This window comes from Carassius gibelio, chromosome A4 (assembly GCF_023724105.1).
Source record: "Carassius gibelio isolate Cgi1373 ecotype wild population from Czech Republic chromosome A4, carGib1.2-hapl.c, whole genome shotgun sequence".
Lineage (NCBI taxonomy): Eukaryota > Metazoa > Chordata > Actinopteri > Cypriniformes > Cyprinidae > Carassius > Carassius gibelio.
This window is the reverse complement of record NC_068374.1, coordinates 6,080,183-6,152,271: the sequence shown is the minus strand read 5'-3', so window position 1 is coordinate 6,152,271 and position 72,089 is coordinate 6,080,183. Positions and strand designations below refer to the sequence as shown.

At 37.5% G+C, this 72,089-nt stretch overlaps 2 protein-coding genes and 1 pseudogene across 2 annotated transcripts in view; 1 reads left to right on the top strand and 2 right to left on the bottom strand.

The window, feature by feature from the left end:
- Positions 1-24,516: 24,516 nt before the first annotated feature.
- On the bottom strand, positions 24,517-56,550 carry LOC127967793 (gastrula zinc finger protein XlCGF57.1-like; annotated as a pseudogene).
- An 8,209-nt stretch (positions 56,551-64,759) lies between these two features.
- Positions 64,760-67,364, bottom strand: LOC127981345 (uncharacterized). Its single transcript, XM_052585494.1, has 5 exons — positions 67,326-67,364; positions 66,504-66,848; positions 66,192-66,369; positions 65,542-65,669; positions 64,760-65,074 (listed from the first exon to the last, which is right to left on the bottom strand). Exons 1-5 carry the CDS (start codon positions 67,362-67,364, stop codon positions 64,760-64,762), a joined length of 1,005 nt encoding a protein of 334 aa, XP_052441454.1.
- Positions 67,365-69,438: 2,074 nt separating this feature from the next.
- Positions 69,439-72,089, top strand: part of LOC127967936 (uncharacterized) — a 3,433-nt gene continuing 782 nt past the window's right edge. The window contains exons 1-5 of the mRNA XM_052568711.1: positions 69,439-69,652; positions 69,823-69,971; positions 70,242-70,286; positions 70,870-70,902; positions 71,731-72,089. The exon at positions 71,731-72,089 is cut by the window's right edge and continues 782 nt beyond it. Coding sequence (XP_052424671.1) covers positions 69,509-69,652; positions 69,823-69,971; positions 70,242-70,286; positions 70,870-70,902; positions 71,731-72,089 — 730 coding nt within the window. The 5' untranslated portion in view covers positions 69,439-69,508. The remainder of the gene's footprint in view (positions 69,653-69,822; positions 69,972-70,241; positions 70,287-70,869; positions 70,903-71,730) is intronic.

The window sequence follows — 72,089 nt, the reverse complement described above, 5'->3', positions numbered from 1 at the left end:
TGGAATATTGAAATAAATTTAGTGGCAGAGCTACTTAGAGCGATTTTTTGTGCTGCAAATCCATTTATCCTTTGCTGATATTCCCGCGTCTTCATGGAGAGAGCACGTCACGGTTGCTTAGCAAAGGCAGACGCCTCAGGAGCGCTTCTGTCTGAGCGCTTTGCAAAGAAGGACAAAGCGGCGCGCCTAACGTTTTCCACGCGTTTTTAGGCGCGATATGTGAATGGCCCCTAAGATGGTCAGGCTGGTCTTAGCTGGTCAGGCTGGTCTTAGCTGGTTTAAGCTGGTCTTAGCTGGGTTAAACTGGGTAAGCTGGTTTTAACTGGATGTAGCTGGTCAGGCTGGCTGGTTTTAGCTGTTCAAATTGACTGATTTTGACTGACTGTTTGATTTGATTGATCACACAGTGTTTGACCCAATTTTCCTGTCAGTGAGTGTTGTGACAAATTAAATCATTCCAATTTTACTTTAAATAATCTGCAGGACCACAAGCAACCACTTTAACATTTTTTTATTTAATCTTGCAGGCAAAACATGTCACGATCGGTGTACTGGAAACACAGAGAGAGAGAACCAATTGCGGGTATGATGTTTATTAAAGGGTAATCCAAAGGGGTAAACAGTCCAGGCAGGGTCAAAACCAGAATATCCAAAACCAACATAAACTAGACACGAACACAAGGCAAGGCAAGGCAAGGCAAGAATAGACAGACATTAATAACACTCAAACAAGGACTCCGTAACACAGACTCAGACAGACCGGGTATAAATACACAGAAGGATAATGAGAGAACAGGAGACAGGTGGGGAACAATCAATTACACAACAAGGAGGAAGGTGACCAAATAAGGGAACAGGAAGTGATATGGTGACAGACACCGTGAGAAAGGAGGACATCTAGTGGAACCCCAGGGAACACAACCCAGACACTGTGACAAAACACTGCTGTTCTAACACATATTTACAAAATTATTGGAATGATTAAAATGATTATATGAAAACTATATCAACAATTAACTGAAGGTGAACAATAACATATTATACATTTTCATTTTTTCTTTCTTTTTTTATGATATCTTGTATTTTTTGGGATATGTAATGCCCCACTTGTTTCTCCCTCTTCTCTCTCTCTCCTCTTTCAGGCTCCTTTTGTTTCAGCCAGTCACTGAAACAGACTTGAAAGAGAAATGATTTAGACAATTTATTTGTGAATTTTCAATTAGTAAAACTACTTAAAAAGGCAATTATCATGTTTTTGTTTCACATTTTGCTTTTTTCAGACATAGTAATGAAATTATGTAGGCGTTTAATTATGTTCTATTTATTTTTATTGACTGATAAATAAGTATATATTTATATGTTAAAGTATGAATGAGAGGATGAAGGATGAATATGAATGAGAATATCTTGAGCAAGAACATTTTCCAACTGTTTTTAACAAAATTGGTGGTGCTCATGGTTACATACAGTGCATGCATGGAGTAATAGAGAAATTAGATTACCTCTCAAAACATGCAACTTGGAGGGTGTCAGGGGAGGCTTTTGAGAATGTCTGTTTGTGGGACACTCCTTTCCTGACACACTTCTTCTTTGTAAAGCGGCTGTCCCCCACAATGCCACAGCCATCTCTTTTACAAAGAGAGAATCCTTCGTGGTTGATGTCATTTTCCTCCACACCTCTTCTCTAATCCAAATATTTTCTCCTATGTGGATCTTCAAAACAGAAAATGAATGAGTATTTACTTTAGGCACATCTTAAATTAAAGGCATCTTAAAAGACAAAATATTTAGTCAATTCTTGATTTCCATTGACTTACAGTAAATTGTATGAATAAAACCTCTCATGGGTCATTCCATGTCAAAACAATTACATTTTAGCAACTTCTCCACCTACATTTTTGTATTTAGTTGATATATATATTCGTGCAGGTGGGGCAGTGTTCAGAAAGGAAGGGTACGGGTAAGTGGCGGAGTCCAGCGGCCGCACACGCTCCCCTCTTTAGTCCGGGGAGGAATTGCTAAGCAAAGATTGATATTCCTAGCAATCTTTGTTGCATTAAATGGTGGCAGTTCACAGTTGCACTGTTCAAGTTTTTATCCAAGAATAAGATTTAAATAGAAATGTCTGAAGAATAATGTTGAAACTAGAATTGCAGTTTGTTTCCCTCTGTTAAAACAATTGCAAAAACATATATGTCTGTGTGCCAAATTATCAAATTATACTTCCTGAGTTATAGGAATGCAAAACCTGAGAAATAAATAAATAACAAAACAAAAAAAACACACAAAGTGATTTTTCCCATTTTTGAATGGCCACCATTGGCATATGATGCAACAAAGAGAGCCAAATTCTACACGTTTTCCTTCAAATATTGATCTAGCTTTTGTTCGCCCATAGAATTACCACCCTTCACACCAGTAGCAAGGGTCCCATTATAGTATAAATATCATTATTCCTAAGGACCAGAGGAAGAAGATATTATTATTCCCGTTGTGCTATTCCTTGACTGAAGTATTATGCCTACCACATAAGACCTGCATTTGTTTTTGAAAGATTTAATATTAAAAACAAGGTGATATAATTTTACTATACCAAGATCTCTAGTCATTGGATCTTAACAGTTAAAGTGGAACCTTTCAGTAAGAGTAAAATGGGCTTAGTCAGAGTAGATGCCATATTTGCAATTGCGATTAAAAATTACGCTGTGTGGGATAGGCATACAGTCAGTTTAAAAGGTTATACCATATCAATGTTCTAGATTATCACATGCTTCTTAATTGGATTATTATATATGTATATTTTTACATTTAGTCATTTAGCAGATGCTTTTATCCAAAGCGACTTACAAATGAGGACAATGGAAGCAATCAAAAACAGCAAAAAAGCAATAATATGCAATTGTTATGACAAGTTTTTAATAAAAAAAATATTACATTTAAAAAGTTTAAAATATATTTACTATATATTAGATAATATAATAATAATAAAGGTAATATACTTATTAACACATAATATAATGTTATATAATATAATAGTATTATAATAAGTATATTGTTACCATTATTGGGGGCAAAGTGGACTTTTTGATGTGTGAAAACAAATGGGGTAAAAAGGCTTGACAATTGTGTACCGTGCCATCCTTTATTTCATAAAGGCTCAGAGTTGATTGAAAAGTGTTTTTATTCAGAGGTGGGTTGTTGCCCTCTGAACTATTGGGCAGCTCATCTGGTCCTCCGTCAGGTTTGCTCTCAAAAGATGCAGAAGGTCTGTTAAGAAGAGATGGACCTGCAACCAACCAAACAATGGTAGGGACAAATATGTTAATATATAAAAATAAAAGGGTGAAGTCATATTCTAATTGAGTGTAGTATCCCTTTATTACTTTTTTTACTTACAATAATACATATTGTTATGCTTCAGTCATATTCTAAAATGTCTTTAAGTTCCACACACTAGATACTGCATAATGACAAAGCAAAAACCAGAGTTTAGATAATTTAAATAGCCAAAACAACACAAGTGTATAGGGACAACTCTGTGAATGCCCATAGATATCCCAGTCAGAACCCAATCTAACATCACTGAAGAGAACTTAAATGGCCATCCATCAAGATTTGAAACAATACCTGTTTTTGAGAAGGCCCTTTGTAGCACTTCATTTAGGTTCTGCTGCAGTGTAATGTTAAGGCTTTTGTATGTAGCCAGCTCTGCAACCAGATCCACTTTCTCCTTTTCTAATTCAGCTAATCTTTAGTGTTGTAGAGAACAAGAAACAGAAAAAAGTTTCAGATTTTCATACTAAGATTCTGAAATTTTCATAATTCATATTTTTTTTTTATTATAGGCTATGTTTGTAAACACATGGAATTTGTTAATTATTCATAAACTCGTACTTATGTTTGAATTCTTCCAGCTCTTCCTGTAAGTCTTGCTTTTGTTTCTTTATGTATCTGTATTTTCTTTGTAAATCCTCAAATGTTTTTTGAGGTACAACTCCTCCATCACCAAGGAAGGGCTTCTCTCTTCCTTGCCTTTCTTTCTTCAAGAATTTTCAGAAGGTTTTTTCTTTTTTCAGATGCTTCAACAGTCTTTAGTGTTTTCTGTAAAGCATGATTATTGATAAAAAAAAATGTAATACATATGTTGTACAAATTTGTAATAAATCATCAGATTTCGATAAATGTTACATTGTCAAATATTTAAAGGCAGAGGTCACCAAAAAATACAGCTATATTATATTTAAATGTTAAAGACTGATGGACTTAGTCACTATTTGCTTTCATTTAATGGAAAACAAGATTGTGACCGAGACTGAAAGGAATACATTTATACAGGTTTGGAACCAGTGAGTAAATGATTACAGGTATTTTAGAAATGCCCTTTTAAAGACTTTTCTTGACAACTTTACAAACTATAATATCCATTAGAAGGCCTTTTTTATTTATTTATTTATTTTTGTAATACAATGCATTATATATTCTCATTCTTTTATCTAAAGTTACAATGTTAATAGCGTTTTAATATTTTTTTTATATTTAAAGTTATATAACACTTAAGTAGGCCTAAAACTCTGAAATACTGTGTAGGTGTTGCCATAATTGTTGTTAAAATTAATTACGAATGTATTACAATTATTTAAAATATTAGGAATAAATAATATATACAGTCCATTAATTAAAAACAAACTTTGATGTGCATACGTTATATAATCCCGGTTCACTGAAGAGTTCTAAAGAACCGATTTGCGATATGACTCTTAACCAACTAATGCTACAACGTGAATCATTTCGAGTGTGGTTTAAAAAAAAAAAAAAAAAAAACTGCAGTGATTCAAATAGACTGCCATGAGTTGGATTCAAATCAATTCATTCAAGAGAGATTCATTTGCGAACCGGCACTATACGGTGAGAGCAAGAGGGGAAGCGTCCATCCTTGAGGTAAGTCAACGGGTTAAGAAAATCAAAATAAGCTTTTAACAAACAATGTTACGTTTTCCTTCTTCAGCGCTCCTTTTTCAGCTGCCGTCTCGTCCCTCGTATCATCCTGTTGAACGTTAAGGATTTTAGCCGTTCTTATCCTCTTGGATGGTTAGGGTATATTCTGGCAAACCGTTTACCAATTACGTTTCTCAATCGGCAAAACAATCTGTGGCACACGCCTCTACCAACACGCGATGGGTAATTCACGAAGCATAATGTACCTCCGTGTTTCCTCAGCACTATATCATAGAAAATACGAGGTTTTAGAAGTAAAAGGCGGGGCAACTGTTAAAATATTTCAAAGTTAAAGTTCATGCAAACAGATTTTAACAGACAAGTTTCAGTCAAATATTTATGGTTTATGTCTATAACAAAACACAGACACTCACTTCCGCGTATCCATCGCGGGCATAAAGAACACGTTTTTTTTTTTTACGATCACATGCATAGTTACAGTATGTGCAATAACAATATAACACGATATAATAAAAGCAGTCAAAACTAAAAAAAGAGCAATACAATGGAAATGCTATGACAAGTCTCGGTTAGCCCAATGCAGTTTAATTAGCAAGATTTATATATATATATATATATATATATATATATATATATATAAAAATTACAATATCGTATTTTGAATTTAGGTTTTAGGACAGCTTTGATTAAAGGATTTGATGCACTTCAAACGTTGACCACTGTATAAACACACACACACACACACACACACACAAAGAAAACAATTAGTTAGAATATAAATATTTAGAATATACAAAGAAAGTGTTTTTAATTTGTTTTAATGAAAAACAAGTAGCCTAGATAGAAAACGAACAGAGAGCAGGAAGAGGGTCAAGTGTTTTCTTTATTTAAATGCAAACATGTAAACAAATATGTACAGAATTATGTGAAGTTACATATTTACATTATTTTTACAGTTACATTGTGTGACATAGGTAAGTAGTAGTTTTCAGATGTGAATGGGTAGGGGGTATTTTCTTGACGTCATCAAACCAAAGTCACAGTAAGCGTATAGACTATAGAGTGATGTATCATTCCTGAATCCTGATATGAATCAGTCTTTGAAAGACTTATTATTATAGACAGTTCAGTGACAAATTATTAAACAGACACTTGAATTTATTCCTGAAAGAATCTGAATCTTGAACGAATAGATTGAATAAAAGGCTTCTTTATTAACACAGTGACTTACCGACACCTAGTGGCGATATTACTTTCATAAGTATCATAAAGTAGGCCTATCATTTCATTTTGTCATTACATATTTCTGTGTTAAAAATGTTGTATTAAACATGAATCTAATTTCATTATACAGTTGTAATTGCTAGGTAAAAGGAATGTCTGATCAGTATTAAACTGTAAACAGGTATACTACATCTGAAAGCAGCTTCAGACACAGCTTCTATCTCTGAAGGCTTAATTAATACTGAATACCGAATATTGGCTCATTTTGGATTTCATGAGAGCTACACATTCCAAAAAAGTTCTTATCTGTACGATTAAAACTGAGAGTGTAATTTAAGTTCTTTTCGGGGTTATCAGGAGAAAATGACTCAAAACGCATATATGCGTTAATCGACTCGAAAGGGTTAAACAGATGAAACAACGCTGACAATCAGGAGAAACACTGCTCAACGATACAGTCAGAATCATTTTCCATAGATTTATTTTACTGTAACTCAAACTGCTTGGTATTGCGACAGAAATGTACGATATATCTAACTCTATTATATTATTAATGGAGATGTGTATATTAAATGTAGGATAAATGGAATATAATTACAGTATTTCATGATAAATCTAGCTTTTGTGCATTTACACTAAACCCACTGTTAGTTAATTGTTATTCAGTGGGATTGAGGTGCTATATATAGGTGTATGTGTGTTTACTGTTGTTATTAATATGTATGCTACTGTGGAAGAGCAAGGGTTAATTTTAATAAATCAAACAGTCGAAATTTCACCATATAAAAATTAGGCTGTTAAATTTTTTACAGATGTTATTTTGATTAACATTATCTGAGCTGTAAATCATGATCGGTTTAATACTAGACATTGACCTATCCCGCTCGTGGAGGCCAGAAAATTTAGTGGAGGGGTGTAGCATGAGGAAGAACACATTCTGACCAGGGGCGGTTCTAGACCCTTTTTACATTTTTTTTTTTGTTTGTTCAATTTGCCCACTGAACATGGATTGAAGCTCTTATTTTCGAACTCTCAAAGTGCAACAAATTAATTAATTTACTTTAAAAATGTTTACAGTTTTCTACATAGCTGTTTCAGTGATGCAAATTATCATTCCTTGCTGATGTGCAAAAGTCCAAAGATATCTTTATTGCTAAATCCTAGGTTAATTTTTGAATGTAAATTTTACTTTGTTCTCAAATTATTCTGGGTTTAATCTAGTCATTGCCCCCCAATCACTAAACTAAAGTGTGCTTCCTAACTGTAACATGTTCTATGAAAAAAAATGTTACTTTACAATCTGATGCTGTTGATTATAAAATTACAACATTACAGGATATAAAATAGATCAAATAATATTGAGATAAAAAAAAAACAACAAGTGTGGCTGCTGTTTCTAAACGGATGTGACGTAGACTCAGCAGATTGTGCAGATGGCCAAATTGGCGCCGTTTAATGTTCCTGCAAAGTCTAGCACGATGTCTACCACTGGCACATACACGTTAAAAAGAGGCTCTCTGGCCGCAGTTCTCAGGGAGGACGATGTTACAGTGGACAACTTGGCCAGGATTTTCAAGGTTTGCTCTCGTAAAAATTATTTAATCCTAGAACGTACAAATAATTTTTTTTTAGACTAAATTCAGTATAAAAACTCTTCAGATTCTTCCGATTAAGCTTCATTTTACAATTGGTAATGTTTTGTAAGTGTTAAATATACATTTAGCCTGAATGTTAAGTTACAAATCGAGCCTAAATATAAAGTTACATTAACAACGCAAAAGCACAACCTGCCTCATGGCCCATGTCAGAAACCAAACCTGCAGTCATATAAACCTGAAAAATTAAGGCTGGGCGATTTTTTTTTTATTAATTAGAATTTATTGTTTTGGCAGGTTTTTATAATTAATCAAGAAAATCGAGCGTTTTTCAGTAAACATTAGCAACCGTTAAGAGACGAATGATGCCGACCGTGCGATGGCGCAGCTGATCAACGCCTCTGGTGTCACGCATTCCTGGAGTGAATAGAACAAATAAAAGATAATTTAACTAAAACTAACTTTTAGTTTTTAAGTTGACTAGTTAAACATTTTAAAAAATATACTAATTTTGGTCAGTCATTCTAAAAAAAAAAAAAAAAAAAGAACAAAATCAAGATTACTGTACACTGCTCCGGTGTGTATTCACAGTGTGTGCGCGTGTGTGTGTTCACTTCTCACTGCTGTGTGTGTGCACTTGGATGGGTTAAATGCAGAACACCAATTTTGAGTATGGGTCACCAATCTTGAAAATACGTAACGACTTTTCACTTGCATATTAAGATGCCTTCTTCAAGACACCAGAGTTTCCAGTCCTGGAAAGCTAATGACAATTTGTTAGTCCAAAGTATAGCGTAATATTCTTACTAATTTGTATTCTGATCTTGTGCTGTTCTCTTGTCTCCTTTGTCTAGATTACACAGTCAAGTGTTTACTTGACCAATGACATGGGGATTGCAGTTTTCCCAGGTTCATCTGGATTCTTCAGTTGTTTGGACCTCATGAATGGTGGGAGTACCTTCCAGGTGATGGGTGATGATGCATGTGGGACACTCCCTATCCCAGTCCCATATCACCCAAACCCTGGACAAAGTCGACCTCGTTTCAGCTTTTCCCGATCTGCCACTGCAACAGTTACACGTGCAGTTAGTCCTGCAGTTAGCCCCAAAATGTATCAAAGGTAAGTGTAAAAACGTACTTTTTAGCAGATAAAAAAATTGGTCAGTATTGACAAAATGCTGGTGCAGTGAAATGTAATTTCAAAGTAATGCAGATATAAGGGTTTAAAGTAACCACTTCTGATAGGTACAGTGTGTTTGTGTGTGTTCCCACAGAACCATTTTCCTTGGACAACTTGAGGGTGACAAACTAGTGCAGGACAAGGCATTAGTTATTCCTTTCGAGGAGAGTGAGGCCTGTTTGTCAACAATGAAAACAAAAGTAAAAGAAGCCCTTGCTTTGGGTCCTGAAACAAGCATAGTCTTAACTAATAGTCAAGGAAATTTGCTTATCGATACCCCTGGAATTAAAGGTCTGTGTTGTGGGCTGGAGTATTGGAACAAATTCATTCTGAAGTTTGCCCCAGCTCATCAATGATGGTATCATTCTGAATTTCACACAATGTTTTTATTTTTATCCCCACTGCCACAGGGTCTGCGTATTGGAAACAGAGCTCCAGACGTATTTTTGCAATAGCAGAGGATGTATTTGCAGAGATGGGGAGGAGGAAACGTAGGAAACTAGGGTAGGTTCATGAGTGCTCTCATCAGAATAGCTTCTTATCTTTGAACTTTTTATTTAAATTCATGCAAATAATTGAAAATCTACAGTGGATTTAAAGGGATAGTTTACCCAAAAATGAAAATATGATGTTTACATTCATGGCATCTGGGATGCCCTGGGGGTAAGCAGATAAACATCATATTTTCATTTTTGGGTGAATTATCCCTTTAAAATTGCACTCCATTTACATTCAAATGATTTTAATTGACCTCACCACCATGTTAGCAGTTTTACTAGATTTATCTTTTGTCAAAAGATATGCTGTCTTTTCTATTCAAAACCAACACTGTGTCTGGAAATAAAATGGTTTAAATAATCATAGTTTATTACTATTCTCAGTATTTACTAGGACTAGGTTTGGTGGCTCATATTCAGTAAGCATCACAAGTTCACAACAATGTCCTGTGAAGTTATTGAAAACTTTGAGATTCAGACATTACCTTAACTTTCATGTGATCAAAAACAAACAGCATACAACCTAAAATTAAGCAATGTCGAGGCATAGCAGGGCCATGGAATATAGAATGGCAGTGTATTGTTAAGATGATGATGGAAATGTACTTGCATGTATAGCAGATATTTGCTCTCTTAAAATGATAGTTCTCCCCAAAATGAAAATTGTGATTATTTACTCAGCCCTGTGTTATTTTAAACCTGTGAGCGAATTTCTTTTGCAAAACACAAAATAAGATATTTTAGTGACATACAAACCCATACAGGTTTGAAATAAATGTAGACAGAATGTTTTTTTTGTGTGTGTGAAATATCCCTTTAAAGAGCCACACAGATGGGAAATCAAAAATTACCTGTATTACAGTTTATGATGTAGCTGACCATCAGTGTAAACAATGTGCAAAGTAATTAAACCAAAAAGTACACGATTTATAAAGTTATTGGCTTCTAAAGTAAGGAGTTGAATCGCTGAAACGAGTCGTTATAGATTTCAAATCTTTTGCCCATCTCTATGTATGTAACGAGAACACTTTGCATAATAATCTCCGCCTACCGTCTTGAGAGAAACTGACCTCTGACCTGCCCCACCCCCCACACAGACGCTCTGGTTGGTGTGATAGCATCATGTCGAGGAGACGGTGTGTTTTTAATTGTAAAGGCAAGTTTGTTTTATTTTCACTGCCAAAGAATGAAGATCAGAAGAACCAATGGCTAAAATTCATTTTTACCACAATACCAGAGCAGTACAACAAATCCTTGTTGTGTTCACAACATTTCACTGATGACTGCTTTTCTAATCTCGGTGAGTACAAGGCGGGATTTTCAAAGCGTTTGGCCATAAAAGAGGGTTCATTACCAACTTTATTTAGACCAACAAGCATCTCCAAATCACAACGTGAAGTATGATTATGAACTTATGTGTTTGTCTGCAGCCTGTCTGCAGAGAGATATCTATAGAAAGCTTGACATGTCTACTTTAAAACTAAACAAGTGCTGCCGAAAATATTCTGTGATTAAGTAATCCATATGACAACAACGTGATGTCCGTTTTTCACCTCTCCCTTCGTTATATGTAATGTGACCACGCCCCCGCGCTGAACGCGCTATTCAGATTCAAACTGAAGCGCGTGGCTTGAATACACCCACACAGAAGAAAAAGCAGCAAGACTGTTCAAGTTTTTTATTTTACTGTTTGCTTCGCGGTGAGAAGAATAAGACATAATTCACCCCAAACAGATGCTAACGCATAGTTTACCGTGGAGGTGTGTGCGGAACAACCAATCAAACCTGACTATGTTAGTTGACCAATCAGAACACAGTATGTTACCGAAAGGTGGGGTTTAAGGCAAACTTCAAGACATGAGGACTCTGGGCTCTGTGACATAAAAGACAAAATCGAGGAGGTCCTTCTAGCATCGGAGGGTTTACCGGCTGTTTCAGCCAAGCTGAGGGAGCTGTGCAAGTGTAGCGAGGGCCTTACTGAACAGCAGAGTGAGGTTCTAAGAACCTCGTTCAAGTGCTGTGTGTGCAGAGGCATGTAATCACTTGGGCATCACACAGACATGTACAATATGTAGATTAAAAGAACAACCATCTTTTTCATGTAACCACTCGCATAAAATATTCCCTTAAAGGGAACCCTGGGTATTAAGACTTGTGTGGCATTATATGAATTCTCTCTTACTGAATTATATAGTAAAAAAACCCATGAATGATTTATTATTTAAAAAAAAATCCACATTGTGGATCTGCTGTTTCATTGCACAGATTTCACATGATTCCAGGTGGCATAAGACTAGATGGAAAATGCTTCTATCCATTGCCACCTGTGAACTATTTCAGTGAGAAGGGTTTGACTGCAGACATTCACATTCTCAGACCTGCAATTCCACAAGTGGTATCACTAACAGTCTTTTTTTCTTTTTTTTTTTCTTAATTTATAATTTTTTAAAATTAAATCTCTTAACATTTTACAACAGTAGCCAGGTGGCAAAGACGACAAAAAAACAAAAAAAAAAAAAAAAAAAAACGAAGGGTCCTGCAATTTTCATCACCAAAGTAGAAAATCAACATTTTTAAGTCACCATTATAGCAGTCAGTGTTTACTTTAGTTGGGCTCTTGAACCTTGATATTTATTATTGATTTTATATAACATATTTTTTTTTGTTTTTACTTAATTATAGCAGCTAGACTTTTGCAAAAAAGTCATCAGGTGGTGATGATTATTTTAACAATTATTATTTGTCCTGAGTCACCAACTGAAATCATTCAGTTTAGTCTCATAGTTATATTGCCTTTATTGATTACAATAGCCTTGTGATTCCACCGTGAACAATTCTGTATTTTCTATTAATTTTGGAAGGATTTGTGTTTGATTAAAGTAAAAAAAAAAAAAAAAAAAAAAAAAACACTGAAAATGTCAGAACTTTTGTCCACAGTATTTATATAACCAACAAAGAAAACTCAGTTATTCAGGTCACTACACAATGATTAGGTCAAACATGATCATCACCACTGGATGACTTTTGCTCTTTGCTTGTCAGGCTCAAGAGCCCAACTAGGGTAAACACTGACCACTATAATGGTGTTTCTTTTCTTTTTTTTTAAATAAAGGTTAATCGGAAAAAAATAATACAACATATGTAATTTGCACAATATGTGAAATTATGAATGGAAACGGTTCAAGGGCAACTTTTTTTTACGATGCACCGGGAAAAAAAAATTGTGCAACAATTAAAAAGCCAGTTAGATGGAAACCGCAAATTGAGTTTTTTTATATGCATATTCTTTATCGATAACAAAATATTGCAAAAAACTGGATGGAAACTTGGTTATTGTAATTTCGTTTGTGAAATGAGAAAATCAATTAAAAAATAATAAATGCAATCAAAGAAAATAAAACAGGCCGCAAGTGACATCACTTGTGGAAGTGTAGGTGTCTAAGAGTTCAAGCCTGAAAATTCAAGTGCATGACTGCAGTTAGACCTTATTGCTTTCAATAGCTGTGGTCAACGGCATCAGAGCTTCAGCATCAGAGCTAACAGGTTTTTAGGAAGTTTTATTTATTCGTAGGCATCTTCCCATTGTTTTGTTGACATTGTATCAGTATTTTATTTTCCGAGTCATGCTCTGATTAGAAATGGCTACAGGTAAGGCCAATAACAGACATCAAGGCACCAGTAGCTCACTAGTGCAACCATTTGTCATCGACACAGTGTTCCAAAAATAATGACATTGAGTGGTTAAAACAATGTGGATTATTATTTTTTTTTTTTTTCATGTTTTCTACTACATATTTCAGTAAGAGACATCATGTAGTACACAAGTCCTAATACCCAGGGTTCCCTTTAATCTATATAATGCAGTCTGCTGGTCATTTGAGCTAAATAAACCCCAAAAGCGTGATTAGGGCACCGATGCAGATTTATTTTGCTGTGTATAAGGTACTTTTCATACTTGAATAAATGAGAGGATGAGAATATGTGGTATGATATCGGAGGTATTAAAATGCCTGGTGTTTGTTACCTGGATAATCAATCTGATATTTAGCATACAGTCGTGGCCAAAAATTTTGAGAATTACATAAATATTAGTTTTCAAAAAGTTTGCTGTTAAACTGCTTTTAGATCTTTGTTTCAGTTGTTTCTGTGATGTACTGAAATATAATTTCAAGCACTTCATACGTTTCAAAGGCTTTTATCGACAATTACATGCCATTTATGCAAAGAGTCAGTATTTGCAGTGTTGAACCTTCTTTTTCAGGACCTCTGCAATTCGACTGGGCATGCTTTCAATCAACTTCTCTGCCAACTTCTGACTGATAGCAACCCATTCTTTCATAATCACTTCTTGGAGTTTGTCAGAATTAGTGGGTTTTTGTTTGTCCACCTGCCTCCTGAGGATTGACCACAAGTTCTCAATGGGATTAAGATCTGGGGAGTTTCCAGGCCATAGACCCAAAATTTCAACATTCTGGTCCCCGAGCCACTTAGTTATCACTTTTGCCTTATGGCACGGTGCTCCATCGTGCTGGAAAATGCATTGTTCTTCACCAAACTGTTGTTGGATTGTTGGAAGAAGTTGCTGTTGGAGGGTGTTTTGGTACCATTCTTTATTCATGGCTGTGTTTTTGGGCAGAATTGTGAGTGAGCCCACTCCCTTGGATGAGAAGCAACCCCACACAAGAATGGTGTCAGGATGCTTTACTGTTAGCATGACAGGACTGATGGTAGCGCTCACCTTTTCTTCTCCGGACAAGCCTTTTTCCAGATGAAAGGGGCTTCATCGGAGAATATGACTTTGCCCCAGTCCTCAGCAGTCCATTCACTATACTTTCTGCAGAAGATCAATCTGTCCCTGATGTTTTTTTTGGAGAGAAGTGGCTTCTTTGCTGCCCTTCTTGACACCAGGCCATCTTCCAAAAGTCTTGGCCTCACTGTGCGTGCAGATGCGCTCACACCTGCCTGCTGCCATTCCTGAGCAAGCTCTGCACTGGTGGCACTCTGATCCCGCAGCTGAATCCTCTTTAGGAGACCATCCTGGCGCTTGCTGGACTTTCTTGGACGCCCTGAAGCCTTCTTTACAAGAATTGAACCTTTTTCCTTGAAGTTCTTTATGATCCTATAAATTGTTGATTTAGGTGCAATCTTAGTAGCCACAATATCCTTGCCTGTGAAGCCATTTTTATGCAATGCAATGATGGCTGCACGCGTTTCTTTGCATGTCACCATAGTTAACAATGGGAGAACAATGATTTCAAGCATCACCCTCCTTTTAACATGTCAAGTCTGCCATTCTAACCCAATCACATGACATAATGATCTCCAGCCTTGTGCTCGTCAACATTCTCACCTGAGTTAACAAGATAATTACTGAAATGATCTCAGCAGGTCCTTTAATGACAGCAATGCAATGCAGTGGAAAGGTTTTTTTGGGATTAAGTTAATTTTCATGGCAAAGAAGGACTATGCAATTCATCTGATCACTCTTCATAACATTCTGGAGTATATGCAAATTGCTATTATAAAAACTTAAGCAGCAACTTTTCCAATTTCCAATATTTATGTAATTCTCAAAACTTTTGGCCACGACTGTACACTGAGAACATGGAGCGCCCTCTCGCGGCTGTAGATGGTAATGTTTTCTCTTGGTTCTTGGTTCTTAATAAATGCGACTTATGGTCCAGTGCGACTTATATATGTTTTTTTCCTCATCATGACATATTTTTGGACGGATGCGACTTACTCAGGTGCGACTTATAGTCCGAAAAATACGGTGTATATATATATATATATATATATATATATATATATATATATATATAAAATGTTGCTTTGACTTTTTTCTCTCACTACTGGGAATTTTGCGTTACACTGCTGTGTATCTCATCACCACGGTAAGCAGGGAGGGGACCAAAGCATATTACAGTGTCTGACATCGTGCTTGCAAGTTCAGACACCCCTTTAACCCTCCATTATGGGCTGAAAGTTCTCTACCTAACTTAGAATTGTAAGTTTCCTAATTCAGTGTGTTACACACGTAATTTTGGTGTCTTTGGAAAGAAAACCCTCTGGGCTTTACTTTTTATCAACCAGATTTGATAATGCTCAAAAATATAAAAATTTATAGACACTGAAGTGCCTTGAATTTTTTTTTCTTTTTTACCACAGTTAAATATTTTTTTATTTTGATATGAAAATACATGATGTAACGGGTCTTTGGGACCTGCTAGCCAGTATTATGTAATTAATATTAGCTATAATAAATTGAATAGGTAGCTATGGAAATAAACAATATAGGCTAGTTAAATCACAGAAGTCTAAATTCGGCTATAGGAGCTGGTGGTCAGTAACACAGAAACATGATTTTAAATTTGGTGTAGGTACCATGTATTAAAGTGATTAAACAATATTTACAACCAAAAATAATGAAAGAGAAAAACATAGGAAAAACACAAAATATTTACAGACTGCAGTTCAACCGATTATAATCAAGTGCACTTTGAGGTTATTGTTCAAGATATACCAACAGAAATTACAGCAAATACCACACACAAGAGCAAAAAGAAAAAAAGGAAAAAACTGTCCCAGCGATGTTTGGTTTCTTGAAGACTAACACGACAAACCCACAAGAGTTTTATGAGGATGTATATTAATAAGTCCATTGGTTATTGTCCAGGGAAAGGATGTGCATGTGGGACTGAAGCGCTAGTCTATGGAGACGTGTGTTGGAGACAGGCTGCAGACAACCTGTATCAGTAGATGCTGCTCAGATGTTAGGCTCCTAGCCATAGTAATTCAGCTCGCCATCATTCATCTCTAGACAGAGAGAGAGAGAGAGAGCCTGGCCAGTTCCTCTATGTAAACATAACCTGATGGCGGTGAAGAATTCCCTGCAGCCAGTTAAGTTGTTCTGTCCACAACTGTCGATCGGCTTCCCCACACCTCTGAATGAGGAAGGCGCCACAGTCTGATTAAACACCTGTGCTCAATTGCGTAATTGGCTAAGCTCAGTCAATTGACTGGGGTTACGTGAAGTCGCAGAGCACGTACTCCACACAGGCAATTTAAAGGGACGGGGACAGCAGAACCAATATACAAACATTTAATATATATTTTGAAAGATTTTAACCTGGGTTACACCCTCCCCCCTTAAACCCATGCACGTCCCGTTGCATGTTAAACCACGTGAATAACTGAACTAGTGGTAGACGCGGGTTTTAAAGCATCTGATATATTGTGTAAAAGAGATTGAACCACAGATATCAGGGGATTACCAAGTGAACTGTATTGCAACCTTTCAGGCAGTAATCGTTGACGCACCGAACGTCTTGGACCGGGTTCTGGTTCTACAGAATCAAGGGTTAAATCAAAGTGTAAGGGCTCAGAGACACTAGGGACTGACGTCTCAAGGTCGACAGACTCTTCTTCCTCGAGTTCAGACTGAAGTGGATGTTTAGATAAGTCAGTTTCAACAGGTACTACAGATTCTTCAGGTTCAGGTAAGTGGTCAGGGGTCACAGGTAACATCTCTTCTTCAGGTAAGTGCTCACTCTCGGACCCTTCATCAACAACGGCTGGTTCACTCACAGATGTCATTGATGGAGGAAGATAGTCATTGGCAACACTTGGGGATGAAGCTCTTTTGTAAAACTTCATTGGATTTGGGTCCAGACCGAGAACTGTTGGTTCAGGTGAGGAGTCTTCCTCTTCAGAGACCTCAGAATCAGGAGTCGTCTCACGCTGCTGCCGCGTTCTTGGCCTTGAGACTGGACTGGCCTCAATGGATGGCTCTTCTACAGCAGGGAGAAAACCACATGGTAAGAAAAAATCTCTGTGAAGCGTACGTTTAGGACCATCACGACACTCTGGCTTCACTGTATAGACTGGTAGGTCTCCAGCTTGATCCACCACAACGTAGATGTCCTGCTTCCACTTATCACTCAGCTTGTGTTTACCTCTCATTCGAACACTGCGCACAAGCACTCGGTCTCCAGGCTCTAACTTTGAAGGGATGACTCTTTGATCAAAGCGGACCTTGTTCTTTTCAGATGCTTTGGCGGCGTTCTTTGAGGCAATATCGTAGCTTTCTTTCAACCGGGACTTTAGATTTTGGACATACTGTGAATGAGATTGATGTTTTTTCCCACTCAGCGGTAAACCAAAAGCCAAGTCGACCGGAAGACGGGGAGAACGTCCAAACATCAGTTCATATGGTGTATATCCTGTGGTCTCATTCCTTGTACAGTTGTAAGCGTGTACCAAGGGTTTGACAAAGTCTTTCCATTTTGTTTTCTGTTTTGCTTCCAGAGTCCCCAACATGTTGAGCAAAGTACGGTTGAATCTTTCTACCGGATTTCCTTGCGGATGGTATGGTGTAGTCCGACACTTCTTGATTCCAGCCACATCACATAATTCCTTGATCAGTTTGGACTCGAAGTCCCGCCCTTGGTCTGTATGAAGTCGTTCTGGTATCCCATAATAGACTATAAAGTTGTCCCACAAACATTTGGCCACTGTCCTAGCCTTCTGATTTGGAGTTGGAAAGGCCAAGGCAAATTTGGTGAAGTGGTCTGTTAACACAAGGATGTCTTTAGTGTTGCTAGCGTCTGGCTCAAGGCTGAGAAAATCCATGCAGATGAGTTCAAGTGGTCTAGAAGTTTGAATACTGATGAGAGGAGCAGCTCTCTCAGGAAGAGCTTTACGACGAACTCACCGTCCACAAGTCTTTATCTTGTGCTCTACGTCAGCAGACATCTTGGGCCAATAGAACCGGGTGCGAGCGAGGTCTAATGTGCGCTCTATCCCCATGTGACCCATATCATCATGAAGACTCTGCAAAACAGTGGAACGAAGTTCTTCAGGCAGGACAAGTTGATATGAAGTCTGTTCATTGTCTTGTCGTTTTCTGTAGAGAATACCTTCGACCAGTTTGAGCTTGTTGATCTCTCTCAGCAACAAAGAAATCTCAGGCAGCCCACCCTGGCAGTAGGAGGAACTTTCTCACCTGTTTCCATCTGGTATATGACTTCCCGGAGATTTGGGTCAGACCTCTGTTTGTCCTGGAGGTCAAGATGGGACAAAGTAGTAACTACAGACAGGCCAGGATCTTCTGTATAGCTCTCAGGAAGAACGTCAGGCATGATGGACAGGGACTCGATCAAAGTGCTTGCTGCTTCCGTTCGGATGAGGCAACTCTGGCAAATGGCATTGACAACCTCAGATGGAATTGAGGGGTCGCCAGGATCTGAAAGATGTTGTCTGGTGAACTGATTGAGGAGTTCTTGATCGGATTCGCCGCAGGGCGAGTCTTCCTGTGGGCGACGGGAAAGGGCATCCGCATCCAGATTCTGTCGTCCAGCTCTATATTGCAGTTTGAAGGAAAATGTGGAGAGGGCAGCCAACCACCGATGACTTGTTGCATCCAGCTTGGCTGATGTCAGGATGTAGGTAAGAGGGTTACTGTCGGTAACCACAGTAAAATTGGCACCATACAAATAGTCCTGAAATTTTTCTGTCACGCTCCACTTTAATGCTAAAAACTCAAGTTTATGAGCTGGATAACGGCTTTCGCTTAATGAAAGTCCTCGGCTTGCAAAAGCAATAGCCCTAAGATTGGAGTCTTGCTCTTGATAGAGCGCTGCACCCAATCCAATGGTGCTCGCATCCGTATGGAGAATGTAAGGGCGTTTTGGATCAGCGAACCCCAGGACTGGTGCACTGGTAAGTTTCTCAATCAAGGTAGTAAAAGCAAGTTGACAGGGAGGGCTCCACCGAGAACCAAAGGGTTGCTTTGGATCAAACTGGTGGACTTTTAAGTCAAGGGGTTTTAAGTTCTTTCTTGTGGAAGAATATCCACGGGTCAGGTCGTTGAGAGGCTTTGCAATGGCTGAATACCCCTTAATGAAACGGTGGTAATAACCTGCGAATCCCAGGAAGGATCTTAAGGTCTTAAGATTAGTGGGAACTGGCCAGGATTTTAGTGCAGAAACCTTCTCTGGGTCGGTCTCAACAGCATTTTCAGAAACAATGTGTTCTAGATATTTGACTGATGTCTGAAAGAATTTACACTTTTCAGGCGATAGTTTCAATACGTACTCTTGTAGACGGCTCAGCACTCTAAGCAGATGGCTCTCGTGCTCCTCAAGCGTGTTGGAAAAGATGATCAAATCATCCAAAAACACAAGAACCTCTTCCAAATGGAGATCACCCATACACTTTTCCATTAACCTTTGGAAGGTTGAAGGTGCATTGGTTACTCCCTGCGGCATTCTGTTAAATTCCCAGAATCCGAGAGGCGTAACAAAGGCTGTTTTTGATTTATCTGCTTCATCCACTTCTATTTGGTAATAACCCGACTTGAGGTCTAGTACCGAAAACCACTTGGATCCTGTGAGTGCAGAAAATGATTCCTCCAAGTTAGGCAATGCATATACGTCCTTTACAGTCTGCAAATTGAGCTTGTGATAGTCAATACATAGTCTAATATCTCCATTTTTCTTCTTGACAACAACTATAGGTGACGAGAATGGTGACTCGGATTCTCTAATAACACCGGCATCTAGAAGCTCTCTCAGATGTTTACGAACAGCTTCTATATCCTGAGGATGAATTGGTCTTGCTCGGTGCTTGAATGGAGTGTTGTCATGGAGATTAATATGGTGTTTCACATGACTAGAGCAGCCAACGTCCATGTCATGCTGGGAAAAGACATTGGACATTGCATTCAACTTGGTGGTGATCCTTTCCTTCCATTCCAGAGGTAATGATGATTCCCCAAAGTTAAAGACTAATGGAGAACTGTTGGTCCCAGGCGCTGAGGAACTAGTCACATGCTGCTCTGAAACAATGCACTCATACGCTCCCAGCTCTGCTATGATGGTCGAAGGTTGTATGTAGATGTCTTGCTCCAATTCGTTTCTCACCATGACAGGTACTTGGTAAGGGAAACGCAGTGGCATGGTGACAAGACAGCTGCTAACGCACAAACCACCCGGCAGGCCTGAATCTGGATGTTGGACGACAGCATACTGACTTGCTAGGGCAGAGACTTTAGCGCAGCCTTTCAGCAATACAGTATGGCCAACAGGAATGAGCACAGAGGATTTACTGAGCAGAGTTACAAATCCAAGATGGCCACTACAGCTTTGTTGATGGGTCACTTGGAGAGTTTCTAATACAGCTCGGTAACTGGATGCATTTAGTTGGAAGGAAGAATTGTCACTTTGCCGAAACTGGTCGTAGAGCATTTCAAGAGTGTTCATGCCAATTAGGATTGAGGTGGGAAATCCTAGTCTGACATCAGGAACAATAAGTTCAAGAGTGGGAACAGTAATAATGCTTCCCACAAAGTCTTTAGGAAAAGTCACTGTAGTTTCAATGTAGCCAAGATATGGAACATTTTGGCCTGCTGCTCCTTCGATATGGAGTAGTGCGTGCAGGGCTTGAACTGGTTGATGGGAGAGATATTCATTATAAAAGGAAACCGGAATGGTCATAACTTGGGACCCAGTATCCAGAAGACAGGAACCTTGGTGACCGGCAACTTGGACATCAGCAGTACATCTGGATCCTATAAGTCCTTTTGGTACTCTCCTTGATGTAGATTGCAATTCAAAACAGTTCACAGGAAGCTTACTCTTGGCAGGACAAGTTTGGTCCTGCTCAGCCCCTGGGTGTCCCACACCAGGAACTGGAACTAGTTTAACTGATTCTTTTCAGATGAATTTTGTCTCTGCCACTTTTGCTGCCTGTCTTGAAACTGCTTTTTCTTGGCACTAACCAGTATTGGGTTCGGATCAGAATCACACTGAGGCTTAATGTGGCCATCCTCCCCACAACGAAAGCAAAACCCAGGTTTTGGATTGGAAGAAGCTAATTTGTCATTTCTCCCCGTCTTCCCGGTTTCAGACTGCTTTGAGGCAGAATACGTAGCTACTGGCTGATATCTGTTGGCCTGACTGGCGTTGAGAGCGGCAAGCTGTTGTTGAATGACTGTCATCTGTTGTGAAAGCTCCTTGGTGAAATTTGTTATTGCAGTGCACAAATTTAGTTCTTCATCCGGCCTATTTACAAATTGAGCATGAGTGGTTACCTTTTGTTTGCTTCTTCCAAGGTGCTGTTTCATTCTTTGCTCCTTTGTTGCTTCTCTGTCCTCCTCTGTTCGCAGGAGTAATAAAAGTTCAGCAAAAGATGGTGGACTTGATTTCCTTTGTTTAAGTTGAAGTTCTGAAATCAGTCCATTGTCCCAACACCCTCTGCAGAATTGAGCCAATAAGCGTTTATCCATATCTCTCTCAGATACTCCTCCTCTCCTCACAGCACATTGCAGTGCCACCTGGAGTCTCTGCAGATACTCAGACGGCTTCTCTCCATGATTTTGATAAGTGTCCATGAACTTGGCGTAAAGTTCCTCACCATCCTGGACAATGCCATACGCCGAATCCAGCTGCTGCAGATACTCATCAGGTAGCGCATCATGACTTAGATGTTTCACCATGTCACAGGCAGGAGGCAGCAGGCTATCACAAATTAGTTTGGTGCGTTGGAGATCAGAGATGGCTGGATCACGCAGCACTAATTCAACACCAGACCGCCAGGTGTCGTAGTCCATTTCATGGGTTGACCTGGGCACTTTACCAGAGAACGGTCTCAGCCGATGGGTAGCATACATAGATGTATCACTGCTCCGGACCACATGCTCCACAACATAGCGCTGCACCTCAGGAGAGTTAAGGTCACCAGGTGCAATTGGTCGTCCCCCGGTGCTGTTCATACCAGCACTGTGAGAGGCAGAAGCAGGTGGAGTGAAAGATGTTTGTAAGGGAGCATACACTGGACCAAAAGTTCGACTTGGTACAGGAGGAGGTACAGATGGCTCTGGAGGTCTTTTTGGTTGGTCAGCTATCTTTTGTTCCATTTTAGGGACATTTACACCAATGGGATGAAGCTGTGCTATATAGCTTGTTGTATCTGAGACATCATTTCACCAAGAACCATCAAATAATCTTTTCCAGACATTTTAGCAATTTCTTTCAGGTCAGATAAATAAGTATCAGTCTTTGAACCACCCAACTTTGAAGTGTAAATTTGGGATAAATTCTTAATATGAAATTCATTATTTTTATCAGAAATAAATGTATACGGCAGTCATGAAGACAGTTTTGCTAATGACGCTCCCGATGCGAATTCAACAACGAGCATATGATTAAATTCAGATTCGCTATCATTAATAATGTTATCGCGATTAATGTCACCATATTGATCAAGAAAATCTATAACTTCAGAAGAACTCCCTTCAACCGGCCCATCCACTAAGACGGCATTAGGAATTTTTATCCCAAGTCCTTCAAAAACTTCCATCGAAAAAAACGGACTGGTGTGTCTGAATGAACAGTTTCTGTTATAAAAATGCTAGTTACTGTACAAACCAGCTCCTGGCTGGCTCGCCAAGATGTAACGGGTCTTTGGGACCTGCTAGCCAATATTATGTAATTAATATTAGCTATAATAAATTGAATAGGTAGCTATGAAAATAAACAATATAGGCTAGTTAAATCACAGAAGTCTAAATTCGGCTATAGGAGCTGGTGGTCAGTAACACAGAAACATGATTTTAAATTTGGTGTAGGTACCATGTATTAAAGTGATTAAACAATATTTACAACCAAAAATAATGAAAGAAAAAAACATAGGAAAAACACAAAATATTTACAGACTGCAGTTCAACCGATTATAATCAAGTGCACTTTGAGGTTATTGTTCAAGATATACCAACAGAAATTACAGCAAATACCACACACAAGAGCAAAAAGAAAAAAAGGATAAAACTGTCCCAGCGATGTTTGGTTTCTTGAAGACTAACACGACAAACCCACAAGAGTTTTATGAGAATGTATATTAATAAGTCCATTGGTTATTGTCCAGGGAAAGGATGTGCATGTGGGACTGAAGCGCTAGTCTATGGAGACGTGTGTTGGAGACAGGCTGCAGACAACCTGTATCAGTAGATGCTGCTCAGATGTTAGGCTCCTAGCCATAGTAATTCAGCTCGCCATCATTCATCTCTAGACAGAGAGAGAGAGAGAGAGCCTGGCCAGTTCCTCTATGTAAACATAACCTGATGGCGGTGACGAATTCCCTGCAGCCAGTTAAGTTGTTCTGTCCACAACTGTCGATGGGCTTCCCCACGCCTCTGAATGAGGAAGACGCCACAGTCTGATTAAACACCTGTGCTCAATTGCGTAATTGGCTAAGCTCAGTCAATTGACTGGGGTTACGTGAAGTCGTAGCACGTAGTCCACACAGGCAATTTAAAGGGACGGGGACAGCAGAACCAATATACAAACATTTAATATATATTTTGAAAAGATTTTAACCTGGGTTACAATTAAATGATACCTGGAGCAATCTAGAAAATTAATGGGTTGAAAGTCACATGTCTCATGAGTTTAGATTTCAAATCTGAATAAGATAGCATGAAAAATGAGATATTTTTTATGAGACTATGTCTAGACCCCCCACCCCCCAAATATAAAAATATTTACCAATAGTATTGAAGGCTTCTACAAACTATTTAGTCATTAAACATACCAATGCATAGTTTTTTTTTTCAATTATAAAACACTAGACAGAAACTTAGACATCATAAGTGATTTATTTGATCACTAGAAAATACAATAAGAATCATTTGAGTAATAATAATAATAATAATAATAATAATAAAAAGATTTAACTTTATTTGCCAATTACAGAACATCCTGAGATTGCTAGAAATTCAGCATTTACAATGAATTACAATGAAAATAAGCACTGATGTGCTGATGGCCACTTATACAGATGGTAATAACACAAATGTGCCATAAAGTAAATAATCCACTCTCTCTATTCATATAGACGCGTTCACTTTGATAGCCGTGATCATACAGTAATAGCGAGCTGATTTGGGCTGATTTGCACTCAAAAGAATGGTAATCATGCAGATACATTCACATTCAACATAAAATACACTCCAACATATATAAAAACTGTTAAAAATGAAAAGAAACAAAGAAAAAGGCGATTGCTATAAGTTCTGCATCCATCAGCTGACAGGTGCGTCAGAGCGCGTCACGAGGGAGCGGCAAAATTCAAATAAACTACATTTCGCCAATCTTTCATTCATTCTTTTTTCCAGTGGATTGTCTCATTCTGTTTGTGACACTGTACGCTGCAAAACCATGCCGTTTTTTTTACTACCAAGATACAGTTTCTGACCATGAGTTATTCCATAATGGATGCAAACAATTCTGTCACTGAAGAAATGAAATGTAAACAAAGGAATTATGATCCATATTACAATGTTATTGCTTCGTTGGACTAAACATGCTCCATGAGATGTCGTTCAGTGGACCCTTACCTTTCTAACTAAACTGGGATTTACAGCTGTGGATGTGTTTCTGACTCGTTATTACGACAAATCTGGTATGTACTGCATTTCCATTGTGCATGTTTTGATGTGTACTGCTTACACAAATCTAGTCAAATACAGTCTTTATAAGCTTTCCATTCAAAAACAGCGTTCTGTCATCGATGCTTGAGGCTTAGATCTTTATAATGATAAATAGTTTGTCAAGATTAAATTTGTTCCATTTCATTTAATCTATTCGTAAACACTGACACCTGCGAGTTGAGGGGCATTGAGGACGCCCGCGTCGGGGTGCAGGTTAACAGTTTAATGTTATTTTTAGTGATCTCCGACTGGTGAAAAGTCGAACATCATTAGTGAATATCTTACTGTATTAATGTTTAGCATTAGCCAGCACTTTTAAATTTGCCAAGATGTCAGGCGCTCTGGCTCCTGGTAAACATTTGACTATGGTGGCTGGTGTCTCTATATTCACGTTCTGTACAATAGAATCACCAATAACTAGAGCACTTTCATCAGGTTTCTCAGTGAGTGCATCACTGAGTGGAGGGAACTTGTTTAATGTTTTGATCGGAACAGAAGAGTGGTGTTTTGACCCACAATTATGCTGCCTCACTGTCACCCAGTTGCCCTGCTGCAGAGGCTCTGATTCCGTAACCTAACAATGTACAGGAGTCCCTGAGCTAGACGCATCCAAAGCCGTATCTAGAGCCCTAACATTCTTACTGTCCTCAATTAAAGTTTGGATGCATGTCTCTAATTCTGAAATCTTCCCTGTAAGCCTTGCTATTTCTCTGCATTTATCACATGTAAATCCCTCGTTGCCAACAGAGAAAGAAGAATGATTCTGACTTACCAATGTTTTTTGATAAACTTCTGAAAAATGGCGTGTGAGATAAAAGAAATGAGGCAAGAGAAAAGAAAACTGTAGTAGATGCGAATAGAAGCGCGAGTGGAAATGTGAATGACAAGCTAACGAATGCTAACGCGGTGTATGCGCAAAGCATTTGCAATGTAAAATTTAAAGCTGTAAGGGAAACAGGTCAATTTAGCTAAGATTTTAAAGGGAATTTGAACAGAATCACTGTTTCATGGCTGATCACTGAGACGCCCTGCGATTCACTGAACGAGCCGTTTAACATCAAATCTGCACTGGATATTAATATCCAAACTATAGTGAAAACAATATCAATTAGCACAGTAACAAGATCGGCAATTTAAGACATTAACTTGTAAGTACAAAACACAAGATACTTCTCTTTTCAATATGAATAAGGCTTTATTAGATAAATCTAAGACATAAACTAATCTAACACATAAACGCACGCACTCATACATTCACACAAGTTGCAGGAAAATCGAAAGTTAGGGAAAGATGAGTTTAAGAGAATGGAAATGTGGAATCCCAAGTTTACAGCAATACGTTAAATTGCATAGACATGAACAACCATCAATCACTTAATTAACCCTCGCATTGAGTTCCTCAATGAGGTTAAAATTATATTAGATACACCAGTACAGACAGCCTGTGCAAAGGTGTCCCTTTGTTGTCGTTGAAAGGGGGTTTCCGATGTCGCTGATTGGCTGGAAGTTCAGTAGTCGCTGAAGTGACGTCTTGGGAAGCCCGTGGTTGGGCGTTGGCTGAAGATGCAGAGTTGGTTGGTTGGTTATCTTGTTTGGGACTTGTGGCACAGAATGTTTTAGGACTTCCTGAGGTATTCGGCTCGTGTTTCAACCACAGTCCTGATCGACTCTTTAATTTGTCTGGTTCGAGTCAGATCGGCTACAAAGCGAATGGTCAGATTAGTTTGATAGATAATTTCGAATATATGGTTGGAATTAAGTTTATATTTGATCACTTTTGACAACAGAGAGTGATAGTAAGATGGAGATTCAACAGAAAAGCGAAGCTACATGGAGCTACAACCACACATGGAGCACTTATACACACGATGACAACTGGATGACAAGGAAAACAGGAACTTGGAGAATACACCGGAGTGATCACTGGAAAGTGGGCGCACAGGTAAGCAGTTTATACTCAATAAAGTGGCCAGATGCGCCACATGTGCCTAAAATATCCAAGTTGTGTGACATTCGTGAGCTATAGAAAGCAGAGCAGACCACTCCTAATGCTTTCGATTTGCTCTCTCGAACCTACTTTGGTGTCTTTTTTTGATTGGTGTGCAGCAATGATTCAAGTCAATCGACCGAACAAACACATGTTGGCACAGCTTTGATCGTTCCTTGTAGTTCATACCCTCTCACGCGCAGCCCCACAATTGGTCAATTATGAACAATACCTACATGTTATTGGTCAAACTGCTTTGGATGTCAACTGTCTTAGGTCTTCTTTGTCGCATCTTCCTCTTTATGATGCCCCAAAAGTTTTCTAAAATTGGGAGGGGGGCTATATAAAATAAAATTTCAGTACAAAATATCATCCAATTATTCAATAGCTGCATGATAACCTTACTAGACATAGTCTTTCACACCACACAGAGAATATGTCCAGATCAGGGATAGGCAACGTGGTCCTGGAGTGACGATGTCCTACAGAGTTTAGCTCAAACCTTGAAAAAACCAATACCTGCCTGTAGCTCTTGTAACTTTGGAGACTTTAATTAGCTTGTTCAGGTGTGTTTGATTAGGGTTGGACCTAAAATCTGCAGGACAGTGGTACCCAGAACCATCATTGCCTATCCCTTGTCTAGAGTGTTGAAATTAATAATCAGTTATCACCTTCAAGATATTTAAAAGAGTTTCCATATCTGTAAGAATCTCTTCGGTTTACAATTTCACATCAGAATTTCTCCATTTGTAGCACACTGCTAAACTCCGTTAGTCACATCTCAAATTTGTGTACAAACTTTCTTCAAAATAGTATTTTCTTTGCTGTTGTCATCCCATACTGGACTGACTGCGTTTGACTGGGACTCTGGGTTTCCAAACATGGAGACCAGCCGAATTCTCAAGTGTTTCTTGAGGCTTCCTCCAGTTGAGCAAAGTTCTCTTTCCACAGAGATGGCACAGTAAAGGCTTTTCTCAGACGTGAATTGTAACATGATTCTTAAGATGTTTCCTCTCTGTGAAACTCATTTCACACTGATGACATTTAAAACTGTTCTCTCTTGAATGAAACTTAATGTGATTATTAAGGCTTTCTTTATATCTGAAACTCTATCCACACTGACCACATGCGAACGGATTCTCTCTAGTTGTGAATCCTCATGTGATTCTTTAGGTATATGTTATGTGAGAAATTCTTTCCACAGAGTTTGCAGATAAAAGGTTTCTCTCCAGTGTGAATACTCATGTGTACATTAAGGTGAATTTTCTGTGTAAAACACTTTCCACACACTTTGCAGGTGTAAGGTTTCTCTCCAGTGTGAATTCTCATGTGGACATTAAGGGTATTTTTCTGTTTAAATCTCTTTCCACACTGAGGGCATATGAATGGTTTCTCTCCAGTGTGAATTCTCATGTGAATCTCAAGATCTTCCTTTCGTGTGAAACTCTTCTCACACAGCTCACAGGTGTAAGGTTTCTCTTCACTGTGAATTCTCTTGTGGACATTAAGGTGCTCTTTTCGTGTGAAACTCTTCTCACACAGCTCACAGGTGTAAGGTTTCTCACCAGTGTGAATTCTCATGTGGCCATTAAGGCTATTTTTATGTGTAAAACACTTTCCACACACTTTGCAGGTGTAAGGTTTCTCTCCAGTGTGAATTCTCATGTGGACATTAAGGGTATTTTTCTGTTTAAATCTCTTTCCACACTGAGGGCATATGAATGGTTTCTCTCCAGTGTGAATTCTCATGTGAATCTCAAGATCTTCCTTTCGTGTGAAACTCTTCTCACACAGCTCACAGGTGTAAGGTTTCTCACCAGTGTGAATTCTCATGTGGCCATTAAGGTGCTCTTTTCGTGTAAAACACTTTCCACACAGCTCACAGGTGTAAGGTTTCTCTCCAGTGTGAATTCTCATGTGGCCATTAAGGCTATTTTTATGTGTAAAACACTTTCCACACACTTTGCAGGTGTAAGGTTTCTCTCCAGTGTGAATTCTCATGTGGACATTAAGGGTATTTTTCTGTTTAAATCTCTTTCCACACTGAGGGCATATGAATGGTTTCTCTTCACTGTGAATTCTCATGTGAATCTCAAGATCTTCCTTTCGTGTGAAACTCTTCTCACACAGCTCACAGGTGTGAGGTTTCTCTCCAGTGTGAATTCTCTTGTGGACATTAAGGTGCTCTTTTCGTGTAAAACACTTTCCACACAGCTCACAGGTGTAAGGTTTCTTTCCCGTGTGAATATTCATGTGGACATTAAGGTTATTTTTCAGTGTAAAACACTTTCCACACAATTTGCAGGTATAAGGTTTCTCTCCAGTGTGAATACTCATGTGGACATTAAGGCCATTTATCTGTTTAAATCTCTTTCCACACTGAGGGCATATGAATGGTTTCTCTTCACTGTGAATTCTCTTGTGGGCAGTAAGGTGCTCTTTCCGTGTAAAACACTTTCCACACATTTTGCAGGTGTAAGGTTTCTCTCCAGTGTGAATATTCATGTGGACATTAAGGTGATCTTTCCGTGTAAAACACTTTCCACACATTTTGCAGGTGTAAGGTTTCTCTCCAGTGTGAATTCTCATGTGGACATTAAGGTGATATTTCCGTGTAAAACACTTTCCACACATTTTGCAAGTGTAAGGTTTCTCTCCAATATGAATTATGTTGGAATTAAGGGTTTTAGTTTGTATTTTCTGAGTCTTTTCAGTCTGTGAACAACTAATTGATTTTTCTTTAGTTTTGAAATCATGATGTTTCTCATTTTTATCTTTCTCTTCCGTTTCATTCAGTCCTTGACTCTCCTCTTTCAGTGCCATCAGGTCTGAGGTAAAAAGAGACAAATACTAGTTTAATTACACAAAACAACAGACATCTAAACATTTAGACTAATGCTGTCAATCGATAAAAAAAATATTGATTGCATATTTTCAGAAAATAAATTATTGTATATATTGTCACAACTTCACATTGAATCTCCAAATTAATGTAGAGACAACGTAAGTCATGTCAAGTCTGCTTTATTGTCAATTCTTCCACATGTACAGTACATACATACAGAGAATTTAAATTGCATTACTATCAGACGCTCGGTGTAAACAGGTAACACTAACAGTAGAACATTAAATACAGATAAAATATAAATTAAAGCTGCAAGAAGCGATGAAAGGGCCCTCGCACCTGGGCTCAGCACCACCCGGTTGCCATAGGAGAACAGTGAATGTTGGGCCATATGATTATAAAATGGTAAATATTTGAGCCACGTTTCCTGTTGCCAACAGTAAATGTACATGTGTTCAGGCCAGGACTCTTTCCAAACATGCAAAGTTTTGGTCAGATTAGACATTGCATGTTTAAGTTAGTGTAAAAGAAGTAAATTCCTGTTGCCAACAGGTGATGCTAAGACTAAATAAATATTGGCCTAAAGATCAGTTGAGACCAGGGCCCGTATTCATAAAGAATCTTAATGCAAAAATTAGCTCCTAGTGAAAAAATTCTAAGAAAATTCTTAGAAATGTGGGGGTTTACTCTTAAAATTAAAGAAAAAATCCTAGTAAAGAGAAAAGTAATTCAGAAGGGATCTTAAGGTCAAACTTGTTAGGAGCACAGAAGAGGACTTTTAAGAAGCTTAAGAGTTTCTTTAGCAGAGGAGAAAATGGCAGAAAGAAGAAGAGGCAGAAGAAATGTGTTGCAGACAATGGATGACAGTGAGTTAATAAGACGCTATAGATTAGATCGTGCAGGGATCATGTTTGTGACTGATCTTATTAGAGACGTGCTAACATCTCCGACACAGCGCAGAAATGCCATAGCGCCAGAAATTAATCACTACATTACAATATTTGGCAACTGGGAAAATGCAACAATTCAATAGTGATGATTTAGGTCTGTCACAACCTTCTGTAAAGCACAATCTTATTGTGTCGCAGTTCATTTAGTTTCCACTGGACATTCCCCACCTTTCAGGCCCAAAAACTGCATTTATGAATATAGCAGACTAGTGTTGTCAGGATACCAAAATTATTGTTTCGATACCGATACCTAGTCAAGAATTGTGATTTCGATACTTTTTCGATACTTTTCCTGAAAAGGGAAAATACACTCTCAAATATTATTGATGTGCTTTATTTTAAAACCGGGACAACATTCTAATCATATAACACACTAATAAATGAACATATGAACAGCAGATATAGTAAACATTTGAACAAAATACGAAATATAAAAATGTAAAAAATAAATGAGAGCAATGAAATTCAAGGTAAAGAAAGAATAAATTTAGCAGCATTATCTCAGTTATCATAAGAAACAGAGTAATAAATTTATCTTGATTCTGAACTTTGAATAAAAATATGAACAGCGATTATATTAAACAATGATTCTGAACTCAGAAGATTAAATGTCAAAAGATAAATAATATCAATTTAAGCAATGGCATTCAAGTAAAAAAAAAAAAAAGCTAATCAAATGTAGCAGCAATATCTCAGATATTGTAACGTATTCTGTCAGTTGTGCAACCTTTTCTTTCAGAGGAGAAAACTAAAGCCAGTGAGCTTTAATGAGCGTCATCTTTAGTGAGCGTCATCTTTTTCTACCAGTCGTGGACCGGCGGCCACAGTATCACTTGTGCTCGCAGATGCAGTCTAGTGATGCGGGTCCCGCTTTTATGAAATTATTTGGCCCGCCCCAGCCCACAAATAAAGTAACATTTCTTTACCCACCCAGACCCGCGCATCGGGGACATCACGGAAGATACGTTGCTACTAGACTCTTGTTCACTGAAGTTCCCATAGACAGTAAAAGTTCCTCCCTCCACAGCAGCGCGCGAGCTCGGCGCTATTAGCAATGCATGCGCAGCTCGTGGACAGCTCTGTGAACTGTTTCATCCTGTCAAAGAGTTACTCAAGATGTGACGGAGCATGTGATTTGTTGAATGTAGTGAACGAATCTGCCCTTCACTGAACGAGATCGAGGGACCTTCTCATTCGTGAACGAGCTGAATGATCTGATACATCTCGTTTATGAATGAAATGAGTGAGCCAAGCATGTAAATCTCGATCAGCAATCAGCAGATACAAAGCAAGTTATAGGTGCTGTGCAGATACGCTTTTTTCGTTTTCATATTTAGCATACAGAACATAACTCCATGTTTAAGCCCCGATTAATGTGAATATTATATATGAACTGTCTGACCAAACAATTAAAATGTTAATTATGCAAAAAAATCTCGTGCTTTGTTCATCTGAACAACTTATCTAAACTATTTAATGTGATTATGCACACATTTTAGTAAAGTCAAATCAGTTTTGTAAAGCCATTAATGCAGACATCTCGCTGTAGTGCTTTTTTGCTGCTTGCGTGAAAAGAAAACACAGACGTCCATAGGGAGGCACTGGAAGCGTGCATTTCACCAACATGAAATACGTCTCTTTCAAATCTGGAACTCAGTCATTCTTTGAAGTATCAATACTAATAAATTTAGGTATCCTGACGTATGACGATACTTTTGAAGCATCGGTGCACCGTGCAACACTATAGCAAATTTATAGGTGCGCACAAGCAGAGGGAATGAACCGTTAATAGTTTGTGCTATACGCTCCCATGTCTGCTTCTTGTCCCTTGCTGTGACACCTGGTCCGAATTTTCCTTTACGAATGGCCTTGTGTTTATCCACTAACTGGGCTAACAGTAAACACTGTTCCTCTGTCCAGTTTGGTTTTCTCGCCCTTCTTGGTTTTGATTCCATGTTTGATACATTAAAACCAACATTCAAACCGCCACTTAAATAGGACAGCAATCACTGTAATTGGAAAGAGTCGAGCAATTTTTATCATTCTAAGCCAATCAAATATCTTATAGGAAATTAAAAGCATGGTAAATAAAAAAAGGATATACACACATATAATGTGTGTGTGTGTGTGTGTGTGTGAGAGAGAGAGAGAACGGTCAAATAGGATAAATTACGCATGTAAATTCAAAGTGAGAATTAGAATAGACACTATACTTAAAATAAATTTTTTTCATTGGTTGGACAACCAACCAATCACAGTCTTCAAAAGATTGTATCATACATAGCAACGGGGTCAACCCCGCGTTCTCACTAAGATGAAAGTTTTTGTCTTTTCCTTACTCAGAGTTGCTCTCAGATCGATCCCTAATCGCTCTTAACCCTTAGGGGACTAAGCCCTTTTTGGTCCGTTTTCTCTATTTTTACATTTCGGCTTATAAACCATATGTAATGAGGATGGACCACCATGTATTTGGTATCAATGGATTCAGAAGACCCTAAGCTACCATAAGCATGCATGCAATATGTCTATAAAGGAAGTATGAGTGAAAAATTTTACAATAAACTAGAGAATTTCAAAGACGAAAATGAGATTTTTGTCATTTATTACTGAAAATCCTACCTCACACAACAATAGTTAAAAGTTTTTGACCCAAAAATATATTTTTCAAACTCTTTGCTTGACAGAAATGGGTTAATGTTCAATCAAATGTGTAAAGATCAATTAAATAATTAACTTTATTTACAAACAGTCCTAGGCGTTTTTTTTTTATTTTTGGGACTAAGCCCTTTTTGGTCTGTTTTCTCTATTTTTATATTTGGGCTTATAAATCATATGTAAAGGAGATGGAACACCCTGTGTTTGGTATCTATGGATTCAGAAGACCCTAAGCTACCATAAGCATGCATGCAATATGTTTATATAAAGGAAGTATGAGTGAAAAATTTTACAATAAACTAGAGAATTTCAAAAAGGAAAATTAGTTTTTTGTCATTTATTACTGAAAAACACACAATATAGAACAGTTTTTGAACAAAGAAAATATATTTTTTCAAACTCTTTGCTTGACAGAAATGTGTTATTGTTTAATCAAATGTGTAAAGAACAATTAAATAATTAACTTTTTTAAAAAACAGTCCTAGGCATGCCAGTGAGCAAAGCAAGGCCTCTCCAGGCCTTTCCAGTGATTGTTCCAGAGCTTGTTCTGCCGTAAATCTTTTACTGCTTGCCATTTTGATAAAACAATTCTGTAATAATGCTGTATCTCTCTCGAATTTATCTCTTTGTGCTCGCTAACACTCCGATAGCTTTCTGCTTTCTCCACGTGATGCTGATTCTCCGATCGCTCGAATTTAGCTCTTTGTGCTCGCTAATACTCCGATCGCTCTCTGTAACACTCCGATCGCGTTCTGCTTTCTCCACCCTGATGCTGATTCTCTGAACGCTTATTGATTACATGTCTTTTACTTTAGTCCAGCCAGCTTTTACAAGGCTACAGCAGAGCTACAGAGTCCTCTGAATCGCTAGAAGACATAACCTTCCTCTGATTGGGTTAGAAAAAGACTCCTCCCAGCGGCAATTTTTCCATTGGCTGTTGCGTGTTGAATCTGCCTAGCACAATCGTTTTCATTGGCCTGTTTACGCAGTGGTATTGCGCAATAAGGGAAGTGTTTAATATACAAACTGGACACCGCTGTTTTCAGCGGAGTCTGAGGAAGACGGCAAAAAAACCCGCATCTCTCTAGCATTAATAGTTTTTGAGATAACTACACATTTGTAAAAGTATGCCATTTTGGGCGGTACCGCCTAATCCGTCCCCAGAGGGTTAAGCTAAGACTCCAACGTAAAAGGTTTTAAACTAAATTAAGAGTTTTCTGAGAGGATTCTTAGAATCTTTATGAGTACAGGCCCAGGAATCTTATCAAACGTGAAGTTTAGGGCAGATCAGAAATTTTATGTTATACATGTTATAAGTTTATGTTATAATTTTAAGTTATATAGGAGGAGTTACACCGCACTCACGATCACCAAGGTGCCAGACAAACAAGACTGAAAATCTCAAATAATAAACTGTCTGCACACTTGAATCCTTAAAGCATATTTAATCACCAAGCATTCAGTCAAACGACCTGAGGATTAGGTTATTTAAAATAACAACATTTCCTGTTGCCAGCAGGTGGCGCTATAATTTAATATTAGCCTTTAGATGTTTTCAGGTCAGGACTCTAATCAAACGTTTGAGGCAGATTGGACATTGTATGGACAAGTTATAGTAATGTTCTAGTTTCACTGCATTAATAGCATGTTTTAACACTTAGTTAAGTGTTGCTAGCTTTTAGCATACTTCTAAAATGTTGCCAGCCTATTACACACTTGTTGATGCTTTTTATTATGTTGCTAGAAGTCCATAAATGTAAACCATGTCACTTCCTGCTACCAGCAGGTGGCGCTATGACTATAACTGAATTTGGGCATGATGATGTGTTCAGGACAGGACTCTTGTCAAATATGTGAAGCTTAGGGCAGATTGGACATTGCTTGCCTTAGATACAGCAACTTTCTTTATCACTGCATTAGTAGCATGCTTTAGCACTTAGCTAAGTGTTGCTAGCATGTTTTATTATGTTTCTAGCATGTTGCCAGCCTATTTAGCACTTGCTGACACTTTTTAATATGTTCCTAGGAGCCCAAAACAGTGTTAACCATGTCACTTCTTGTTGCCAGTAGGTGGTGCTATAGCTATAACCGAATACGGGTTATGTTGATGTGTTCAGGACAGGACTCTTGTCAAACATGTGAAGCTTGGGGCAGATTAGACATTGCTTGCCTGAGTTACAGCAACTTCCTGTTTCACAACAAAACAACAAAATTTGTCAGGCCGCCAGAGAGACACCCCTTGATGAAAAACTCAAAATCTTCACAATTTAACATCACAAAGGTCTTATGATGATCCTCACTTCACCAATTAATCAAATCACAGTCGCGATCTGAGACATTGTGATTTTGCTAATCGTTAAGCCTGCGACATGATATTACTCTGTTCCAGAGCTGTCACCCTTGAGTGACAGTCTTACTAACCAATAGAGTGAGCGCACCTCCGTTCTCCCCAATCAGCTCTGCTCTAACCAACTGTGTAAACGCCCACCATAAAAAAAGAGAGTGAGTGTTTGTGTGTGATTATGGCATCTGCAAGGTCGATAACTTAATGTAATATGAGATTACTTGGCTTCTAACAGATAGACACCAAACAAAAAGTAATGTTAATTTACAAGAGCTGTGTCACAACCATTATCAAGAGCTCCCTTATTGGTTCTGCTTTAAGTACTTAAAAAATAGGGCTGCAACAAACAATTATTTTGATAGTCAATTATTCTAACGATTGTAGCCGATCTGACTCGAACCAGACGATTAAAGAGTCGATCAGGGCTGTGGTTGAAACATGAGCCAAATTCCTCAGAAGGCAACAGGAAGTCATAAAACATTCTGTGCCAAAAGTCCCAAGCAAGATAACCAACCAACCAACCAACGCTTTCACAGAACAGCTTTCAACATTAACACCACTAGAACAATTATTGAAAATTTTAATTCAGAGAAGAGATTGTCAAATTTGTTGTTCGCAATTGATAGGCAACGCCGGACATCACGTGCAAACCCATGAGAGTACTAGACAAGATCCTTTGACTTCCCCCACCTAGCAGAACCAGACTGAAATTTCTAGGGGAGGGGAGGGGAGGGGAGGGCCTGTGAACCTCTGGTCTACACAGAAATCTTTGTCAAAAGATAATGACACAGAAACTGTCTTTTCTACATATATATGGACTTATAAATGAATATAAGTCTATCGCTTCACTCCATATTCATTTATATGTAATCCACACATTTGACTATCATGTTACAATCACTTATTGTGTATGTCTTTTAATAACTATGGGATAGCTTAAAGATTCATAATCCTGTTTGGTATGTGTGTGATTGAATCTGCTTGCTTGAAACAGTCATGACCATCAGTTATTTGTCAAATGTATCATATTCTTGTTAGGAATCATGTCCAAAATTAGACCCTGCAAGAGCGGGAAAATTCGGACCATGTGCTTGATAAGATAACATATGATTTATGATACCCCCGAGCAAAGACAATATCTTATTGGTCAAGACAACATTTGAGGTGTGGCCAACAGGCCAGTTTAAATACTTAGGACACCATAAAAGCTTGCATTTAGTTTTTAGCTATGCGTTTAGCTTCTGCTATTAGTCATGCCTGCTTTTAGTTTGCTTTTAGCTTTTGCTTCTTAGCTCTAGCTTTTAGCCATGATGTTTGTCATCACTGTTCTTTGAGCGCGGTTCCAGCGTGCTTCGGCCTGCACGCCTGCTGCTACTTAGCCACAATGAGAAGAAACACCACCTAGTCTCGTCAAACTTTACTTCTTTTCTTTTCCATTTGAGAGTTTTGTGTTCTGAGTTAAGTTTTGTAACCGAGTTCAACTTCAACCAGCCACACAACTCTGCATCTTCAGCCAACGCCCAACCACGGTCTTCCCAAGACGTCACTTCAGCGATTACTGAACTTCCAGCCAATCAGCGACATCGGAAACCCCCTTTCAACGACAACAAAGGGACACCTTTGCACAGGCAATGTACTTTTAGACATTTGTACTGGTGTATCTAATATAATTTTAACCTCATTGAGGAACTCAATGCGAGGGTTAATTAAGTGATTGATGGCTGTTCATGTCTATGCAATTTAACGTATTGCTGTAAACTTGGGATTCCACATTTCCATTCTCTTAAACTCATCTTTCCCTAACTTTCGATCTACCTGCAACTTGTGTGAATGTGTGAGTGTGTGTGTGCTTATGTGTTAGATTAGTTTATATTAGGGCCGGGACTCGATTAAAAAAATTAATCTAATTAATTAGAGGCTTTGTAATTAATTAATCGAAATTAATCGCATTTTAATCGTATATAAATATTTGACCTGAGAACAGTGAGAAGTAATTTTTTTCACATGGATTTATAGTATACCATTGAATAATGACTGAATACATAAGCTTAAGCAAAAAATATGGTTTATTTTTGTTCAACAAAGTCTAGCAGACCAGTGCAATTTTTGCCATTAAGTGTAGCAATAGCATATTTAGAAACAATTTAGAAATAGTACATTTCAGAAACTCGTGAAATAGGTGCTGGAACCTTCTTTAAAGTGTTTTTTTAAGTAAAACACAATACTGTCAATTACATTCAGAACATTGGAAACCCTGACTATTAGAAAACAGCTCTCTGTTGCTTCAAAGGCCATAACATACTAAGTCCAACTCTCAATAACCTTGGCCAAAACAATAAAGAGTTCAACATAAAGTGCCAGTTGCACCAAAAAAATAATACACAGTTCAACATAAAGTGTAAAGTCCACGCTAGCTGCTATATGTTTTGAGTTGAGGTGATACTTGAGGCTCGATGTGCTGCAGTCATATGCGAACGCTAGTTGGTGCTCCAGTATAATCGGTCCGCCGAAACTCATCCAGTGAGAAACGTTCCCGGTGCAAAAATAAGTTATTAAAAATGCGGGAATTTTTTTTCTGTAATTAATTAATCTGAGTTAATGCGTTATTTTTTGTGTAATTAATTAATCTCAATTAATGCGTTAAAGTCCCAGTCCTAGTTTATATGTCTTAGATTTATCTTAGACAGTTAAAATACTGTTTTACATAAATAAATAAAAGATAGTCTAATCATTTCAGCTTTGGGAAATAATATTATGTAAATACAATTATTATATAATTAATTTATACAAATAGATATATTTGACAAAATGAGATGACAGAGAAACCATTAAATTACTATATGAAAATTAACGGAAGGACACATCATTCTGCATAACATCTCCTTTCGTAAGTGTGTAACAAGGATAAGAGACAAAATCAAGTTAAGTGATTAGATGTTTTCATAAATTCATTTTATTCACAATATACACTTCCACTCAAACATGTTTGAACAGTAACATTGTCTTTAAAGAAGTATCTTCTGCTCATCAAGCCTGCATGTATTTGATCCAAAGTACAGCAAAAAACAGTAACTATTTATTTTAAAAAACTTTTTTATTTTAATATATTTTAAAATGTAATTTATTCCTGTGATTTCAAGGCTGAATTTTTAGCATCATTACTCCAGTCACATGATCTTTCAGAAATCATTTCATTCTAATGTAGTGATTTGCTGCTCCAAAAAACATAATTATTATCATTATCATTGAAACAGCTGAATATAATTTGTTCAGGTGTCTTTGATGTTCTATTCATCAAAGACACCTGAAAAAAATATATTCAGCTGTTTCAATTATAATAATAATGATAATAATCATAAGCAGCAAATCAGTTCAGAAGATCAGAATTTATCTGAAATCTAAATCTCTTGCAGCATTATAAATGTCTGTCAATTTAAAGCATCCTTGCTAAATAGAAGTATTAATTTCTACAATAACCCCCCACCCCAATAAAAAAATTAAAATAAAAATTATATTGACAAGCCTTTTAATGGTATTGCATATAATGTTACAAAAGGTTTTTATTTCAGATCAATTCTGATCTGATTTATTACATTGCTGTTTGCTTTGATTTTGGATTAGATTGGTGTTCTTGTTGTTAGATTAGTTTTGGAGTATTTCACAACCCTAGTAATTTTGTTTTTAAATTAGAGTAATTTAGTTCATGGCGTCGCATACGCCAAAGATCACACAATTTTCTTTTTAGTTTAGAAGATAGTTACATTAACATTACATAAAAAAAAAACATACAAATGAAAATAGCAAATAGAAGCAATTCAGACCTATATAAGGGTAACAGTATTCAAGTGCTGTAACAAGCCTTAAAAAAGCTCATTGAAGACTACTTTTGCCGCAGCATCCTGGATCAGTTGCAGAGTCTCAATAGTACATGCCGGAAGGCCTGCTAAGAGAGAAATACAATAGTCCAGTCTGGAGAAAACAAGAGCTGTGTGGGCTGCTCTGATAGGAAGGGTCTTATCTTCCTAATGTTGTATAAAGCCTGGAACACACCAAGCCGACGCAGACGAACTAGTGGCAACGAAAACAGATTGCAGGATCGCCTCACGTCGGCAGCGTCTGTGTCCAGATTTGCCCTGACACACCAAACCGATTCTTGACACCTGACGGCCAACTAGCACGTCCGTTCTGCGCCTGCGTAGGAAATACCTTTCCGTACCAGCAGGTGGCAGTAGTCTTGGAAGTAGTTACTCAAAGCGGGAAACCGGAAGAAGCTACAGGGATCCAAACCATATACAAAGATCAAGCAAATCAGAGTCTCGCCATCCACAGACGGATTTGTGATTTTTTGGAAATGGCTGACAAGTTGCAAATGGCACTGGCGTTGTCAGCCCTTGGTATTTTGCTTGTGGAAAAGGAAAGAAATAATCGGACGCGAAAAATACGCAGAAAGCGCACTAAATGGGTGAAACCATGGATTCTCCAGAAACAGGCTCATGGGGCTTTCCCGAACCTGTGTAGAGAGCTGGAACTAGATGAAACCTCCGATTTTAAAAATTTTGCACGGCTTTTTCCGATTCAATTTAACACTTTAAAGGAACTTATCACTCCAATTATACAGAGGAAAAACACAAACTACCGGGATTGTATCTCAGTTGGGGAACGTCTGATGGTAACACTACGGTTCCTGGCAACAGGTAAGCAAGCTAAAGGTTATTCTTTGTTTTAACATTGCAGTACAACACCTTTTCCGTTGTGTACATTTTGGTGTATTATTAAACTTTATAATAGTGAAATGAAATTGATTATTACGGATGGCAATTGTAGCCTACCTGACAGGATACAGCATTTAAAATATAATAATATGATAATACATTAAAATTTGTTTTGTTCTTGATGATTAATTCTCGAAAATGTGTGGAAAATTGTTAATGTCGTTATGTGATTGTATTCTTTGCAGGAGAAAGCTTCAAGAGCCTTTCTTACCAGTTCCGAGTGGGAATGTCTACGATTCAGCAATTCGTTCCCGAAACCTGTGCAGCAATCTACCAGGTCTTAAAAGAGAAATACCTGAAGGTTTGTACACATTCGGACAGTGTAACATCCAAAAATGACTACGATTTATAAAGGGTCTGCCAAAAAAATAAATAAATAAAAAATATTATTATTATCTTGCTGTTTTTCAGTGCCCAGACACAGTGGAAGAGTGGCAGCGAGTTGCCATTGGATTCCAGGCTCAGTGGAACTTCCCAAACTGCCTGGGTGCTCTGGATGGGAAACACATCAACATTCGTCCCCCACCAGGAACTGGATCGACATTTTACAATTACAAGCGCACATTTTCCATTGTTCTAATGGCACTGGTTGACAGCAATTACAGATTCCTTTATGTTGATGTGGGCTGCAATGGGCGTGTTTCAGATGGTGGAGTGTTTAGTGGATGCTCTTTACAGGATGCTTTAGAGAAAAGAACATCGAACATACCTGCACCTGCACCACTTCCTGAATCTGACCAGCTGGCCCCTTACTGCATTGTGGCAGATGAGGCATTTCCCTTGAAGGAATATCTCATGAAGCCATATCCAAACCGCAGACTATCTGTTGAGCAACGCATATTCAACTACAGGCTTTCGCGAGCTCGGAGGGTGGTTGAAAATGCATTTGGCATCCTGGCAAATCGCTTTAGAGTTTTTCTAACTACCATTAATATTCAAAACACTGCCAAAGTTGAGGACATTGTGTTGGCTTGCTGTGCTCTGCACAACTTTCTGCGTACAGAGTGCTGTGAAGCATACATGGCAGCAATTGACCAGGAAGGACTAGATCAAGACCCCGGCCTAGAGCAGGCCTCTCTGCCACACACAACCAACAGTACTTCAAATGCCAAACAGCTCAGGGATAAACTGTGCCAATACTTTAATTCAGACATTGGTGCAGTCCCCTTTCAATGGGGCAAAATATAAGACACTGAATCACTGCAGTGTGCTCCAAAAGTGGGAATGAAAACGCTGTTATCTGTGTGTGTGTTTGTGTGTCTCTGTGTGTGTTGTGTAACTTTCAAGAAATAAAATCTATAATTTTCTAATTCAAAACACAAATTTGTATCTATTTTTTCATTGGTTTAAATGCATGTTGTTTGTGTGCGAGATTCTCAACTTCCTCTTTTATTTAAACTTCAGTTGCTTAGTCACGATTTGAGCACAGAAGAGCCTCCACACACACACACAAACAAACACACGTCTAACACTTCTCTATGCATTTGCAGTTTGTATTTTTTTTTGGATCTGATATTTGATATCATATTTTATCAAATGCTCTAATATGCTCGCAGAAGAATTTTGTGTTTCATGACAATGGTGGGAATTTGCTCAATAAAAGTCAGGATTTGACATAATTATGTCTTTTGTGATCTCTTTTTACATAAAGAATTGTGAATGCAAGTACCTTTTTACTAAAAGTCAGTGTTTTATTTTGCAATGTTCAGAACAATGGCCCAACAATTTGCTAGAAGGTAAATAATTAAAAAATAGAAGAGACTTTAAATACTAAATAGAATTGTACAAGCACTATAATACAACTATAATATAAATTACAAATGTACATGTGTACAAATGTACATGTACAACCTACAATATACTGCAAACATGATTACACTTTTGCAGCGTAACACATTACAGGTGTGTATACTGATTGACAGATGCATCCAGTGAATGGTTGTGGCCCACTGAATATTTGAAAATGCAATCATCAACCTAATGCTTAAAATGTGGCAGTACATGTGGTGGCAAACTCCGCATTCTGTGTTCTAGATTTTTGCAGAAAGCTGAGATGGCATCATTGGTGTTTTCCTGTGATGCCAACTTTTCCAGAGTTTTGCCGATGGTTCGCATCAAGTATGTGGACTCCTCACTGGAGGATTCATCCTGCATCTTCCTGCGCTTCCCCGGAGGCTTTGGAGTATTTGGTTTCTGTCTAATGGCAGTGGACTCAGCTGTAGACTCCATTCCACAGATCGTGGATTCAGGCAAGGGTGTACTGGGCCGTAGCTCAATGAAGCTGGGCTCTTCATGGGTGCCAGTCCATGTGTCACTGTTGGTACCATCTGAGGGTGAACAGGAATCACTATCAGCCGAAGATTCCTTAAAAAAAAATGTAAAAGATAAAAATGTAAATGCAAATTATGTGATACCATAGATTCTTACAACTGTTCACCAATCACCCATAACAATAACAATAACAGGGCAAAGCTACAACAATACCCTGCAAATTGGTGAAATGGCTCTATTCAGAAGCACTTTATGGCACATTTGTGGAAGATAATGGGACAAAAGAATTTAACGCCTTGTGTTAATATGCTGAGTTACTTGTAAATAGACCCATCTGAAAAATCAGTGGCCACTTAAAAAAAAGCAAAAGGTTTTATTTTATTCTGAAAAAAAAAATAGATTTGGTTATTTACCCTGATAGGTAAATTTGAAGTGCTCTCATTCCTTTTTGTGTGCGGCTGTAGAAACTGCAGGCGGTTCAGGATCCATTGCTGCCTGCCAGTCTTCTGAGATCCAGAACTTCCTGAGGGTCCTTGTTTCTTATATCGCATGTACTGGGTTCGCAATGAATCCCACCGCTTCTTGAGCTCTTTCTCTGAGGGATAAGGTCATATTTTGTGAGCATTATGCCTTATTTGTCAGTTTCATGATTATTGTTAATGCCAAATTTTTACTTTTTTCTCTACTGTACGTACACTAGATGCTAACACATAATTATAATAACTGCCTGTTTTCCATTAACCAAATTATTTTTGTACACTCACACACGTCATTATTCTTACAATGGACCATTTAAAAATAACAAACCAGTTTTCTAAAGACCTCGATTGCCAAAAAGAAAATCTTACCTGATATGACAAGTTTATTTTCGATCTCACGCCACATTTCAGCTTTCACCAATCGGTTGGAATAAGATTTTTCCGTGATGTCATACAAGGCCGGCCTTTCCTGGATCATGCTGATCAATGCATCTTCACTTGCCTCGTTCCAGACAGCCATATCTTTAAATAATCACGAATGATAATCACGAGAAATACAAACAAATGAGAGAGGCAACTATGTCCCCGTTGACTTCATTGTTTATATGCTCCGTCACTTCCGGTTTTTTTTTCCTAGCGTGCTGGTTCGCTGGTTGAACAGCCAATCAGAATGATCAGATGGCCCGACTGGCTGACAAGCTCCGACGCCGATTCAACATGTCAAATCGGCCATTACAAAGCCGACGAGAACCAATTTCAGCCGACAATGCGGAACACACTGAGAAGATTTGGTCGGTCGACGCTCGAAAACTGCCCGACGGCCGACCATCGGCTTGGTGTGTTCCAGGCTTAAAGCAAAGCTGCAGGACCCAGCCGTTGTAGTAATATGATCTGTGAAGCTTAGCTGATCATCAGTCACAACTCTAAGGTTCCTGTCTGTCCTAGAAGGAGCAATGGTGGACGATCCTAGCTGTATACAGGGTTCCCACTCTTTCATGAACACCAGATTCAAGGACTTTCAAGGACTTTTTAAAGCACCATTTTTTTTTTAAATCAATCACCTTTGAAATTCACAACCCCAGCACATCAAGAAAGTCCTTACTGTACTTACCATTTCACTTGAACTTAATATTTACATAAAGAAATGTCAGAGTAATAATGATGTTTTGAATGTGTAGGTTTTATAAAATTAAACCGTTTTAGACAGTCGTGTTTAAAGGACTTAAAATCCATTCAATTCAATACTTGTAATATTCAAATGCAGTTTCTGAAATATTGATAAAAAAAAATGCATTACACTGGTTTTTAAAGAGTTTTTAAATTAAGAAATAATTTGTCTCAGCTTTTTTTTAAATAAAAAGTTGTTAAATGTTTTAATAACAGTAAAACCTGTTAACATTTGCACATTTGCACATTCATCAATAGAGACGTGCAGGGGCATAGCCATCTTTTCAGAAGTGAGGGGGACAGAAATCACACACACACACACACACACACACATATATACATTTATACACAAACATATATATATATATATATATATATATATATATATATATATATATATACATACACATATACACATACATACATACATACATACATATATATATATATATATATATATATATATACACACACACACACAGAACATTGCAATATAATATAAAACATTACAATGTAACATTTCTGTAATCAATATAGCCTACCAGTCTACAGTTTTTTAATAACATTTTTAATGTTTTGAAAGAAGTCTCTTCTGCTCAACAAGGCTGCATTTATTTGATCAAAGTACAGCAAAAGCAATTGTGAAATATTTTTACTATTTAAAATAACTTTTTTCTATTTGAACTTATTGTAAATTGTAATTTATTCCTGTGATCAAAGCTGAATTTTCAGCATCATTACTCCAGTCTTCAGTGTCTCATCCTTCAGAAATCAGTCTAATATGATGATTTGCTGATGATCAATATTTTAAAAGAGATGAGTACATTTTTCAGTATTCTTTGATGAATAGAAGGATCCAAAATTCAGCATTTATGTTTTTAGCAGCAAATCAGAATATCAGAATTATTTCTGAAGGATCATGTGACTGGAGTACTGATGCTAAAAATTCAACTTTAAAATCTCAAATTACATTTAGAAATATATTCAAATAGAAAAGTTATTTTAAATAGGCTAGTAAAATTTTTCTAAATTGTAGTTTTACTGTACTTTGGATCAAATAAATGCAGGCCTGGTGAACAGAATAGATTATATACTGTAATAAATGCAATTAGTACTGCATTGTTCATATACTTTATTTATCACCTGCTGGAGATGACTTGAAAAAAACATATTGTCGCAATTGTGTTCGTGTTTCCAAAAGTGTCTGTTTTTCTGTGAAAACAACTGTTTTCATACGGCAATAGTTGGATGCTTTTGTCCATATTAGGAGTTTCCTGGTATGACTTTCTGAGCAAGAGCACCCTCCGTCTTCGAGTGTGAATGAAACACACTTCATGAGAGTTTAGCGCTCCTTGATGTTCATCTCACCTTCTGGGTCCGAATGAAATATCATGTCATGCGCAGACGGTCCTGTCTCTGAGTTTAAATCTATATTTATTCACACCAGCTCTTGAAAACCTCTATTCGAACACACTTGACCGAAAAAGTGCAGGGGACAAATTTCTGTGATATAAAGTGGGGGGACATGTCCCCTGCATAATCTATGCCTCTGGAGACGTGTTAAAATTATTTTGTAAATCCCTTTTTTATTGTAAATCCCATTGAATTTGCACTTTCCCGGCATTGAGACTGATAGCCTGATTATCACTGCTTCTCCATAGGTTAATGCGCTAGACTTTGGAACTGGGTTCCCGCTGGACGCAAATCTCGTGGTTAGAAACGAAAATTATATGCCATATACAGGAGCAGGACACACATTACAGGAACGCAGGAGGTAGGGTACAACGGGGCTAAAGACACACCTTAAGAAAAACTGCGCTATTCACTGCACCTAAAATATGTTATATTACAAAATAATACATACAAAATAATACATACAAAAATATTTTTGTATTGACTATTATCGGAGCAACTGATTGAATTATTAATTCAAGTTATTTGTTTTGTTTAAAAATCCTATAAATGTATGTGGTGGCAAGAGGGGCCTTTTACCCCACACATGGGGGAAGAGGCACCCCAGCATGGGGTAAAAGGCCCACACAGCCCCATAGGTAATACTTAAAGGTTTAGTTCACCCAAAAATGAAAATTATGTCATTAATGACTCACCCTCATGTCATTCCAAACCCGTGAGACCTCCATTCATCTTCTGCACAGTTTAAAATATTTTAGATTTAGTCCGAGAACTCTCAGTCCCTCCGTTGAAACTGTGTTTACTGTCCAGTGATGTCCGGTTCGTGAACTAATGATTAGATTGAACCAGTTCACCAAATCAAATTTAATCATTTAAACCGGTTCACGTCTCCAATAAGCATTAATCCACAAATGACTTAAGCTGTTAACTTTTTTAATGTGGCTGACACTCCCTCTGAGATAAAACAAACCAATATCCCGGAGTAATTCATGCACTCAAACAGTATACTGACTGAACTGCTGTGAAGAGAGAACTGAAGATGAACACCGAGCCGAGCCAGATAACGAACAATAGACTGACTCGTTGTCGAGTCAAGAACCGTTTCTGTCAGGCGCGTCCGATTCGTGAACCGAAGAGCTGATGATACTGCGCATGTGTCATTTAGCGTGAAGCAAACCGACACACAGAGCGTCTGAACTGAACTGATTCTTTTGGTGATTGATTCTGAACTGATTCTGTGCTAATGTTATGAGCCCAGGTAAACCGAAGGTTTGAATCAAGGGCAATCATCGCAAATGACGTCATTACTTCGAGCGCAAAAGAAACGGTGAACCGTTTTCTTCAACCGGTTTATTGAATCGAACTGTCCGGAAGAACCAGTTCGCGGAAAAGAACCGAACTTCCAATCAATACTGGTGATCTGAAACCCGATGCAACCGGATTTTGACTAGAGAACGAATCAATCTTTCGTTCATTATCTGGCTCGGCTCGGTGTTCATCTTCAGTTCTCTCTTCACTCTCTTCATTACTCCGGGATATTGGTTTGCTTTAACTCAGAGGGAGTATCAGCCACATTAAAAAAGTTAACAGCTTAAGTCATTTGTGGATTAATGCGTATTAGAGACGCGAACTGTTTAAAACGATTCAGTTCGATTTGGTGAACTGTTTCAAGAAGATCCGGTTACATCGAATGATTCGTTCGCGAACCGGATATCACAAACTGCTTTGTTTTGAACTCTCTCACAACAGACACGGAAGAGAAGACAATGCTGAATAAAGTCATAGTTTGTGCTATTTTTGGACCAAAATGTATTTTCGATGCTTCAGAATATTCTAACGGACCCTCTGATGTCACATGGACTACTTTGATGATGTTTTTCTTACCTTCTGGACATGGACAGTAGACCGTACACACAGCTTCAATGGAGGGACTGAGAGCTCTCTGACTAAATCTAAAATATCTTAAACTGTGTTCCGAAGATAAAAGGAGGTCTTACGGGTTTGGAACAACATGAGGGTGAGTTATTAATGACATAATGGGGTGGTGTTGGCACAGTGGATAAGACACATGCCTTTGGTGTGAGAGACCCGGGCTCCAGAGGCGTGTGACCTCTGACATATATACAGCAATTGTAAGTCGCTTTGGGTAAAAGCGTCAGCTAAATGTAATGTCAATGTCCCAAATAATTTTTGGGAGAACTAACCCTAAAAATTCATTTATTTATTTATTTATTTAATGTTTAAGTTAATACTTGTTCAAAACAATCACTTTAGCAGAGTTTGTACTATTTTCTGCACATTTTAAAAATAAAAATATTTTTTTGTTCAGTCTATGCATTTAAGCGTTTTGTGGCATATCGCCAAAAATAACTTAAATTGCACTTTCAGTTTTGATCGTACAGGTAAGAGCAATACATCAATGGAATCTGTAAAGGGTCTACTTTTATTTGTATACACACATAAGAAAACTTTGTGCATTTATAAAATAAAGAAAACAAACATAGTGTGCTGTCTGCAGCCTTGGTCTGCGTGATCTTCATTTAGAAATGCATCATTAAAATGAACTGAAACTCAACAAATACTCCACAAGGAGATATGAGAGATATTTCTAGAGAAATACTTTTAAACTAAGCAAGTCTTATTGACAACAAATATTAAGTAATAAAGTAATCCATATGAAACCAACACGATGTCCAGTCTTTCACGTCTCCCTTCACTAACTCTTACGCGACCACGCCCACATGCTATAGATATATAATCATCCATGTGAAGCGCGCGGCGCGTACACATTATTAATATCATGTTTTTAAATATGATGGTTTCATTCTAAACATGGTGATTATCTCCAAGGACACCCAACATAATATGGTATTAAGCAACTGAATCTAACCATCTCATGTCAGCAAATGGAAAAATCAGCAGTCTATTAATTATCACGTTAATCATGGAGCCTTTAGTCGCTACAGCGGGGGCGCATTTTACACCAAATACCATAAATTGACATATTCTTTCGTTATTTAAAAACCGTTGCTTTAATTATCATAAACAAAACTGAAAATCATAAAGAAGACCTATTGTCTCAAAATATATGCATTGATTTTTTTTAGCTATTCTCATTTGCTACTTAAATTTACAACATTTAAAAAAACTAGGGCCGGGACTCGATTAAAAAAAATAATCTAATTAATTAGAGGCTTTGTAATTAATTAATCTAAATTAATCGCATTTTAATCGCATATAAATATTTGACCTGAGAACAGTGAGAAGTATTTTTTTGTTCACATGTATTTATAGTATACCATTGAATAATGACTGAATACATAAGCAACAAAATATTGTTTATTTTTGTTCAACCAAGTCTAGCAGACCAGTGCAATTTTTGCCATGAAGTGTAGCAATAGCATATTTAGAAATAGTAAATTTCAGAAATTCAGGAAGCTTATAGGTGCTGGAACCTTCTGTAAAGTGTTTTTTTTTAACTAAAACACAATACTGTCAATTACATTCAGAACATTGGAAACCCTGACTATTAGAAAACATCTCTCTGTTGCTTCAGAGGCCATAACATACTAAGTCCAACTCTCAATAACCTTGGCCAAAACAATAAAGAGTTCAACATAAACTGTTGCACCAACAAAATAATACATAGTTCAACATAAAGTGTAAAGTCCACGCTAGCTGCTATATGTTTTGCGTTGAGGTGATACTTGAGGCTCCATGTGCTGCGGTGATATGCGAACGCTAGTTGGTGCTCCAGTATAATCGGTCCGCACAGTTGCCAACTCTCGCGAGACAAATAAGCAAAGCGAATGGATCTTCAAAAACAAGCCCAATATTATTTGATTATTTATTTTCCGCATCATAATTTATTAACAATAAATGAGCCTGCAACATATTAAACTAAAACCACTGCTTTATTAGAAAAGGATAAACTGATTAGGAAAAAAAGGATAAATAAAAAAAAATCAGGGAACTGCAACAAAGCGGAGAGAACGCACTTTCCTCATCTCCGATCACCTGTGAGGCTGAATCGGATTGGAGAGAAGGAAAAGGACAAAAAGACAAGAAGGGAAAGACAAGAGCATTAAGGGGAGCTGTAACATATTTAGCTTAATAAAATAAAATTCTCCACTTCGTTGGAGGCATTGTTTGTAGAAATTGAAATACGTGTTTTCTGTAGATCATAGAGCGCGCCGCCTGCACATTGTAAGTGATTTTACTCCAATGAGGGGATAAGGGGGCGGATTCAGCGGAATGTTTTGACGAATGTTACGCCACAGCACTTATATGATTGCACTGATTTGGCTATATCTGTAAGCAGACAGTGTTAATCAATGTATCAGTATCAATGTACACCATAGATGTAAAGAAAACGAAGTTGCTTGTCAGACTTTCCTAACAAGCAACCATATATTCTTTAATAAGCCCAAAAAAACGCAACCCGTGCTGTTTTAACGCGACTTACAAAAAAAAAAGAAAAAAAACACAAAGTCGCGTATTATAAGCGGACATGGCAACTATGTCGGTCCGCCGAAACTCATCCAGTGAGAAACGTTCCGCGGTGCAAAAATAAGTTATTAAAAATGCGGGAATTTTTTTCTGTAATTAATTAATCATAGTTAATGCGTTATTTTTTGTCTAATTAATTAATCTCAATTAACGCGTTAAAGTCCCGGCCCTAAAAAAAAAAAAAAAAAATATTAGATCAAGCAAGCACAGAATCAACTTTGTGCTGCGCACAATCGCGTCAGAGATTAAACAGATAACCTCCCCTGTTTAGTTCTGTTTTTGACAGAAGCACATATTGGACAATTTAAAAAAATAGCACAAACAAAACTGATTTCAAATTTAATTCAAGCACTTTCAAGGACCTATGTTAGTTTTAAAGTACTTTCCAGGCCTTGAATCCATATGTCTGAAATTCAAGCACTTTCAAGTACTTTCAAGAAGGGTGGGAACCCTGTGTATAGAGAAGTTGTGATGAAGTGCTGGGTTGGCAAAGACCACAACTCATTCTGTCTTCACAAGGTTGAGTTTAACCCTCTGGAGTCGATTAACACAGATACACGTTATGAGGCATTTTCTCCTGATAACCACGAAAAGAACTTAAATTACACTTTCAGTTTTGATCGTACAGATAAGATCAATAGATCAATTAAATCTGTAAAGGGTCAAACATTTTTTTGAATACAGACATAATAACAACAGAACTTTGTGCATTTATAAAATAAAGATAACAAACAAGGTGTGCTGTCTGCAGCCTTTGTCTGCGCTGATCTTCATTTAGACACGTGTCATTAAAATGAACTGTAACTGTAACGTGAATACTCAACGAAGAGACGTGAGAGAGATATCTATAGAAAGCTTGACATGTCTGCTTTTAAACTAAACAAGTGCCACTGAAAACAAATATTCTGTGTTAAAGTAATCCATAGGAAAACAATGCGATGTCTGTTTTTCGCGTCTGCCTTTATTATCTTCTAATGTGACCACGCCCCCGCGCTATTCAGATTCAAACTGAAACGCGCGGCTTGAATACGCCCACACAGAAGAAAAAGCAGCCAGACTGTTCAAGTTTTTTTATTTTACAGTTTGTTTCGGGATGAGAGGAATAAGACATAAATCACCCCAAAAAAGATGTGATGTGGTTGAGGATTTGGATTTCCTCAGAAAAAAAGAATGAAGCACTTTATTCAGCAGAGATCATAAACATGAGTAAGTCTCTTTAATTATTTATATACTTGTATTAGTTTTCACATAACGTGTAAAACATTTTACTAGTTAGACTTTTTCCAAACTTTAAATCCTGACTAAATGTATAATCAAGTGAAACATTATGAAATTTCAATAACAATATACAATACAGTCAGACCCTGTTTTTCAATTCAACCTATTACTACTTATAAGATGAATGAAATTGGCGAATTAATTGAACAATTGTGCCAACACACACACAAATTAAAAGACTCATCACGGGGAGCTTTGGTGGATTCCTGCTTGTCCTGTAGATGATCTGCTCACACGCTTTAATTTAGCAAACAAGCAGATAGATTTCTTCGATTAGAAGCGTTAAGCTTTTCCACCATGTAAACATTACGACCATTACTTATTTATAGAAAATAGAGAAAACCCATTCCAAAAATGCACCCCAGCGCACGGAACATTTTTCCGTCGTTAAAATAGCAAAAGTGGATTTGGAAACGCCCTGAGTGCACCTGTGCCATGCACTTTACACTTTGCATTTAAATTGTTACAATAGGGCCCTATTAAAAGAGCTAATTCTGTTTTTAATAGTTTCTAAAATCTGTTCCCTATTAGGGATGCACCGATCATGATTTTTCATGGCCGATTCCGATACCGATTTTTTACAAGCAAACTGGCCAATTCCGATACCCGATTTTTTTTTTAATCTTTTAAGCAACAAACAAGAAAGAAGGAAAGTGTGCATAAACAAGATATTTGGTATTTAATAGGCCAAACTTGCTTTTGGCTATTGAAAACAATAACTGTAATCATCTGAAATTAACAGCAGTAACTGCACAGTATAGTAGCCTACATTCAATACAAACACAGATGGTACAGACATCAACATTTAGCTTTTGTTTTTGAATTGGGTTGAAACTACAAAGAACTGGCCTTAAATTAAAAGATTAAGTGTAACCATGTGACATTAAAGGCAATAACTGCATAGTTCTACAATCCAAACAACACAATCAACACACATTCAATAACATGTTTCTTAATCAGCATTCAGTATTTTAGTTTTTAAATTTGCTTTTAAACAAAAAAAAAGGTCTTTACCAGTGAGACTAAATAAAAGTATGCTATATAAATACATTTTCCAAAATGTTAAAATCAAATAATGTTTGTGCGAATAAAACAAAGATGCAAAGTGTTTCATTCATCCAATTTAAAAAAAAAAAATTGGGGTAATGATTCACATCTATATTTTTTTACTTGAGCCAATGAAAAATAAATAACTTATTGTCTAAAGTAAAAAAAAATAGATGTGTATCTTTACCCTAATATGTTTTAATTGGATGAATGAAACACTTTTTGTCAGTGTGCTACAGCAGGTGATTTTTAAATCAAACAAAGTCTATGTAATTTTAAGGTAAAATTAAAATAATCACCCTAATGCAGAACTGACGTTTATTTCTGGCTTTTCAAACGTGTATGCAAGTTCTAAAAAAAAAAAAAAAAAAAAAAAAAAAATTCAGTTTTGTCACAGTTTAGTCTGTTTCGTTTCTCATCCAACACGTGAGAAGTTGATCTGAACATCTCTTCATGGTCTACTCGTGTTCAGGGCGCGGACCGGTACGCTCGGGCAGCTTCAGTGCGCAGGAAAGGGACTCTTATTTGTGCGCCAGTACACCAACGGCTGTTCGCTTCCTGCCATCTGTGCCTCAGACATGTAGCTCTGCACTTCCAGTACTGATCAGCTGCCCGTGTCCTGTGCACAGATTTCGAAATACTTCCACACAAATGACATAGTGAACGATTACAATGTAGTCTGTGCACACGAGCGCACTTCCGGAAAACCCGGCCGGTTCCGATTTATGGCCGGTCAACCGGTGCATCCCTATTCCCTATCATAAAAATAAGTGCCGATGATTTAATATGCAAGTAGGGCTGTGCGATTAATCGAAATCGAAATAAAAACACAATTTGAGTGTGCACGATTTCTAAATCGCTTTATAGCACGATGTTCCGCAGCCCCGACCTCCCGCAGTATGTTATCTGAACCAATCAGGATGCAGCGCTCCTAGCGCGAGAACAGAGCAGACTGGGCATATGCATAACTCCAGGTTCACACACACCGTGATGCGTAGCCATTTTTTTGAGCCCGTGTTAATGGATCAGAGCGGTCACACTGCACGCAGTAAAAAGATGAGAACAGAAAAGGTTATAGATAGAAAGGTGCGAAAAGATGTAATATCTTGCGCATGAGCACAGAGAGAGTTGTGAGTGCACAGGACACAGGTTGAGCGAGAGGAGACACGTGAGGCAGTGTGTATCTGATCCTTACACAGTCTATTGTCTGAGCACGTGTGTCTGGTTTTGTTAACAAAGGAAATCTGTGTGTGAGTGGATAGATTCGGGCTCGTGCATTATTTTATGTGCTTTCATGTTACAATAATGCGCTCTCGTTGCTGCTTCTGAATCACGTACACATAACTTACTGTAAAAGCACTGCAGATGGAGTACGTGTGAACCTTGGGCAATAAATATATTGGTAGGGCTGTGCAAAAAATCTCATTAGTAAAGACGCTCCTGTAATTAGAAGTATATCCCAAGCACGTGCGTTCAGATCAGGGTTGCCAGGTTTTCACAACAAATCCTGTCCTGTTAAAATATACGTTTTTTAGCAGGGTTGCCTTGGTAAAATTAGCATTTTAGGGGCTAAATATCACGTTATTGGGGTTGCTTCAAAACGCGGACATGAAAAACAACCGCAGACTTGGCAACACTGGTTCAGGTGGAGCGGCAGTTACTACACAGAGCCGTAGTCTACCGACAACTAACACAAAATCGCTTTCAAAATCGACAAAGAATCTCCTGCAATTTTAACATCGATTTTGTGTAGATTGTCAGTGAATTACTGCTCGGTGTAGTAAATGCCAACCAGTGTTGCCAAGTCTGTGGTTGTTTTTCATGTCCGCGGGTCAAAGCGACCCCAATACAAATAACGTGATATTTAGCCCCTAAAATGCGAATTTTACCAAGGCAACCTGCTAAAAAAACTTATATTTTAACCCCGGGAAGCAATTTTTATCGGGGAACCTTCTGGAAGTGGGATTGGGCTAGTTTTGAGAAGCAACTGGGCAGGATTTGTTGTGAAAACCTGGCAACCCTGATCTGAACACACGTGCTGGAGATATACTTCTAATTACAGGAGCTTCTTTACTGATAAGATGTGCATGAAAATCACATTTGATTTTTTGCACAGCCTTATATATTGGGCAAAAGATATAACACCTGAGGCACCACTACAGTGAGCTTTATGACCGATGCATGGCAAAAAAAATAAAAAAAACATCTCCCTGATAACGGGTTTAATCTTATTTTTTTATTATAATATTTTGCCATATGTCTAGATTTTATTTGACATCTTTACTTAGTGATTATTTTCACTCGAGTCTGTTCTAGAGACATGTTACAACTTTTTGATAAAGCTCTCATTGGTTTACTTTTGGAAATATGTTTCAAATTTATACTGATTGCATTTATGACTGTAAAGCATGTCTGTGTGTGTCAAAATAGTGATTAAAATTGAAGTCGCAAAATTGATAAAATCATGATAGGTTTTTTTTTTTTTTTTTGCATATCGCACAACCCTATATACAAGTAAACTGTTATAGATGCAATTTTATGAAATTCTAGCTTGCATTTCTACAGTATTAGTGTGTAATAATTTTGATTGCAACTGTATCTTTAAGCTGGCAGTTATCAACATCTCATCAAAAATCATGTTAGAGGACCACAAGACTTCGACCCAGCAGAACTGGTTTCTTACAGACATTGAGGTCTAAAACATTAGAAACACAGTGTCCTCTCAACTAGGTTCAGTTTTGTAATAGCAGTTTTGTATTAAATTCAAAAGATCAAGTCACAAGCCAAAAAACAACAACAAATCTCCATCCATCTTGATCTTGATGGAGGGATTCACCATCACATCATTTTTCACAATTAGGAAACTAACTGTTGCTTTCACAGAAATAGTTTTTCTGTTAATAATATAATAGCCTTCTATTAAGACTACTTTTATTAATAACTGGAAATATCAACACTAGAGTTTAATGTGTTCTGTAGAGCTGGACATTTTAATAATGATCAACTGAGTTCAGCTTTGAGAATAAAAACTAACCTGTTTGTTCCTCAGTCTCTTCATGTTTGACTCTGAATGTTTCTTCAATCTTCACGTCTTCACTCTCCTCTTTGATAAACTCCATCTTTATAAAAGTGTCACATGGACCTCAGTTTATCTGTGATTAAGATGAGAATAATTAACACAAATAATCAGCTCTAGTTCAGTAGTCAGCACACTGCTAAGGGAGTCAGAGTTCATGGACTTTAAATGTATGACATTAAAAACAACATTAGCAATCAAATTAATAAAAGGACAGAATTTGGTTTACATGTGTATTAAGATGTATATTTAGTATTGAATGATGTGTAGATTATATGTAATAGATTTCACTTTCAGGAAAAACATTTGCAGTTGGTTAGTAAAAGTGATCATTAAACAGGTTTGTGTTTGTTTTCGTCGCATTTACTCTGTTTTAAACAGCAGATGACGTCAGCGCGCGATGATTCGATTGAATCACTGAATCATTTTGCGATTCAATTGATTCATTGCTGTTTTCTCCAACACTACTAACCAGTAACCGAGGTCTTGTTTAAAATGAACTGATTCACTATATAGGGAGCGAAATGAGACGCACTCTTACTTCTGTTCGGGAACACTTTACAAGCATTAACCATCATTAATAACACTAGTTAAAGCATTATAATGTGACACGGGTTCAGACTTGTTTTCACAGTGTAATAATATACGACTCTAAATGAGTTTAGTCGATTGAAACACTTTAAACTATTAACATCACAAACCTTTCTTCAGCCGAATCACAGACGCGTGAGAGCGCGCAGCCTTATGACGTCACACCGCCAGAGCAAAATAAAAGTCTTTTTTTTTCTAAAAACATAATTTTACATTTAAAAACAAATGTAATACAGTACTGGAGCAATCGAAAAGACAGCAAAAAATATTTAACTGTTTAATCAACTGAATTATCATGTCAATATCATCTTGTTCAATCTCAGTTTCTCCTCAGAATATAACAGGCAATAAATCAAATGTAATCTTTATTTAGTTAAAGTGCATTATATTAAAAGGTTATTTCTTAAATACATAAATGCATGTGTTTGTATTTATATCCATTTACATTTAGTTGTTTAGCAGACACTTTTATCCAAAGTGACTCACAAATGACGACAAATGAAACAATCAAATATAACAAAACAGCAATGATATATAAGTGCTATAACAAGTCTCAGTTAGCTTAAATGCAGTTCACGTAGCAAGTTTTTTTTATAATTATATAATAAAAAGAAAACAGGTAGAATAGAGAAAGCTAGTGTTAGATGCCTTTTTGCTTTTGTTAATTGTATAATAAATAAAAGGAAAATAGATAGAATGCAAAAAGAATAGAACAGTTAGTGTTATTTATTTATTTGGAGAAAACAAGTAAATTAATAGCGTTTAAGTCTAAATGGGGCACTTTTTTAAAGAATATAATTAGAATAGTGAGTGTTAAAGACAGAGATGGGTTTTAAGCCGAATCTTGAAGATGGCGAAGGACTGAGTTGGGAGGTCATTCCACCAGGAGAAGTCTGTAAAAGTGATTTTGTGCTTCTTCTATCTTCAATCTTCAATCAAGATCTGTATACTACTCATCAATATATATAGGGAGAGAGAGAGAGAGAGAGAGAGAGAGAGAGAGATTATAGTTCTAATGCTCACAAAGTTTGCATTTATTTGATCAAAGTACAGTGTAATAGTAATTTACAGTTATAGTGTAATTTAAAATACCTGTTTTCTATTTTATATATATATATATAGACCAAAAGATTGGACACACCTTCTCATTCAAAGAGTTTTCTTTATTTTCATGACTATGAAAATTGTAGATTCACACTGAAGGCATCAAAACTATGAATTAACACACGTGGAATTATATACATAACAAAAAAGTGTGAAACAACTGAAAATGTGTCATATTGTAGGTTCTTCAAAGTAGCCCCCTTTTGCTTTGATTACTGCTTTGCACGCTCTTGGCTTCTCTTGATGAGCTTCAAGAGGTAATCACCTGAAATGGTCTTCACTTCACATGTGTGCCCTGTCAGGTTTAATAAGTGTGATTTCTTCCCTTATAAATGGGGTTGGGACCATCAGTTGTGTTGTGGCAGATGTCCTGTTGAGAGCTTTGTTGTTGAATATAAGGAACGGCGAGCTGAGGCTAGGAAGGTTATAAAGTGTGTGAAGAGAGAGAGTTGGCAGAAGTTCTGTGGCACTCTTGGTTCTGAGACTACTGTTAAACAGATTTGGAATATGATTCATCGTATGGCGGGAATTAATAGAGGTTTTTCTATTCCTGTTTTGGTAGAAGGGTGTAGAGAAGTGGTTAGTAACAAGGATGAGGCTGATCTGTTGGTTAGGAGTTTCCAGCGAGTGCACAGTGATCATAATGTTGGTAATGATGGTTTGATTAGGAGGGAGCTAATGCTGAAGCAGGAAGGGTATAAACTTAACAAAAATAATGACAATAGTGATGTATTTTGTTCTCTTCTTTACATGAATTAAGAAGGGCAATAAGACGAGGGAGGCACACTACTCCTGTGAGAGATGAATTGGGATATGAGATCTTTCAGCATATGGATGACTTCGCATTGGAGGAGGTATTGGCATTGATTTAAAAGAGGAAATAATCACCTATATTAACATGCATGCAAAAATGTGCCGTACAAAAAAAAAAAACCCACTGGTAGACTGTTACATGCATTTGTTATAAAAAAGGTATTGCTCTTATACTAAACATCTCACACTTGTACTAATGTGTTTGTAAAATGTGGTGTATACAATGCTGGACACTGAAGATAAATATAAACTAGTATCCCTTGATATTCTGAAATGTGTAATGCTATTTAAATAGTTTTAATATTAACAATATTAGTAAAAGTTAAGGTTTCTCCTAAAATAAAACTGAAGACATCTTAAGACAAAGATCTGGATGAGACATAAGAGAATCAGGTTGTGTATCCTGAGCGTAGAGTAAACTCTGTCAGAGCTATAGTCTTGAGCAGCACATCCACGTGAAGCACAACTGAACCTCAGACAACAAGGGTTCGAATCCCTGCTGAAGGTACTTTCTTACCCCTGTTCAGTTCTCACCTGTTCAACTGTCTCCTGTCTCTTCTCCTGCTGTCCGCACCATTAAAGGTGAAGAAACACATTGCAGTAAAACCCCACTGCAGTAAAAACAGCAAGCTCTGTTTTGCAGTAAAACGTGTCTCAGAGTCTTGCAAGACTATAAAGAGATCTCCCATGTTTCTCGCCCATTGTCATTGTGGATTCCTTTCTTTCTGAACTTTCTCATGTCTCTGTTGTGTCTACTTTTATTTCTCCTAAGGATTTTTAGAAGAAACAACTGAGACACTATTGAGACTAAAATGAGAAATACATGAGGATCACAACTACGTCTCCTGAGGTTAAGAGCAACCACATTTTCTCAAATACTTCACGTCTCATTTGTGTCTACTTCCACTTCTAAGGACTTTCAGGAGAAACATCAGAAATGGTGTGTATACTAATATGAGAGATATTCGAGAATCTCATTGAAGTCTCCTGAGTTAAGCAACCACTGAGCAATACATTAAATAATCACATGTGTACCATTAATTTTTTAAATATTACAGTTATTACCAATACTGGTATGTAGCAACACTTCTAATTAACATGATTATGATTTTTTTTAAAGATACTGAATGAATTATATTTGTTTATATATGTGTGTATATATATATATATATATATATATATATATATATATATATATATATATATATATATATATATTTTTTTTTTAATATGGTAAGGTAATCAGATTTCTGAAATTGAAACCTTTTCTATTTCAGTGGTCAGATTATAAATAATTTTAAAAAGTATTAATATTATTATAATTTTTTTTAATGGGGACAAAACATTAGTTTCTATTTTTTTTTTTTTTTTTTTTTTTTTTATTGTAATAGGTTCCCTGTATTACTATATATTACTATTATTATAATAATATTTATTTACCGTTTTTAATGTCATCAAACAAATAAACAAACAAGATTTTTTTTAAATAGTGAAAACTGTTGATCTAATTCTGTGGCTTCACTCTCTGTTCTTCTGTTTCTTAGAAATGTGTACTTCCTCTTGATTCCTCTTAAAACACAGTATCACCCGTCTACTGACAACCACGTGTTCATTACAGTACGCAGACAAGCTGTTCATCTCAGAAAAATGTTATGGTAGCAGGTTTTTTTAAGTACCTGTGGTACCGAGTACCCGGTCAACCCGGTTCTTGATCTCTCCGAAAGCTGTGCAGATGAGCTTTTTTACATAAAAGCACTGAGACGTGGCGACATCAAAAAGAGGAAACACGCCAAACTAACAAAACACTTTAAAGACAGACACCCATACCAAATACCGCCACATTATCAAAACACAAACAGATTTCCCAAAAGGCTTTGACTTCGTTGAATAAACATGAGAACTGCACGTGTTGAAGTCGAAACCCAGCGTTTTTGAAAGTTATGGATTAAATTTTCATTTCATCTTGCCTGTAACGCCTGAGCAGTGTTTGTGAGAGCCGTTATCAGGAATCCTTTATAACTCCCGTTCTAAGCCCCTCCTGCTGCAGAGAATGAATTTACATATACATGCTGCCGCAAATAGAGCGCAATAGAGTGTAAAAACAGGAGGATGTATTGATATTTATCATGTTTACAGACCAGAGGCTTTTAAATGAATTGTGAATCTAAAATATGCATGTTAGAGAATGTACAAATGGTTATCATTGTTTGTGTCATATCAGTCAGAAAAGCAGTTCTGGGCTTTTTACCTAACTTAGTTGTTATTCTTGGCTTTTAAAATTAAATATATACACAGTTTGGATTCAATTAAAGTATAGACAATTGTTTTAACCTTTTGAGCGGTACGGTCCCACACATGTGATTCTTATGTCCGTGCCCCTCAGAGTCTGGTCCCACAGACGGGATTTACAACGTTCAGGTGACGTCACAGAACTGTCAAATCCAAACTGTGTTCTCACGCGTTGTCTGGCACTGAGCCCGAGAGAGATTTGCACTGCTCTTGTCATATTATCAAAGCTATGCAGTGGTATTAACCACATAATGCATATTTTAGGTTTAAGACATTTAAATATACACAAATACTAGAAAAACAATACATTTAGAGTAAAAAAAAAAAAACACGCATATGTCTATGGAAGCAACAATACCAATCCTTTCAAATTTAATTTGCAGATGTGCTTTATTCATATCAGAAACACATGGTGTAAGTAACTATAAAGTTCACGCTAATCTTCACCCAGTTCACTGGCCTCTCATTAATTGTATATCGGGAGAGATTGATAAATTCACGTACAAGACTCAAACACATCTCACATTACAGATCAAGATCATTTAGAAAGGTTTTTATACGAAAAAACACACTCATTTACACATATTTATGAATCTGAATATCAGATTGTTCATGACGTGGTAAGTTTGTGAATATTTGAAATAATAATATTGTTGACGCGGTGTGTCACGTGACGAGCCTGATGCGTCACCATGGAAACAGTAAGGGGAACGTTCTAAAATACTGGTCGCCTTAAAAAACTCACTCTGGGGACCGCTGGAAAACTTTAAACTCACCACTGAAAAGGTTTAATTAATATTATAAATTATTAAATGTTTCTATTTTAAAGCAGACATTTTGTCAGATCAGAGTTTAAATAGTTTGTATTTGTTGCTGTCTAGAAATGTTTGTAGAGACTGAAACAAGACGGTTTATGGTGTAGATAAATAAGAGGAAAATCCAGTCTATTCTCTCAACAGCTTGGACCGTAACTACTTCAGATATGCAAGATTTGATCAGTTTTCACATTAATAAACATTTCTGGTTGATATAAGGTGATGTTTTATCCAGTGTGGTATTAGAAGTGCAGGAGAAATGATGTCTGTCAGTGGAGCACAAGGAGGACCATCGTGAGTGCTGTTTCCAGTGTCTTTGCTCTGGAGATTATGAGCGTGGGACGTCACAGATCACGAACTCTTCCTGCTCACCGAGAAGTTAAAATATGCATGGTCTATTTAGTAATGTTTTAACTTCGCGAGTACATTTGTATTTTTATTTTAACTGCATTTGTTATCTTATTAAATGTAGTATAGTAAATAACAAAAAGTTACAGGAAGTTGAGAATTGTGGTATGTACTATTACACAGCAAAAATCTGAGTGTTCAATGTACTCTATAGGAGTACACTGAACACTGGTTTCAGTGTATATATAGGTCCAAGAGTTCGGTGTTCATTGAACACTGTAAAAAGTGTAAAATAAATACTCTCAAAATAGTTACATTTGAACACCTGGAGAGTTAAAATGTACTCTTATAAATAGCACTTTTTGACACCGTTTCAGTGCTTTTGAACACCTGCAGTGTAAACCTAGAACCTTTGCAGAGCTCATTATTTAACACTTGGAGAGTACAAATGTACTCTAAAGCTGGTACTTTTTTATTTACAATGTTTCAATAGTTTCCAACACCTGCAGTGTAAACCTAGAACCATCAGTGAATTAAAAATACTCCAAGTCAGTGCTTTTTATGTCTGTTTTATTTAACAGTTCATGGATGTTCAAAAACCACAAACTTATACAAACACATGTACAGGAACCACATATTGATAATCTCTATCAAAACCATAAGTAGTTTGCAGATCAAACGGCTTAAAGAAGTGCAATTTATCAACTTTAAGCATGGAAACATTCTGATCATTTCCCTGTGTCACATGAAAGGAATGAAAATGCTCTGCAAAACAAAGTGTCTGAAAGTCCTCTGTTACAAGAAAATATTCTCGATTAAATGCAATGATGTCTTTTATCTGACTAAATACAGGCAAATCGTCCTCTTTGTCTGTGCAAACTAAAAGGCCTGGACGATACTCAGTTCCAAAACTAGTGATCCAAGAAGTCAGATCAACTTGACAGTCTAAGTCAACCTGCAGTTCTTCTGCAATCATCTCACCATGTGGCAAGTCAATGAGCTGAACAGTTTTTACTGGCCCACAGTCAATACTTTTAAATGGCATTGATTCCCAATGGTATGCTATAGCCATCTGATGTTTTTGGGCCAATGACTTTGTTACATTTTTGAAATTTTTGATTGTGTTCTTGAAAAACCTATGTTTGGCTTCAAATCTCATTGACCAAACATGTAGAATTGGACCTATTTTTCGAATGACTCTGGGGTAATGAATCATGAAGTGATGTTTAGGGATCATTCTACGATGTGGGTAAAGCTCTTTGAAAAGTTGGTGATGGTCAACAATGAGATGTTTAAGACATACTGTCATTCCATCAGTAACAACTGGAGAAAATATAATGTTCATAATTTGCAACAGAAGCAACAAGAGTCTATAGTGGGCATTTCCTTCTCGTAAAACATCTCCAAAGACCAAGGGCATATTCCGGATTAAGCAAAAAGTTTGAATGGCATTGAGACCAATTCCATTTCCAGTCTGCTCCAAGTTTATTCTGGTTGGACGATTTTTTCGTTCAACAAAGCCATAATTGTATGAGTATATTCGGTTACAAACATCTGTCTTGGATATGATTTTGTTGTCTGAGAGGTAAGCAAACAGCAACTTCAGCTCAAATTGCCCCACTCCTTCCAATATGTCATGCATAATGTCTACAGCATAATTTTCAGAAACATGAAAGTACTGTAGATCATTGAATAAACATTGTCGCTTAACTCCAAATGTGGATGGCAGTGTAGGATCTACCATGAGGTCATTGCAATGCTGATCATGCAGTGCTTTATTACGCAATGTTATTCTTGGATCATCATCCCTGAAAACCGTTTGTGAGGTCTGTTTGTCTACTAGACAAAAACGACAAAAATTGTTTGCACTGAATGATTCAACATACCCGAGTAATGTGTGCAATCCCAAATTGTCTCCAGTTACTTGTGCAATTGTTCCGTAAACTGGTTCATCAGAGAAAGGAACTTCAATTCCTGTACACTCAAGGACTTTCAGATCACGTACGAGGGGCTGTAAGATTAAATCAAATCCATACTTCTTCACATCCTCAGTATGAACAAGGGCTAAAAGATGAATATTCATAAGAGCGGAGTTTATCTTTGGAGATAGGTTTCGTAAAACAAAGTATATACTTCCAACCTTATGGATACCATGCTTGGATCCGAGAGGATTTGCCATTTCAAAATCATCGTAGAATATCTGTATTTGGAGAGAGTTTGGTTTTTCAGAGAAGAGGGGGTGATCTCTAAAATAGTTACCATCACAGAAGTCTTTGTAAAACCCAGTTTTCTCACAAGGCTGCACAAAATGATCACAGATCTCTTGGTTGGTGAATATGAACTTCAAAGTTTGCAATAGAGGAATATAAACAAATTTGTCTGTTATGGGAACTTGATCATATGTGCCAGTAGTTCGATTCCTTCTAGTGTCATACCTCACTCCTAGGGCTACCTCAACAGGTTCTACAATACCCCATTTCTCACTGAAATGTTTTTTCCTTTTTGCCTCAGTGTTCAGTTTGCTAAATGGATTTTCAAGGTTGTCAAAATAATCGTCAAACTTTGTTCTGACCTCCTCATCGTTAGAGAGTAATTTTACAACATCATCTTTAACGTTTGAATGCAATTCCTCTACAAGTTCCTCCATATTTTCAACAACAGTCGTTATGACATTAGTAGCCACACCACAGCCTTGGAGATTTGCAATAAGGGATGCACACATTTCTTGGGTATGTCGCCTGGTCTCATTACAGCTTTGAGAATTCTCTGGTTGCTCTGGAATTAAATTAACTACGGGTTCATCAGATACGTCAACTATGACGGGTTCGTTCTCAACTATGACGGGTTCGTTCTCAAATTGATCTAGACTTTTAGCGCTATGTTTGTTATGGAGATGTTTTCTAAACCCTGAAAAAGTCCAAAATCTCTGGTGGCATCCAGTCTGGTCACACATCAACTGAAACTTCTTACCAGGATAAAAGGCATGGAAAACTTTGAGATGACGGATCAACATGTGAACGGTAACAAAACTAGACTTGCAAACAAAGCATCTGAACATCATAACTCTTTAGTTGAGGAGCTTAGCTCTTGGGTCCTTGTCTCTGGGAGTTTTGTGAGAATGACCTAAATCAATGTTGTAGATGGTGGTCTGCACAAATGTGTACATGCCATTTAAGGCCTGGTCATAGGAGATGCCGAAAACATAATGTGCTTTGAAAAGTTCATCAAAGGCTGACAGGGAAGACTTGCCCTTGCAGGGAAGGAGATCACCATCCAATGCAATGTAGAACTCGTGGATGTGCTTTCTTGTCGTCCCAACTGCCAGGATGTAGGGCTGCCTCCGCTGGTTTGGACCAGAGTGCTCCTGAAGGCTGCGACATGACTGTAAGAGAACAATAAACTGAAATGAATCTACACTGATGGATAAGGATTTTGATGGATAAGTCACACTCTGATAGAAACCTTTGATGGCACAGTTAGCTTTCCCATACAGGATATATTCAGCATGTGATAAGGCAACCAAGGTTTTTGTACCAAGGTTACACAAAGAGAGGGAATTAAACAGAGAGGTCATTAATGTTGGTTACCTTAGCACATGTCCCTGCAAACTCCAATACGTTGGCAAGACAAACAGACAACTGAAAATAAGAATGAACGAGCCCAAGACTGCAGTGAAAAGAGGTGAACCCCACTCTCTAGTCGCTATGCACTTCAAGGAGGCAAAACATAAATTATCAGACTTAAAATTCTGTGGAGGTGGCATTGAAAAGAAACAGATCAATAATCTGGGGGGTTACACAATTGCCTTTTGACAATGGCTATTGCCATTGGAGATCAGGACACACTGACCTTATGAAATTTGACTACATGGTCCACAGCTTCCCCGGTACTGATCTTTACAGCTCCCTTCTTTCCACTTGGAGGTGGTGGCAGTAGGTAGACCAGCAGTAGCAGTGAGGCCATGTCACTATCCCAACCTGAGAAGGCAGAAGCACCTGCTTAAAGCATGATATACACCTGACCAAAACCTTTGATACTACATCAATATTAAAACTCAAAACTCTTTTCAATAACAATACTAGTTCTAAAACTAACATTTTTTTTGATAATCGATTAACCTGTCAATTATTAATCAATTGGTTGGATTAAAAGGCCAATTTATAATAAATTGTATAATAATATAAAACATTATCATGTTTTGTATTGTGCAATTTTCCCACAACAGCTAACTCTGTGACCTCTGCTCTGTTTTTCAGATGCGTTTTATGAATAGAAATGCGTTTTACACCATTGTGAAGTGACATCACTGACTGGAATTTTCCACAGTGATGTCACAGACCCAACTAATCGATAATGAAATTCTTTCTTGATTATTTTCATTATCGATTAGTTGTTGCAGCCCTAAAAAATATATTATTTGTCTACACAACTATTTGTCATGGTAAATAAATTAAGTTAACATTTGAAAGATACACACCAGATTCATGTAAATGATTTACCTGGGACCTCGTCATCCTCATCAGTGTTCTCCTCTGCAGACTGGATGAGATGGTCAAGCAGGGGTGTCTTGCTGATGTCCTTGGCTTGCTCTATTACTTTGGCCTTCAGGAAATCCCATTTCTCAAGGAGTTTTGATGAAGTCTCAGCTCCAAACAACAGGTCAAAGTCTTGCGCCAGCTAAAGGGGAGGAAGCAAGCATATGTGTATTTGATGATGGTGGTATAGTGGTAGGTGACCGTTTTCATCTTTGAACAGCTGTTCTTGACACTGCAAAAACATAATAAATGTGCTTACAAAAAAAGACAACTTACCAGGCCTTTTGTGTCAAGAAACCTTGGGAACACAGTAAGCACTGTACTGCATTGCTCAGGAACATGGATCAACTTTTGCCTGTGCTGGAAGGTTTCTCTCATTTTCATGAAGATCTGTTCGTTGTCTGTGCTGTGTTTCAGTAGAGATATGGCCTCTCGACACTGGTCTCCCTCCAACTGCTGCACTTCAGTCACTTCTCTCTCTAAGTTTGGTCCGCTGCTGCCTGTAGTGTAAGAGCTCCTTCTCCTACCCCCATTGGTACCGCCATTGCTGAGTTCTCGCTGTGTGTTTTTAATCTTCCAGGCAATGTAGCCCTCATTGCTGTCGATGTCAAAAAAGTGTTCCTAAAGACAGTATCAACAAAGATGGAAATGTATAAAAAAATAGTTTCAGCATGAATCAATAGAGATCTTTAGAAAAGAAGTGTTAGACTTCTAAAATGCACCAGAACATTATTCATTTGTTTATTAACATTAATCTTACTTTTAAATATGTACTCACATAGCCTTTTTTGGAGTAGGGATCTTTTAAAAAGGGGAACAGTGTTACTATCCCCAATGCATACTGTGATCTTTTATCCATAGGGGGAGCACGTCTGTGGAATAAATGTTGTGTATTAAAACCAACACACCGGAAAACCTATGATCTGCGCAAGGCCACAGCTCATTGGCCATGGTTGTCATTTAATGATAATCACCTATTTGATTACAACTACCAAATCTGCAATTGAATTCTATGAATATACACTTTACCAAATCATGCACCATAAAGCATTTTACTTACCCATACTTTTCAAACATTTCAGCAACAACAATGCTGACGAGATCACGGCGTGCTCGGTCCTTCATCTCTCCTGTCATTGCATATTTTGCAAGGATTTTCTCACCTCCAGGCTTTTGATCCAGAATTCTTTTGACAAGCTTGACAACAGGTAAAAATGTTATGGTAACAGTAACAGGTAAATGTAATGTTTACAACATAAAGAGAAATGTTCTGAAAAAACATCACCTCTTTGGCTTGTGAAGAACTGTCATCAGTATGTAGACTTTTTGGGAACATCACAAAGGTGTCATCAATGCGCTGTCTTTTTGGGGACATCAGAGAAGCATCACTGTCCGATGAGGGTGATGATAGTGACAAGGTGTTTGTGCACGAGGACTGGATGGGAGAGTCTGAAAAGGGCAAAAAGATCATAATTTAAAAAAATATATTTCAGTCAATGTTTCCACAGGTTTAAGTGAGGAGAGGGTTAAAAAAAGGCATGGTGAGACTGCTTCCAGGAAACTTTTTTCTTTGCCATCTATAAATTACATGAGTTTTGGTAGTTAATGTGGCCAGACTTTAAGCAGTTTAGGCCATGATACATTAACTACTAGATGGCAAGACTGACTGTTTTTTGAGAAGTACTCGGGTCAACAGTCTTACCGGCTAATCCGTTTTATCTCAAATGTAGTTTTTCAAATCCTTATGTGAACACTGACAGATAAGAGATAAGGTTGGAAATATGCAAAGTGGTCCTTTAACAGAGAAAGCACAAATCGGACATTGGTGAGAAGCTTCTGTTTTGGTTTTGTGATAGCAAATAAATTACAATGTTAACACATTGGTATTTTTACCCTGCAGTAGAGGTCTTCACGGGTCCAAAAATTCTTGCCCGAACCCGACAGAGACCCGTAATGTACTACACCGAACCGACCCGGACCCGTCTATTATTTCAAAAGCTGGACCCGGACCCGTGTAGATCCGAGAAATGCCTACCCGGACCCGACCCGGACCCGTATATTACTTGAAATCTGGACCCGAACCCGCCGGGAAGACACAGACCCGACTGGACCCGACGTTGACATATTCCACCTTAAATTGCTATTACTAGTCAATAAACCTGTTGCGAAGAATACAGCTTCTTACCTAATTTAAAGAGCCGTGGTCTCTCTTCCTTGTACCTGACTGCCTGTGATGCATTACAATCCTCCGTCAAGAAAGTTATTCATGTTATTCCTCTCGTTATTCCAAGTCCAAGCTGAATCCACTCATTATTTCAGCTTCAAAAGTCCACTTGATGTCACGGTGACGGAAGACAAATGCAGCTGTGCACATGTGCATTCTGACTCGAGTTAATTCGCATAATAATTTACACTGTTTGCCTTTTGAACTATAATAACGATCGCTCGTGCAATGCCATGGCCGCTGACATTATTTATTTACTATCATCATCTGATCTCTGTGCTCTCTGCTCAGCATCGAGTCTGAATCTGAACCACTAAAACTTTAAGATTAAACGGTTCATTTATAATATTCTAAAAATGGGAGAAAATGTAAAACGCGGTTTGGCGGTCGAAGTGTCCCTCACTGCTTGCCATAGAAACATGACTGCACATGCGTGCTAGCTTTATCAACCTAAAATGCCTTAACGCAATTTGAGCGTAATAGAAAACATTCATGTGACAGTTCACCTCAGATTGTGTTGCAGATTTGAAATATATTAAACATGAGTGTGTCAAGTCTGCAAGCATTACCGTGTGTGCACTTGTATTAACTCTTGAGTCTGCGAGCGAGAGAGAGAGAGAGAGAGAGAGAGAGAGAGAGATCACTTTTTTTGGCTCACTCTTTTCTTTTCCTAATTTTACAAGTTGCAAGTTACAAAAAACACAAGCAGTCTTTGATGACGGCCGGATGTTCTCCGAGTCCGATGACTCCAATCGGCGATCGCACGGGTATAACACACAATGTTAAACAGACCCGGGACCCGAGGTAATAGATTCGGACCCGACCCGGACCCGGCTGATGATTTAAAATATAGACCCGAACCCGTACGGGTCCCTGGTCGGGTCCGGGGTCGACGGGTCTCGGGTGCACTGTGAAGACCTCTACCCTGCAGTGTACACTGTAATTGTACAAACATTTACCAGAAACTGAAAGAACATTAACAATACGCCTTATTCAGCCCGCCGCCATTTTGATTCGAAAACGAGGCTGTGAGGGATAGCAGTCAGCAGCGTTCACTATGGCGTATTGTTGTGTACCGGGATGCCGGTCGTTTAGCCGTCAAAATAAAGACAATACGTCATTTCACAAATTTCCACAGGACAGAGAACTTCAGAAAAAGTGGATTGTTAAAATTCGACGGGACATTGGACCTAACTTTCAGGTAACAATATTGCATTTATGGAAAAAAAGGACTGTGTACCCTAACGTTAGCCTTTTGGCTAAACGCTAATTTCTAACGTGAGCATGTTTATTTTCCTTTAAACGCCTGCATATAGCTAAAATATAATATTTTACCACAACAACTAAGTTCAAAATCTCTATTTTTCATAGATTACAAAGAACACACGAGTGTGCTCGAAACATTTCTCTCCGGAATGTTTTTCAAGAACACTGACTGGAATCAGGAAGCTAAAGGGAGGTTCAGTTCCCTCCGTGTTTACATGGACTCAACAGCCAAACGAAAGGAAAACCTTACGATCGTAAGTGAAAAAGATCTATTCTTCAAATGATGTTATATAGATTAAAATAATTAATTTGTGATAAGAGCGTACAGCTAGGTCATAAGCACCTTTCATACATTTACATGAAATAAATATAAACATGTCAAGTCTTACAAAATACTACTGGGTAGAAACTTTATTTTTATGCAAAGTGAAATGTATTTAATAGTTTGCTGTGTACTGTTTGGTATCAACCCCTTTTAAAATATCAAATTTATGTTCAGAACATTATTTTTGTTTCTGCTTTAGACAAGAAAAATGGCATTTAGAGGAAGAACATGAGGAAGATGAAAGGTGAGCAGAAATGGAGGAAACTAATAAACATGTAAATTAACGTTACTCTAAAAGTTTTGTGTGTCTCATAATCGTGATATGCAAGTTGTATAGTTCAATCAATGACAGAACAGAGGTTGCACAAAATATTAATACCTGCAAAAATAGCTAATATTTCTTTAAGTTGTTTGTTCACAATCTTTATTAGTGTTTGATGGCCCCCATCATTCACTTTTTGTTTTATATTCTTTTTCACTGATTTAGTCATAATAATAATTAGTCATAGGCCTAATCTTAAACTCTGTTTTTTTAAATGCACAACAACTGAGCTTAAGGTTACAGATGTTTTTGTTAAATAGGCTCTGATAATTAGCTCTATTTGGATATCTAACCTGTTACCAATTTCACACTCAAGTACAGCCAGTACTAAACACTGCGTAAAACCAATAATAGACAAACAAGAAAATATGAATAAATTATATTCACAATATCCCCCCACAAACTACATACATGTTATTAACCCCTATAATAATTGGTGTTCACATTATTTTATGCAACCAACTGTTTACTATTGTTACATGACTGTTCTCTTCTTTCTCTACAGTTCTACAAAGGATGGACCAAGCAACGAAGAATGGTTAGTAGAAATCTATCATACAAAATGTGTACCATATTTTCTGCACTATAAGGCGCACTTAAAAGCCTTTAATTTTCTCAAAAAAATGACAGTAAGCCTAATAATCCGGAGCGCTTTATATATGGATCAAGGCGCTCAAGGCGTCTTTATATGACTGTTTTGTTGACATTCCCTTTATCACAGCTCTATCTAGTGGATGCATAACACAAACCCAGTCAAACGTTTGACTGCAGTATCTTCTATTCTATCCTATATATCCTTCTATTCTATCCTATATATGAAAACAGTTCTAATAGGCCATTCATTGAAGGTGTGCCTTATGGTGCGCCTTATAGTGCGGAAAATACGGTATATAAATGCATCAAATGAGAAATAAACATGAATATAGAATAGGTGTATAAAATCTTACTTGCCTGCTCTCATTCTCTCTCTCTCTCTGTAAGAGCCATATTGCATAATTCATTATTTAAATTGAGTATCACAACTATTTGTGTTATGTTGCATGTTCTGGTTATATTATGTTGTGTATATATATATATATATCTATATATATATATATATATATATATATATATATAGATATATAGATATATATATATATATATATATATTTTTTTTTTTAAGTTGTAAACCAAGTGGATTTATGTGAGAAGACTGTAAGAAGTGTTAAACGATTGATGTTGAAAATAAACTAAGAAATAAAAGGACATCATGGACTCTTGTGTCGTTGAATAAACGAGTGCAACAAGACAGATATGCGTCAAAACTTGTGGATTAATTATAAGAAAATGTACATGTCCCATTAACACTCTCAGTTTCTCAATCTAGTCATGTCACAGAGATGCCAAACACTGATCATGACTATTGTGTGGAGCCCATGACTACAGAGGAGAAGCTTGTGGCTGCACAAGAGGAAATTTCTCGTCTGTCTGCTGAAAATGAAGCACTCAGAAGTAATCAGTTTGGCATTCAGAACTTTATGGGTAATCCAAAACTCATACAGTTTTACACTGGGTTCCCTGACTATGACACTGTAAGAGCCGTTTTCTTGGCTCTACAGCCCACAGCACAGAGCATGGCCTCATGGGCTCAAGTGCAAAGAATCAATCAAACAAACCAACACTCACTGAGGGTTGGATTCCAGGCACAACATCTCTCCCTGTTTAATCAGTTTTTTTTGTTTCTTT

Bases quoted from the DNA above. Each gene is read 5' to 3' on its own strand.
- LOC127981345 (XM_052585494.1), bottom strand. From the start codon at position 67,364: ATGACAGGAGAGATGAAGGACCGAGCACGCCGTGATCTC. The intron at 65,670-66,191 runs GTAAATCATTTA...CTGCCTTCTCAG, and splicing joins TGAGGATGACGAGGTCCCAG to GTTGGGATAGTGACATGGCC. The intron at 65,075-65,541 runs GTCAGTGTGTCC...GTTCTCTTACAG, and splicing joins ATGTAGTCAAATTTCATAAG to TCATGTCGCAGCCTTCAGGA.